We start from the raw sequence: 72,089 nt of genomic DNA on the forward strand, positions 1-72,089 counted from the left end.
CCACAGAGAGTGCTGCGACTGATGCTCCTGCCACTGTTCCTGCTGCTTCTGCTGCTGCTGCTGCTGCACCCCCACAAGATGAGGTTCCAGCTGCAGGCCAGCCCAGACCAACACAAGATGCAGCAACAGCTGATCTGCTGGATGTCCAACCTCTGCTCACTGAGGCACGAAGGTCAGCCTCCACGGCTGCAGCATCACAGAGGACCACAGACACAATTCAGGTGAGAGCAGAAATACATCCTCCACCTAGAGATGCCACACCATCCTACAATTCTGTGGGGGTGATGACAGAACCTCCAAAAGACGACTGGCTCCTGGACTTCACTCTTTACCAGCCATCGCCTGAAGGACCCCCAGAGGTTTCGCAGCTCAGCCCTGAGCTTGGGGTCCCCCCTAAAACTCAAAGATCTCCCAAAACACACCAAAGAAAAGAGGAAGACTCCCCTGGTGAGGGAACCAGCCACGCCAGGGCTGCTTCACCTCCTAGTGACATCAGTCAGATCCTGCTGGACCTCTCATCAGCAGAGTCCAGTCCCTCCCCCTCTCCTCCTAGAGAGGACTCACCTGCGCCCAGTAATGCACCTGGCAGAAAGGCCCTGGCTAAACTGAAGCATCTCCCAGCTCTCTCCACAGAAAGACTGAGGTCCAGTGTGCAGACTCGACTTCGAGTGGACATCCCTGAGGACAGCCTCTCTTTCCTCTTTCCACGGGGTCCTGAAAAGAAGGTGTGTGAACCCACCAGGCACCCCACTACGAACAGAAAGCTGCAGGAGTGGACGCTCCACATTCGAGAGAAGAATATCATCCTGGGGGACTCCAACATCTGCGGCTTTTTCGACTTCTCACCACAAGACGTGCAGATTGACAGCTATCCGGGCGCCAGATGGAACCACGCTGAGTTCCTGCTCCAGAACGCCACCCAGGAGACAGCGGTCGAAAAAATGATCCTATCCTTTGGGATCAACAACAGGTCGCAGAGGGACAGAAGAGCGGCCCTCCTGGACGTCAGAAGAGCGCTGGAGGTGGCTCAGGAAAGTTTTCCTAATGCACAGATTTATGTTCCGGCCATTAACTTTTCTAAAGCTCTTCCAGAACAGGATAAGGTCACCCTCCAGACCATAAATGACTACATCAAGAGTCTGGACCACCACATCCCTCCACTCCCAGACAATCAGTTTTCCACTGATGGGGACAACATCCACTGGAGCCCTGACACAGCCAGAGCGATGCTCCAGCACTGGTTGCAGTGGGTAAACTGAATGTTCCCTTAAGCCTGCTTAGACAGGAAGGGAACAAGGGTGTCATTAACCTGTGTAAGAAATTTGTTCTCTCTGATGCACAACTCTCTCTGCTCAGCAGAGGCTTAACCTTCATCCCAACTAGAGGCCAGAATAGATACTCCAAATTTCAGTGTAGAAATGATATCCAAGAATATCACAGACGATTAAAATTAAAACTATATTACAAAGATAAAGACATTTCAAAATCAAAACCCTTTACTCCAAAATCAGAGTGGTCACCTGCATTGGGTCAACTCCCAATTCAGGTGCGCACACTCATCCAAAATGACCTAGAATACTTTGAGCATAATTTCAAAAAAACATACATCAAACCAAATTTAACCAGGGATGAAGAGAAGGCTCTGAGAGAGTTTTGCAGCAACAAGAGTATTGTCATTAAACCTGCTGATAAGGGAAGTGCAGTTGTCATTATGGACAAAAAGGATTATTTACAGGAGGGCTACAGACAGCTAAATGATAAAACCTATTACTCTAAGCTAAAACAACCCATTTATATGGAAACCATCCCCTTAGTTGAAAAAATTATCAAAACCTTGTGTGAAAAGAAATTCATTAATGCTAAACAAAGAAATTATTTAATAGGCCCCCCTCAGCCAAGAGCTAGGCTCTTTTACACGCTCCCAAAAATCCATAAAGAACCACAGAAGTGGAGCGTCCCTTTTCAGATCCCTCCAGGTAGACCTATAGTTTCTGACTGTGACAGCGAAACCTACCGCACAGCAGAATTTATAGATCACTACCTTAATCCTTTGTCCATCAAACATGACAGCTACATTAAAGACACTTATGATTTTATTGACAAGGTGAAAAAACTGGTTATTCCACAGGATTCAATTTTATTTACCATGGACATTGACAGTCTTTACACAAATATAGATATAGAGGAGGGGATACAGTCCATCAGAAGAATTTTTCTCAAATATCCTGATCACAGAAGGCCTGACAAGGAGCTGCTGCAACTGTTAGAAATCAATCTCAAAAGAAATGATTTCACATTCAATGATGATTTCTTCTTACAAATTAAAGGTACTGCAATGGGTAAGAAATTTGCTCCAGCATATGCTAACATTTTCATGGCAGAATGGGAAACTTCAGCCCTGCAGAAATGCTCATTTAAACCACTTTGCTATTTCAGGTATCTGGATGACATTTGGGGAGTATGGACTCATTCTGAGCGAGAGTTTGAGATGTTTCTGGGGACACTCAACAGCCACAATCCATCCATAAAGTTAAAATCCACCAGCCATAAAACATCTGTGGATTTTTTGGACACAACAACATTTAAAGGTGATAATTTCCACATCACTCACCAATTGGACATCAAAGTCTTTTTCAAACCCACAGACACACATGCTCTCCTACACAAAACCAGTTTTCATCCTAGACACACCTTTGCTGGACTAATCAAATCACAACTTTTAAGATTTCACAGAATCAGCAGTCAACCATCTGACTTCAGGCAATCTACAAAAATATTGTTTGCATCCCTGGCCACTAGAGGGTATTCTCGGTCCTTCTTAAGAAAATGTTTTAAATCCTTTCTTGAAACCAGACCCATTAATCTTTCACCCATCATGCCAGTGATTGTCACATATTCTCCCTTCTCCCTGAGGCTGTTGAGGGTCATCAGAACAAACTTTCAGAATCTCGCTCAGGAGACCACGGTTCTGAAAGACCACAGAATCATCGCAGCTTTCAGAAGGAACCAGAATCTCTGTGATCATTTAGTTAAGGCGAAAATTTCCTCCTCCAAGCAAACCCGATCTAGGAGTCACTCTCAGTTTTTCATGCAAAAAAAGTGGCTCCAAAGCTTCCATAACTGCAATGTCTACCCCTCACCATCAAGGGGCTCTCCACATTCTAACAACTGTGTTTATTTGATCACCTGTCTGAAATGTGGGTTACAGTATGTGGGGGAAACAGGAAACTCCATACTGACCAGGTTCACCCAACACAGACACAACATACTCAAACACAAAAACACCCACACACACTTAGTCTCACACTTTGTATCCCATGGTTGGGAATCTGTTAGTGCGTCAGTTATTGAGATTAACCCTAGATGGACAACAGCTCAGAGACGCAGAGCTGAACGGATTTGGATCACAAAACTGGAAACCACATATCCAAAAGGACTCAATCAAAAGGGTCCTTAATAACCTCATTACTCAAATTCATAATTCATTATTTTGAACTCATCATCTCCCACCCCCTCAATTTTTTCTAACCCTAACCCTGGGACCTTTCCCTAACCTTAACCTCAGAGATTCTCTCCTAACCCCAGCCCAGGGGTTCAACTCTAACCCTAATTTTAAGTTCATTCAAAATAACTTGCTAGGAGAACAATATGTTTCCCCCACATACAACCACTTCCTTATCCCACATAAGGTCAATTGGGAGTCAGGGGGAGGAGGACCTCTGGACTAGGTGCCAAGATGGCCCGTGCCTTAAAATCACGCCGCCTTCGGCGGCGCGATTTTCATCGACTTCCCCTAACAAGCCTGTGCCCTTCAGCCTGGTCCGGTGCGATTCTTCTCTCTTTCTCCATCTTTTCTCTAACACAATTTTATAACAACATGGGAAGTTTATTTAATCACCTAAACAGGATAATACAGTATTGAAAATATAATTTTCACTGTGATTATTACATTGTATATAGTCACTGTGTGAGTTTCATAGTTTAGAAGGGTTATAGAGTTCAATTTTACTGGTTAGAGGTGTCATAAAATTTGAATTTGTAGGGTAGGAGTGTTTTATTGTTCATGTGTTCAATTTCTAAATGTTTAATATCTTCATGAATGCATTATTGTTTTAAAACGTAACTGCAATATCCAGTTCCTCCACAAGGAGGCTTCACATCAGCTGAATGTTTGTTTTGTTCAATGCCGGTTTTCTCCACAAGGAGGCTCCTCACCATTGAGGATACATAAGGCTCGGCAGATGAGCATATAGCTCAGAGCACACTCTAACTGCGTCACTGCTGTTTGCACCTGCCGCTAGCTCTTCAAACCTGTAAGTTTTCGACCTTTATTAGCAAGCCAGACCTGACGAAGGTTCGACACAGAACCGAAACGTAGTTTTTAGGCTTGTTTCTATCTGTTTCTTGTCAAGTTGGACAATAAAAACAGACCTTTTTTGTCGAAAAACGTCTTGTTTTTTATTAGCATAGCCCCTTAAGCTGAGGTCCTAGCAAAGGGTTCTTTTGAAGCTAGTTTTTACGGAGAAAATCCGGCCTCAAGATGGCGTCCCGCTTCGAAGACGACGACTGGACTGTTGTTAACTACAACAGGGGCAGACGAAGATTCCGCCCGGTGAATTATCGCCAGCCTCCGGCTCCACGATGGGGAAGCTATCCTCGGAGAGACGGAAGCCGCAGCTACGCCTCTGCGGTCAGACGAGGCCTTAGAAGAGACGATGAGGTGGATGTTTACCACCAACAGCGGAACAGTCGCTCATACGGTTGGCGTTATAACAACCGTAATGCACCGCGCAACGTCTCCGGCGGCGATCCGCGCTACTGGACCGGACCTCAGAACCGTGAGTACCGCGGCCCCAGACAATCTCGCTGGTTTAATGTAAACAACAGAACACCGCGTCATATGAACCAGCCACAAGAGAGACGTTCAGATGATCCGGACTTTGCTGGAAAAGTCCGCATAATCCATAGACTTTTAAAAGCCGTGCATCATCTGCAGAACGTCAACCAGGAGAAGCTTCCTCCTTCTCTGGACAGAATCACGCAGAACCTGGCCACAGTAATTAAACCAGCAAATCCCACCAGAACAACGCTGACTCTGATTGAGGGAAATGCTAAATATTGGGCCCATAACACCACTTTAATCCTGCGTGATCATTATAATGACAATATCGATGAAGAAGTGCAGAGGCTGTCCAAGTTTCCCATAAAGGACTGGGCTGCCCCCTTTGATATTGCGTCATCCTGGGCCAAAAGAAACTTGGGCCCCCGCTTAAAACAGGAGACACTGGATCATGCTCACGCTGTTATTGTGGCTAAATTAGCAGACCTCACCACAGAGAGTGCTGCGACTGATGCTCCTGCCACTGTTCCTGCTGCTTCTGCTGCTGCTGCTGCTGCACCCCCACAAGATGAGGTTCCAGCTGCAGGCCAGCCCAGACCAACACAAGATGCAGCAACAGCTGATCTGCTGGATGTCCAACCTCTGCTCACTGAGGCACGAAGGTCAGCCTCCACGGCTGCAGCATCACAGAGGACCACAGACACAATTCAGGTGAGAGCAGAAATACATCCTCCACCTAGAGATGCCACACCATCCTACAATTCTGTGGGGGTGATGACAGAACCTCCAAAAGACGACTGGCTCCTGGACTTCACTCTTTACCAGCCATCGCCTGAAGGACCCCCAGAGGTTTCGCAGCTCAGCCCTGAGCTTGGGGTCCCCCCTAAAACTCAAAGATCTCCCAAAACACACCAAAGAAAAGAGGAAGACTCCCCTGGTGAGGGAACCAGCCACGCCAGGGCTGCTTCACCTCCTAGTGACATCAGTCAGATCCTGCTGGACCTCTCATCAGCAGAGTCCAGTCCCTCCCCCTCTCCTCCTAGAGAGGACTCACCTGCGCCCAGTAATGCACCTGGCAGAAAGGCCCTGGCTAAACTGAAGCATCTCCCAGCTCTCTCCACAGAAAGACTGAGGTCCAGTGTGCAGACTCGACTTCGAGTGGACATCCCTGAGGACAGCCTCTCTTTCCTCTTTCCACGGGGTCCTGAAAAGAAGGTGTGTGAACCCACCAGGCACCCCACTACGAACAGAAAGCTGCAGGAGTGGACGCTCCACATTCGAGAGAAGAATATCATCCTGGGGGACTCCAACATCTGCGGCTTTTTCGACTTCTCACCACAAGACGTGCAGATTGACAGCTATCCGGGCGCCAGATGGAACCACGCTGAGTTCCTGCTCCAGAACGCCACCCAGGAGACAGCGGTCGAAAAAATGATCCTATCCTTTGGGATCAACAACAGGTCGCAGAGGGACAGAAGAGCGGCCCTCCTGGACGTCAGAAGAGCGCTGGAGGTGGCTCAGGAAAGTTTTCCTAATGCACAGATTTATGTTCCGGCCATTAACTTTTCTAAAGCTCTTCCAGAACAGGATAAGGTCACCCTCCAGACCATAAATGACTACATCAAGAGTCTGGACCACCACATCCCTCCACTCCCAGACAATCAGTTTTCCACTGATGGGGACAACATCCACTGGAGCCCTGACACAGCCAGAGCGATGCTCCAGCACTGGTTGCAGTGGGTAAACTGAATGTTCCCTTAAGCCTGCTTAGACAGGAAGGGAACAAGGGTGTCATTAACCTGTGTAAGAAATTTGTTCTCTCTGATGCACAACTCTCTCTGCTCAGCAGAGGCTTAACCTTCATCCCAACTAGAGGCCAGAATAGATACTCCAAATTTCAGTGTAGAAATGATATCCAAGAATATCACAGACGATTAAAATTAAAACTATATTACAAAGATAAAGACATTTCAAAATCAAAACCCTTTACTCCAAAATCAGAGTGGTCACCTGCATTGGGTCAACTCCCAATTCAGGTGCGCACACTCATCCAAAATGACCTAGAATACTTTGAGCATAATTTCAAAAAAACATACATCAAACCAAATTTAACCAGGGATGAAGAGAAAGCTCTGAGAGAGTTTTGCAGCAACAAGAGTATTGTCATTAAACCTGCTGATAAGGGAAGTGCAGTTGTCATTATGGACAAAAAGGATTATTTACAGGAGGGCTACAGACAGCTAAATGATAAAACCTATTACTCTAAGCTAAAACAACCCATTTATATGGAAACCATCCCCTTAGTTGAAAAAATTATCAAAACCTTGTGTGAAAAGAAATTCATTAATGCTAAACAAAGAAATTATTTAATAGGCCCCCCTCAGCCAAGAGCTAGGCTCTTTTACACGCTCCCAAAAATCCATAAAGAACCACAGAAGTGGAGCGTCCCTTTTCAGATCCCTCCAGGTAGACCTATAGTTTCTGACTGTGACAGCGAAACCTACCGCACAGCAGAATTTATAGATCACTACCTTAATCCTTTGTCCATCAAACATGACAGCTACATTAAAGACACTTATGATTTTATTGACAAGGTGAAAAAACTGGTTATTCCACAGGATTCAATTTTATTTACCATGGACATTGACAGTCTTTACACAAATATAGATATAGAGGAGGGGATACAGTCCATCAGAAGAATTTTTCTCAAATATCCTGATCACAGAAGGCCTGACAAGGAGCTGCTGCAACTGTTAGAAATCAATCTCAAAAGAAATGATTTCACATTCAATGATGATTTCTTCTTACAAATTAAAGGTACTGCAATGGGTAAGAAATTTGCTCCAGCATATGCTAACATTTTCATGGCAGAATGGGAAACTTCAGCCCTGCAGAAATGCTCATTTAAACCACTTTGCTATTTCAGGTATCTGGATGACATTTGGGGAGTATGGACTCATTCTGAGCGAGAGTTTGAGATGTTTCTGGGGACACTCAACAGCCACAATCCATCCATAAAGTTAAAATCCACCAGCCATAAAACATCTGTGGATTTTTTGGACACAACAACATTTAAAGGTGATAATTTCCACATCACTCACCAATTGGACATCAAAGTCTTTTTCAAACCCACAGACACACATGCTCTCCTACACAAAACCAGTTTTCATCCTAGACACACCTTTGCTGGACTAATCAAATCACAACTTTTAAGATTTCACAGAATCAGCAGTCAACCATCTGACTTCAGGCAATCTACAAAAATATTGTTTGCATCCCTGGCCACTAGAGGGTATTCTCGGTCCTTCTTAAGAAAATGTTTTAAATCCTTTCTTGAAACCAGACCCATTAATCTTTCACCCATCATGCCAGTGATTGTCACATATTCTCCCTTCTCCCTGAGGCTGTTGAGGGTCATCAGAACAAACTTTCAGAATCTCGCTCAGGAGACCACGGTTCTGAAAGACCACAGAATCATCGCAGCTTTCAGAAGGAACCAGAATCTCTGTGATCATTTAGTTAAGGCGAAAATTTCCTCCTCCAAGCAAACCCGATCTAGGAGTCACTCTCAGTTTTTCATGCAAAAAAAGTGGCTCCAAAGCTTCCATAACTGCAATGTCTACCCCTCACCATCAAGGGGCTCTCCACATTCTAACAACTGTGTTTATTTGATCACCTGTCTGAAATGTGGGTTACAGTATGTGGGGGAAACAGGAAACTCCATACTGACCAGGTTCACCCAACACAGACACAACATACTCAAACACAAAAACACCCACACACACTTAGTCTCACACTTTGTATCCCATGGTTGGGAATCTGTTAGTGCGTCAGTTATTGAGATTAACCCTAGATGGACAACAGCTCAGAGACGCAGAGCTGAACGGATTTGGATCACAAAACTGGAAACCACATATCCAAAAGGACTCAATCAAAAGGGTCCTTAATAACCTCATTACTCAAATTCATAATTCATTATTTTGAACTCATCATCTCCCACCCCCTCAATTTTTTCTAACCCTAACCCTGGGACCTTTCCCTAACCTTAACCTCAGAGATTCTCTCCTAACCCCAGCCCAGGGGTTCAACTCTAACCCTAATTTTAAGTTCATTCAAAATAACTTGCTAGGAGAACAATATGTTTCCCCCACATACAACCACTTCCTTATCCCACATAAGGTCAATTGGGAGTCAGGGGGAGGAGGACCTCTGGACTAGGTGCCAAGATGGCCCGTGCCTTAAAATCACGCCGCCTTCGGCGGCGCGATTTTCATCGACTTCCCCTAACAAGCCTGTGCCCTTCAGCCTGGTCCGGTGCGATTCTTCTCTCTTTCTCCATCTTTTCTCTAACACAATTTTATAACAACATGGGAAGTTTATTTAATCACCTAAACAGGATAATACAGTATTGAAAATATAATTTTCACTGTGATTATTACATTGTATATAGTCACTGTGTGAGTTTCATAGTTTAGAAGGGTTATAGAGTTCAATTTTACTGGTTAGAGGTGTCATAAAATTTGAATTTGTAGGGTAGGAGTGTTTTATTGTTCATGTGTTCAATTTCTAAATGTTTAATATCTTCATGAATGCATTATTGTTTTAAAACGTAACTGCAATATCCAGTTCCTCCACAAGGAGGCTTCACATCAGCTGAATGTTTGTTTTGTTCAATGCCGGTTTTCTCCACAAGGAGGCTCCTCACCATTGAGGATACATAAGGCTCGGCAGATGAGCATATAGCTCAGAGCACACTCTAACTGCGTCACTGCTGTTTGCACCTGCCGCTAGCTCTTCAAACCTGTAAGTTTTCGACCTTTATTAGCAAGCCAGACCTGACGAAGGTTCGACACAGAACCGAAACGTAGTTTTTAGGCTTGTTTCTATCTGTTTCTTGTCAAGTTGGACAATAAAAACAGACCTTTTTTGTCGAAAAACGTCTTGTTTTTTATTAGCATAGCCCCTTAAGCTGAGGTCCTAGCAAAGGGTTCTTTTGAAGCTAGTTTTTACGGAGAAAATCCGGCCTCAAGATGGCGTCCCGCTTCGAAGACGACGACTGGACTGTTGTTAACTACAACAGGGGCAGACGAAGATTCCGCCCGGTGAATTATCGCCAGCCTCCGGCTCCACGATGGGGAAGCTATCCTCGGAGAGACGGAAGCCGCAGCTACGCCTCTGCGGTCAGACGAGGCCTTAGAAGAGACGATGAGGTGGATGTTTACCACCAACAGCGGAACAGTCGCTCATACGGTTGGCGTTATAACAACCGTAATGCACCGCGCAACGTCTCCGGCGGCGATCCGCGCTACTGGACCGGACCTCAGAACCGTGAGTACCGCGGCCCCAGACAATCTCGCTGGTTTAATGTAAACAACAGAACACCGCGTCATATGAACCAGCCACAAGAGAGACGTTCAGATGATCCGGACTTTGCTGGAAAAGTCCGCATAATCCATAGACTTTTAAAAGCCGTGCATCATCTGCAGAACGTCAACCAGGAGAAGCTTCCTCCTTCTCTGGACAGAATCACGCAGAACCTGGCCACAGTAATTAAACCAGCAAATCCCACCAGAACAACGCTGACTCTGATTGAGGGAAATGCTAAATATTGGGCCCATAACACCACTTTAATCCTGCGTGATCATTATAATGACAATATCGATGAAGAAGTGCAGAGGCTGTCCAAGTTTCCCATAAAGGACTGGGCTGCCCCCTTTGATATTGCGTCATCCTGGGCCAAAAGAAACTTGGGCCCCCGCTTAAAACAGGAGACACTGGATCATGCTCACGCTGTTATTGTGGCTAAATTAGCAGACCTCACCACAGAGAGTGCTGCGACTGATGCTCCTGCCACTGTTCCTGCTGCTTCTGCTGCTGCTGCTGCTGCACCCCCACAAGATGAGGTTCCAGCTGCAGGCCAGCCCAGACCAACACAAGATGCAGCAACAGCTGATCTGCTGGATGTCCAACCTCTGCTCACTGAGGCACGAAGGTCAGCCTCCACGGCTGCAGCATCACAGAGGACCACAGACACAATTCAGGTGAGAGCAGAAATACATCCTCCACCTAGAGATGCCACACCATCCTACAATTCTGTGGGGGTGATGACAGAACCTCCAAAAGACGACTGGCTCCTGGACTTCACTCTTTACCAGCCATCGCCTGAAGGACCCCCAGAGGTTTCGCAGCTCAGCCCTGAGCTTGGGGTCCCCCCTAAAACTCAAAGATCTCCCAAAACACACCAAAGAAAAGAGGAAGACTCCCCTGGTGAGGGAACCAGCCACGCCAGGGCTGCTTCACCTCCTAGTGACATCAGTCAGATCCTGCTGGACCTCTCATCAGCAGAGTCCAGTCCCTCCCCCTCTCCTCCTAGAGAGGACTCACCTGCGCCCAGTAATGCACCTGGCAGAAAGGCCCTGGCTAAACTGAAGCATCTCCCAGCTCTCTCCACAGAAAGACTGAGGTCCAGTGTGCAGACTCGACTTCGAGTGGACATCCCTGAGGACAGCCTCTCTTTCCTCTTTCCACGGGGTCCTGAAAAGAAGGTGTGTGAACCCACCAGGCACCCCACTACGAACAGAAAGCTGCAGGAGTGGACGCTCCACATTCGAGAGAAGAATATCATCCTGGGGGACTCCAACATCTGCGGCTTTTTCGACTTCTCACCACAAGACGTGCAGATTGACAGCTATCCGGGCGCCAGATGGAACCACGCTGAGTTCCTGCTCCAGAACGCCACCCAGGAGACAGCGGTCGAAAAAATGATCCTATCCTTTGGGATCAACAACAGGTCGCAGAGGGACAGAAGAGCGGCCCTCCTGGACGTCAGAAGAGCGCTGGAGGTGGCTCAGGAAAGTTTTCCTAATGCACAGATTTATGTTCCGGCCATTAACTTTTCTAAAGCTCTTCCAGAACAGGATAAGGTCACCCTCCAGACCATAAATGACTACATCAAGAGTCTGGACCACCACATCCCTCCACTCCCAGACAATCAGTTTTCCACTGATGGGGACAACATCCACTGGAGCCCTGACACAGCCAGAGCGATGCTCCAGCACTGGTTGCAGTGGGTAAACTGAATGTTCCCTTAAGCCTGCTTAGACAGGAAGGGAACAAGGGTGTCATTAACCTGTGTAAGAAATTTGTTCTCTCTGATGCACAACTCTCTCTGCTCAGCAGAGGCTTAACCTTCATCCCAACTAGAGGCCAGAATAGATACTCCAAATTTCAGTGTAGAAATGATATCCAAGAATATCACAGACGATTAAAATTAAAACTATATTACAAAGATAAAGACATTTCAAAATCAAAACCCTTTACTCCAAAATCAGAGTGGTCACCTGCATTGGGTCAACTCCCAATTCAGGTGCGCACACTCATCCAAAATGACCTAGAATACTTTGAGCATAATTTCAAAAAAACATACATCAAACCAAATTTAACCAGGGATGAAGAGAAAGCTCTGAGAGAGTTTTGCAGCAACAAGAGTATTGTCATTAAACCTGCTGATAAGGGAAGTGCAGTTGTCATTATGGACAAAAAGGATTATTTACAGGAGGGCTACAGACAGCTAAATGATAAAACCTATTACTCTAAGCTAAAACAACCCATTTATATGGAAACCATCCCCTTAGTTGAAAAAATTATCAAAACCTTGTGTGAAAAGAAATTCATTAATGCTAAACAAAGAAATTATTTAATAGGCCCCCCTCAGCCAAGAGCTAGGCTCTTTTACACGCTCCCAAAAATCCATAAAGAACCACAGAAGTGGAGCGTCCCTTTTCAGATCCCTCCAGGTAGACCTATAGTTTCTGACTGTGACAGCGAAACCTACCGCACAGCAGAATTTATAGATCACTACCTTAATCCTTTGTCCATCAAACATGACAGCTACATTAAAGACACTTATGATTTTATTGACAAGGTGAAAAAACTGGTTATTCCACAGGATTCAATTTTATTTACCATGGACATTGACAGTCTTTACACAAATATAGATATAGAGGAGGGGATACAGTCCATCAGAAGAATTTTTCTCAAATATCCTGATCACAGAAGGCCTGACAAGGAGCTGCTGCAACTGTTAGAAATCAATCTCAAAAGAAATGATTTCACATTCAATGATGATTTCTTCTTACAAATTAAAGGTACTGCAATGGGTAAGAAATTTGCTCCAGCATATGCTAACATTTTCATGGCAGAATGGGAAACTTCAGCCCTGCAGAAATGCTCATTTAAACCACTTTGCTATTTCAGGTATCTGGATGACATTTGGGGAGTATGGACTCATTCTGAGCGAGAGTTTGAGATGTTTCTGGGGACACTCAACAGCCACAATCCATCCATAAAGTTAAAATCCACCAGCCATAAAACATCTGTGGATTTTTTGGACACAACAACATTTAAAGGTGATAATTTCCACATCACTCACCAATTGGACATCAAAGTCTTTTTCAAACCCACAGACACACATGCTCTCCTACACAAAACCAGTTTTCATCCTAGACACACCTTTGCTGGACTAATCAAATCACAACTTTTAAGATTTCACAGAATCAGCAGTCAACCATCTGACTTCAGGCAATCTACAAAAATATTGTTTGCATCCCTGGCCACTAGAGGGTATTCTCGGTCCTTCTTAAGAAAATGTTTTAAATCCTTTCTTGAAACCAGACCCATTAATCTTTCACCCATCATGCCAGTGATTGTCACATATTCTCCCTTCTCCCTGAGGCTGTTGAGGGTCATCAGAACAAACTTTCAGAATCTCGCTCAGGAGACCACGGTTCTGAAAGACCACAGAATCATCGCAGCTTTCAGAAGGAACCAGAATCTCTGTGATCATTTAGTTAAGGCGAAAATTTCCTCCTCCAAGCAAACCCGATCTAGGAGTCACTCTCAGTTTTTCATGCAAAAAAAGTGGCTCCAAAGCTTCCATAACTGCAATGTCTACCCCTCACCATCAAGGGGCTCTCCACATTCTAACAACTGTGTTTATTTGATCACCTGTCTGAAATGTGGGTTACAGTATGTGGGGGAAACAGGAAACTCCATACTGACCAGGTTCACCCAACACAGACACAACATACTCAAACACAAAAACACCCACACACACTTAGTCTCACACTTTGTATCCCATGGTTGGGAATCTGTTAGTGCGTCAGTTATTGAGATTAACCCTAGATGGACAACAGCTCAGAGACGCAGAGCTGAACGGATTTGGATCACAAAACTGGAAACCACATATCCAAAAGGACTCAATCAAAAGGGTCCTTAATAACCTCATTACTCAAATTCATAATTCATTATTTTGAACTCATCATCTCCCACCCCCTCAATTTTTTCTAACCCTAACCCTGGGACCTTTCCCTAACCTTAACCTCAGAGATTCTCTCCTAACCCCAGCCCAGGGGTTCAACTCTAACCCTAATTTTAAGTTCATTCAAAATAACTTGCTAGGAGAACAATATGTTTCCCCCACATACAACCACTTCCTTATCCCACATAAGGTCAATTGGGAGTCAGGGGGAGGAGGACCTCTGGACTAGGTGCCAAGATGGCCCGTGCCTTAAAATCACGCCGCCTTCGGCGGCGCGATTTTCATCGACTTCCCCTAACAAGCCTGTGCCCTTCAGCCTGGTCCGGTGCGATTCTTCTCTCTTTCTCCATCTTTTCTCTAACACAATTTTATAACAACATGGGAAGTTTATTTAATCACCTAAACAGGATAATACAGTATTGAAAATATAATTTTCACTGTGATTATTACATTGTATATAGTCACTGTGTGAGTTTCATAGTTTAGAAGGGTTATAGAGTTCAATTTTACTGGTTAGAGGTGTCATAAAATTTGAATTTGTAGGGTAGGAGTGTTTTATTGTTCATGTGTTCAATTTCTAAATGTTTAATATCTTCATGAATGCATTATTGTTTTAAAACGTAACTGCAATATCCAGTTCCTCCACAAGGAGGCTTCACATCAGCTGAATGTTTGTTTTGTTCAATGCCGGTTTTCTCCACAAGGAGGCTCCTCACCATTGAGGATACATAAGGCTCGGCAGATGAGCATATAGCTCAGAGCACACTCTAACTGCGTCACTGCTGTTTGCACCTGCCGCTAGCTCTTCAAACCTGTAAGTTTTCGACCTTTATTAGCAAGCCAGACCTGACGAAGGTTCGACACAGAACCGAAACGTAGTTTTTAGGCTTGTTTCTATCTGTTTCTTGTCAAGTTGGACAATAAAAACAGACCTTTTTTGTCGAAAAACGTCTTGTTTTTTATTAGCATAGCCCCTTAAGCTGAGGTCCTAGCAAAGGGTTCTTTTGAAGCTAGTTTTTACGGAGAAAATCCGGCCTCAAGATGGCGTCCCGCTTCGAAGACGACGACTGGACTGTTGTTAACTACAACAGGGGCAGACGAAGATTCCGCCCGGTGAATTATCGCCAGCCTCCGGCTCCACGATGGGGAAGCTATCCTCGGAGAGACGGAAGCCGCAGCTACGCCTCTGCGGTCAGACGAGGCCTTAGAAGAGACGATGAGGTGGATGTTTACCACCAACAGCGGAACAGTCGCTCATACGGTTGGCGTTATAACAACCGTAATGCACCGCGCAACGTCTCCGGCGGCGATCCGCGCTACTGGACCGGACCTCAGAACCGTGAGTACCGCGGCCCCAGACAATCTCGCTGGTTTAATGTAAACAACAGAACACCGCGTCATATGAACCAGCCACAAGAGAGACGTTCAGATGATCCGGACTTTGCTGGAAAAGTCCGCATAATCCATAGACTTTTAAAAGCCGTGCATCATCTGCAGAACGTCAACCAGGAGAAGCTTCCTCCTTCTCTGGACAGAATCACGCAGAACCTGGCCACAGTAATTAAACCAGCAAATCCCACCAGAACAACGCTGACTCTGATTGAGGGAAATGCTAAATATTGGGCCCATAACACCACTTTAATCCTGCGTGATCATTATAATGACAATATCGATGAAGAAGTGCAGAGGCTGTCCAAGTTTCCCATAAAGGACTGGGCTGCCCCCTTTGATATTGCGTCATCCTGGGCCAAAAGAAACTTGGGCCCCCGCTTAAAACAGGAGACACTGGATCATGCTCACGCTGTTATTGTGGCTAAATTAGCAGACCTCACCACAGAGAGTGCTGCGACTGATGCTCCTGCCACTGTTCCTGCTGCTTCTGCTGCTGCTGCTGCTGCACCCCCACAAGATGAGGTTCCAGCTGCAGGCCAGCCCAGACCAACACAAGATGCAGCAACAGCTGATCTGCTGGATGTCCAACCTCTGCTCACTGAGGCACGAAGGTCAGCCTCCACGGCTGCAGCATCACAGAGGACCACAGACACAATTCAGGTGAGAGCAGAAATACATCCTCCACCTAGAGATGCCACACCATCCTACAATTCTGTGGGGGTGATGACAGAACCTCCAAAAGACGACTGGCTCCTGGACTTCACTCTTTACCAGCCATCGCCTGAAGGACCCCCAGAGGTTTCGCAGCTCAGCCCTGAGCTTGGGGTCCCCCCTAAAACTCAAAGATCTCCCAAAACACACCAAAGAAAAGAGGAAGACTCCCCTGGTGAGGGAACCAGCCACGCCAGGGCTGCTTCACCTCCTAGTGACATCAGTCAGATCCTGCTGGACCTCTCATCAGCAGAGTCCAGTCCCTCCCCCTCTCCTCCTAGAGAGGACTCACCTGCGCCCAGTAATGCACCTGGCAGAAAGGCCCTGGCTAAACTGAAGCATCTCCCAGCTCTCTCCACAGAAAGACTGAGGTCCAGTGTGCAGACTCGACTTCGAGTGGACATCCCTGAGGACAGCCTCTCTTTCCTCTTTCCACGGGGTCCTGAAAAGAAGGTGTGTGAACCCACCAGGCACCCCACTACGAACAGAAAGCTGCAGGAGTGGACGCTCCACATTCGAGAGAAGAATATCATCCTGGGGGACTCCAACATCTGCGGCTTTTTCGACTTCTCACCACAAGACGTGCAGATTGACAGCTATCCGGGCGCCAGATGGAACCACGCTGAGTTCCTGCTCCAGAACGCCACCCAGGAGACAGCGGTCGAAAAAATGATCCTATCCTTTGGGATCAACAACAGGTCGCAGAGGGACAGAAGAGCGGCCCTCCTGGACGTCAGAAGAGCGCTGGAGGTGGCTCAGGAAAGTTTTCCTAATGCACAGATTTATGTTCCGGCCATTAACTTTTCTAAAGCTCTTCCAGAACAGGATAAGGTCACCCTCCAGACCATAAATGACTACATCAAGAGTCTGGACCACCACATCCCTCCACTCCCAGACAATCAGTTTTCCACTGATGGGGACAACATCCACTGGAGCCCTGACACAGCCAGAGCGATGCTCCAGCACTGGTTGCAGTGGGTAAACTGAATGTTCCCTTAAGCCTGCTTAGACAGGAAGGGAACAAGGGTGTCATTAACCTGTGTAAGAAATTTGTTCTCTCTGATGCACAACTCTCTCTGCTCAGCAGAGGCTTAACCTTCATCCCAACTAGAGGCCAGAATAGATACTCCAAATTTCAGTGTAGAAATGATATCCAAGAATATCACAGACGATTAAAATTAAAACTATATTACAAAGATAAAGACATTTCAAAATCAAAACCCTTTACTCCAAAATCAGAGTGGTCACCTGCATTGGGTCAACTCCCAATTCAGGTGCGCACACTCATCCAAAATGACCTAGAATACTTTGAGCATAATTTCAAAAAAACATACATCAAACCAAATTTAACCAGGGATGAAGAGAAGGCTCTGAGAGAGTTTTGCAGCAACAAGAGTATTGTCATTAAACCTGCTGATAAGGGAAGTGCAGTTGTCATTATGGACAAAAAGGATTATTTACAGGAGGGCTACAGACAGCTAAATGATAAAACCTATTACTCTAAGCTAAAACAACCCATTTATATGGAAACCATCCCCTTAGTTGAAAAAATTATCAAAACCTTGTGTGAAAAGAAATTCATTATGCTAAACAAAGAAATTATTTAATAGGCCCCCCTCAGCCAAGAGCTAGGCTCTTTTACACGCTCCCAAAAATCCATAAAGAACCACAGAAGTGGAGCGTCCCTTTTCAGATCCCTCCAGGTAGACCTATAGTTTCTGACTGTGACAGCGAAACCTACCGCACAGCAGAATTTATAGATCACTACCTTAATCCTTTGTCCATCAAACATGACAGCTACATTAAAGACACTTATGATTTTATTGACAAGGTGAAAAAACTGGTTATTCCACAGGATTCAATTTTATTTACCATGGACATTGACAGTCTTTACACAAATATAGATATAGAGGAGGGGATACAGTCCATCAGAAGAATTTTTCTCAAATATCCTGATCACAGAAGGCCTGACAAGGAGCTGCTGCAACTGTTAGAAATCAATCTCAAAAGAAATGATTTCACATTCAATGATGATTTCTTCTTACAAATTAAAGGTACTGCAATGGGTAAGAAATTTGCTCCAGCATATGCTAACATTTTCATGGCAGAATGGGAAACTTCAGCCCTGCAGAAATGCTCATTTAAACCACTTTGCTATTTCAGGTATCTGGATGACATTTGGGGAGTATGGACTCATTCTGAGCGAGAGTTTGAGATGTTTCTGGGGACACTCAACAGCCACAATCCATCCATAAAGTTAAAATCCACCAGCCATAAAACATCTGTGGATTTTTTGGACACAACAACATTTAAAGGTGATAATTTCCACATCACTCACCAATTGGACATCAAAGTCTTTTTCAAACCCACAGACACACATGCTCTCCTACACAAAACCAGTTTTCATCCTAGACACACCTTTGCTGGACTAATCAAATCACAACTTTTAAGATTTCACAGAATCAGCAGTCAACCATCTGACTTCAGGCAATCTACAAAAATATTGTTTGCATCCCTGGCCACTAGAGGGTATTCTCGGTCCTTCTTAAGAAAATGTTTTAAATCCTTTCTTGAAACCAGACCCATTAATCTTTCACCCATCATGCCAGTGATTGTCACATATTCTCCCTTCTCCCTGAGGCTGTTGAGGGTCATCAGAACAAACTTTCAGAATCTCGCTCAGGAGACCACGGTTCTGAAAGACCACAGAATCATCGCAGCTTTCAGAAGGAACCAGAATCTCTGTGATCATTTAGTTAAGGCGAAAATTTCCTCCTCCAAGCAAACCCGATCTAGGAGTCACTCTCAGTTTTTCATGCAAAAAAAGTGGCTCCAAAGCTTCCATAACTGCAATGTCTACCCCTCACCATCAAGGGGCTCTCCACATTCTAACAACTGTGTTTATTTGATCACCTGTCTGAAATGTGGGTTACAGTATGTGGGGGAAACAGGAAACTCCATACTGACCAGGTTCACCCAACACAGACACAACATACTCAAACACAAAAACACCCACACACACTTAGTCTCACACTTTGTATCCCATGGTTGGGAATCTGTTAGTGCGTCAGTTATTGAGATTAACCCTAGATGGACAACAGCTCAGAGACGCAGAGCTGAACGGATTTGGATCACAAAACTGGAAACCACATATCCAAAAGGACTCAATCAAAAGGGTCCTTAATAACCTCATTACTCAAATTCATAATTCATTATTTTGAACTCATCATCTCCCACCCCCTCAATTTTTTCTAACCCTAACCCTGGGACCTTTCCCTAACCTTAACCTCAGAGATTCTCTCCTAACCCCAGCCCAGGGGTTCAACTCTAACCCTAATTTTAAGTTCATTCAAAATAACTTGCTAGGAGAACAATATGTTTCCCCCACATACAACCACTTCCTTATCCCACATAAGGTCAATTGGGAGTCAGGGGGAGGAGGACCTCTGGACTAGGTGCCAAGATGGCCCGTGCCTTAAAATCACGCCGCCTTCGGCGGCGCGATTTTCATCGACTTCCCCTAACCCTAACCCTAACCCTAACCCTAACCCTAACCCCTAACCCTAACCCTAACCCTAACCCTAACCCTAACCCCTAACCCTAACCCTAACCCTAACCCTAACCCTAACCCTAACCCCTAACCCTAACCCTAACCCTAACCCTAACCCTAACCCCTAACCCTAACCCTAACCCTAACCCTAACCCCTAACCCCTAACCCTAACCCTAACCCTAACCCTAACCCTAACCCTAACCCTAACCCTATTTCTGCACTTTTCACACAAGCTACTTCAGTTTATTTAACCCTGTTTGCCTGGATGTCTTACTCCATTCTTTTATTTCCCCATTTAGATCCTCCGTGGTCTCCAGGTGTGTGGTGCGGCCCCCCTCGAAGCATAACCATGCTAATAGAGGACATAAGCATGATGAACGGGCATGCAAAGGTCGAACATGACCTGCAAAACACCCCTTCTGAGTCCTCTTCCATTAGGGGGCCGTCTCCATGGGCCCTGGAGACTTCGTTTCTTCTCCTCTCCTCCTTCTCCCTTTAATGATCCCCAAACAGGGATTAACTTTACCTGCCCCCTCCCTGGACCAAAGGCACTCCCCTTGCTCCCTTTTCCCATCCCCCCCTCCCCTAGCGTCCCTAACTCGGGAGCCAGCTTCCCGCTTCTTTTCCCTAATCCTTAGTGTCCCTAATCAGGGAGCTGAGTACCCCCTCTTGCTAACCCTACATAAAAGGAGGGTAGCATCCCCTACCAGGGAGCTAGCCCTCCCCTTCCCCTCCCTCCCTCTTCCCATCCACCCTCCTCTAGCATCCCTAAATCGGGAGCTAGCCCTCCCCTTCCCTCCCCTTCCCTACCTCCCTCCCTCCCTCCCTCCTCCTTCCTCTAGCATCCCTAATTTGGGAGCTAGCCCTCCCCTTCCCTACCTCCCTCCCTCCTCATTCCTCTAGCATCCCTAATTCGGGATCTAGCCCCTCCCCCTTCTTCCCTAACATTTAAACCTTAGCATCCCTAATCAGGGATCTGAGTGCCTCCCCTCCCTTACCCTACATAAAATGAGGGTAGCATCCCTAACCAGGGAGCTAGCCCTCTCCTTCCCTCCCTCCCTCTTCCCATCCACCCTCCTCTAGCATCCCTAAATCGGGAGCTAGCCCTCCCCTTCCTCCCCCCCTCTTCCCATCCCCCTTCCATTAGCATCCCTAAATCGGGAGCTAGCCCCCTCCCCCTTTCTTTCTCTAAGCCTAACCCTTAGCATCCCCAATCAGGGAGCTGAGTACCTCCCTTTTTGTACCCTACACAAAAGGAGGGTAGCGTCCCTAACCAGGGAGCTAGCCCTCCCCTTCCCTCTCTCCCTCCCTTACTTTTTCAATCCTCCCATTCTTTAGTATCCCTATTTCGGGAAATAGCTCTGCCCCTCCTTTTTTACGTCCTCCCCTTTAGTATCCCTAGCTCGGGAGCTAGTATCTTAATCTATCCAACCCCCCCCCCCCAATTTTTTTTTTTTTTTTTTTTTTTTTTTTTTTTTTTTTTTTTTTTTTTAAACTTTAACTCTTTCTTTTTAAAATTTATTTGTATTAAAATTTAAGATCTCCAGGGCTCTTTTTTAGAAACAGCAAAAACATTTTTTTACTAACCTATTTTAAATGTTTTTACTTATGTCTCTTAATCTGCATGCTATTTATGTTTTTATAAGGCTTAGCACTTAATTTTAGCACTTATTTTAACTACTAACAAAATTTGCATGGCTGTTTACCATGGTTTTAGCACTTCCTTAAATTTGCTGTCTCTAATTTACCCACGAGATTTAAGCCCCACTAGATTCCTAATTAATTTTATTTATTAAGTTTTTTAAATAATTTATCTATTCACTTTGTGTGTATTCTTTAGTTTTTTATTTATTTATTTATTTATTTTTTTTTTTGTTCAATTCTTCCTCCCTTCCCTTTCTTAACCCCCTTAGCACCCATGAATCATTGTAAGGCTTGGTAGCCAAATGGTAATGGTAACCACCTTTCATGCAGGCATCCAGGGTTCAAATCCGGACTGGGCAGACTGATGGTTGGAGTTTGAATTCCTCTTCACTTGTTTTACTGTTCATTCAATATTAAAACATTTTTTTTGTTGTTATTTGTTTGTTTTCCCCTTTTTCTTCAGTACAGCAGGCCAGTGCAATCAAAATACAAACGTATTTCTGCAAACCCCAACCCTAACCCAACCCTAACCCTGCCAGCGCCGCTGTACTGTATTTTATTTCCAATTCCCATTTTTAGTTTTTAATGCTGACAGCCATCTGAGTTCACTCCTAGCCAGCTGCAAACTATTAGCCAATTATCTCAAGCACTATATAAGACAACAGATAACTTGGAGTCAGCAACCCCTGAGGAAGCAACAAACGTTGCGAAACGTCGGGTTCAAACTCTGCTCCGAAATGTAAGCCCTTTTTAAGCTCTTTTTTAATAAAGATTTTAATATTTTAGTCTCTTTTGGGACCTTTTCTTTAACTTTTTTTGCAGTTTCATTTTTGAAACGGTTTTTAGCTTTTTTATAAGTAGGTGGGTTATTTACATGGTGGGGGGCTCTACCTGTGAAGCTCTGTCATTTTTTTTAAATAAGAACATTTTTTGGGCAATAACCTCCTTCACAAACTCTTCTTCAACTGTTGAGGAAAAGGCTCTCTAACCAGAGAGGGATCCCATCCCACAAGGACATTCCACCACTAACAAGCCACTGCTCCGGTGGCGGACTGCATAAAGGCGTTGTCATCTAGATCAACTCCTCACCAGGACCTGGGTTCAAACCCAAGAGCAGCAGAAGCAGAGGGACCCAGAAGACTACTGGGCATTTTCTACAGCAACACCCACCATGCCTACACCTCAGGGCAATGACCTTATGGGACCTACACCAACTCCCACTTGGCACCTTGATGACAACCTACAGCTGCAAAATGGTAAGAGCATCCTCACCATGACCCACCCCCATAGACTTGCATTTCGGAGCAGGGCTGACTCTGAAATGGCTTTTTATTCTGCACTTTTCACACAAGCTACTTCAGTTTATTTAACCCTGTTTGCCTGGATGTCTTACTCCATTCTTTTATTTCCCCATTTAGATCCCCCGTGGTCTCCAGGTGTGTGGTGCGGCCCCCCTCGAAGCATAACCATGCTAATAGAGGACATAAGCATGATGAACGGGCATGCAAAGGTCGAACATGACCTGCAAAACACCCCTTCTGAGTCCTCTTCCATTAGGGGGCCGTCTCCATGGGCCCTGGAGACTTCGTTTCTTCTCCTCTCCTCCTTCTCCCTTTAATGATCCCCAAACAGGGATTAACTTTACCTGCCCCCTCCCTGGACCAAAGGCACTCCCCTTGCTCCCTTTTCCCATCCCCCCCTCCCCTAGCGTCCCTAACTCGGGAGCCAGCTTCCCGCTTCTTTTCCCTAATCCTTAGTGTCCCTAATCAGGGAGCTGAGTACCCCCTCTTGCTAACCCTACATAAAAGGAGGGTAGCATCCCCTACCAGGGAGCTAGCCCTCCCCTTCCCCTCCCTCCCTCTTCCCATCCACCCTCCTCTAGCATCCCTAAATCGGGAGCTAGCCCTCCCCTTCCCTCCCCTTCCCTACCTCCCTCCCTCCCTCCCTCCTCCTTCCTCTAGCATCCCTAATTTGGGAGCTAGCCCTCCCCTTCCCTACCTCCCTCCCTCCTCATTCCTCTAGCATCCCTAATTCGGGATCTAGCCCCTCCCCCTTCTTCCCTAACATTTAAACCTTAGCATCCCTAATCAGGGATCTGAGTGCCTCCCCTCCCTTACCCTACATAAAATGAGGGTAGCATCCCTAACCAGGGAGCTAGCCCTCTCCTTCCCTCCCTCCCTCTTCCCATCCACCCTCCTCTAGCATCCCTAAATCGGGAGCTAGCCCTCCCCTTCCTCCCCCCCTCTTCCCATCCCCCTTCCATTAGCATCCCTAAATCGGGAGCTAGCCCCCTCCCCCTTTCTTTCTCTAAGCCTAACCCTTAGCATCCCCAATCAGGGAGCTGAGTACCTCCCTTTTTGTACCCTACACAAAAGGAGGGTAGCGTCCCTAACCAGGGAGCTAGCCCTCCCCTTCCCTCTCTCCCTCCCTTACTTTTTCAATCCTCCCATTCTTTAGTATCCCTATTTCGGGAAATAGCTCTGCCCCTCCTTTTTTACGTCCTCCCCTTTAGTATCCCTAGCTCGGGAGCTAGTATCTTAATCTATCCAACCCCCCCCCCCCAATTTTTTTTTTTTTTTTTTTTTTTTTTTTTTTTTTTTTTTTTTTTTTAAACTTTAACTCTTTCTTTTTAAAATTTATTTGTATTAAAATTTAAGATCTCCAGGGCTCTTTTTTAGAAACAGCAAAAACATTTTTTTACTAACCTATTTTAAATGTTTTTACTTATGTCTCTTAATCTGCATGCTATTTATGTTTTTATAAGGCTTAGCACTTAATTTTAGCACTTATTTTAACTACTAACAAAATTTGCATGGCTGTTTACCATGGTTTTAGCACTTCCTTAAATTTGCTGTCTCTAATTTACCCACGAGATTTAAGCCCCACTAGATTCCTAATTAATTTTATTTATTAAGTTTTTTAAATAATTTATCTATTCACTTTGTGTGTATTCTTTAGTTTTTTATTTATTTATTTATTTATTTTTTTTTTTGTTCAATTCTTCCTCCCTTCCCTTTCTTAACCCCCTTAGCACCCATGAATCATTGTAAGGCTTGGTAGCCAAATGGTAATGGTAACCACCTTTCATGCAGGCATCCAGGGTTCAAATCCGGACTGGGCAGACTGATGGTTGGAGTTTGAATTCCTCTTCACTTGTTTTACTGTTCATTCAATATTAAAACATTTTTTTTGTTGTTATTTGTTTGTTTTCCCCTTTTTCTTCAGTACAGCAGGCCAGTGCAATCAAAATACAAACGTATTTCTGCAAACCCCAACCCTAACCCAACCCTAACCCTGCCAGCGCCGCTGTACTGTATTTTATTTCCAATTCCCATTTTTAGTTTTTAATGCTGACAGCCATCTGAGTTCACTCCTAGCCAGCTGCAAACTATTAGCCAATTATCTCAAGCACTATATAAGACAACAGATAACTTGGAGTCAGCAACCCCTGAGGAAGCAACAAACGTTGCGAAACGTCGGGTTCAAACTCTGCTCCGAAATGTAAGCCCTTTTTAAGCTCTTTTTTAATAAAGATTTTAATATTTTAGTCTCTTTTGGGACCTTTTCTTTAACTTTTTTTGCAGTTTCATTTTTGAAACGGTTTTTAGCTTTTTTATAAGTAGGTGGGTTATTTACATGGTGGGGGGCTCTACCTGTGAAGCTCTGTCATTTTTTTTAAATAAGAACATTTTTTGGGCAATAACCTCCTTCACAAACTCTTCTTCAACTGTTGAGGAAAAGGCTCTCTAACCAGAGAGGGATCCCATCCCACAAGGACATTCCACCACTAACAAGCCACTGCTCCGGTGGCGGACTGCATAAAGGCGTTGTCATCTAGATCAACTCCTCACCAGGACCTGGGTTCAAACCCAAGAGCAGCAGAAGCAGAGGGACCCAGAAGACTACTGGGCATTTTCTACAGCAACACCCACCATGCCTACACCTCAGGGCAATGACCTTATGGGACCTACACCAACTCCCACTTGGCACCTTGATGACAACCTACAGCTGCAAAATGGTAAGAGCATCCTCACCATGACCCACCCCCATAGACTTGCATTTCGGAGCAGGGCTGACTCTGAAATGGCTTTTTATTCTGCACTTTTCACACAAGCTACTTCAGTTTATTTAACCCTGTTTGCCTGGATGTCTTACTCCATTCTTTTATTTCCCCATTTAGATCCCCCGTGGTCTCCAGGTGTGTGGTGCGGCCCCCCTCGAAGCATAACCATGCTAATAGAGGACATAAGCATGATGAACGGGCATGCAAAGGTCGAACATGACCTGCAAAACACCCCTTCTGAGTCCTCTTCCATTAGGGGGCCGTCTCCATGGGCCCTGGAGACTTCGTTTCTTCTCCTCTCCTCCTTCTCCCTTTAATGATCCCCAAACAGGGATTAACTTTACCTGCCCCCTCCCTGGACCAAAGGCACTCCCCTTGCTCCCTTTTCCCATCCCCCCCTCCCCTAGCGTCCCTAACTCGGGAGCCAGCTTCCCGCTTCTTTTCCCTAATCCTTAGTGTCCCTAATCAGGGAGCTGAGTACCCCCTCTTGCTAACCCTACATAAAAGGAGGGTAGCATCCCCTACCAGGGAGCTAGCCCTCCCCTTCCCCTCCCTCCCTCTTCCCATCCACCCTCCTCTAGCATCCCTAAATCGGGAGCTAGCCCTCCCCTTCCCTCCCCTTCCCTACCTCCCTCCCTCCCTCCCTCCTCCTTCCTCTAGCATCCCTAATTTGGGAGCTAGCCCTCCCCTTCCCTACCTCCCTCCCTCCTCATTCCTCTAGCATCCCTAATTCGGGATCTAGCCCCTCCCCCTTCTTCCCTAACATTTAAACCTTAGCATCCCTAATCAGGGATCTGAGTGCCTCCCCTCCCTTACCCTACATAAAATGAGGGTAGCATCCCTAACCAGGGAGCTAGCCCTCTCCTTCCCTCCCTCCCTCTTCCCATCCACCCTCCTCTAGCATCCCTAAATCGGGAGCTAGCCCTCCCCTTCCTCCCCCCCTCTTCCCATCCCCCTTCCATTAGCATCCCTAAATCGGGAGCTAGCCCCCTCCCCCTTTCTTTCTCTAAGCCTAACCCTTAGCATCCCCAATCAGGGAGCTGAGTACCTCCCTTTTTGTACCCTACACAAAAGGAGGGTAGCGTCCCTAACCAGGGAGCTAGCCCTCCCCTTCCCTCTCTCCCTCCCTTACTTTTTCAATCCTCCCATTCTTTAGTATCCCTATTTCGGGAAATAGCTCTGCCCCTCCTTTTTTACGTCCTCCCCTTTAGTATCCCTAGCTCGGGAGCTAGTATCTTAATCTATCCAACCCCCCCCCCCCAATTTTTTTTTTTTTTTTTTTTTTTTTTTTTTTTTTTTTTTTTAAACTTTAACTCTTTCTTTTTAAAATTTATTTGTATTAAAATTTAAGATCTCCAGGGCTCTTTTTTAGAAACAGCAAAAACATTTTTTTACTAACCTATTTTAAATGTTTTTACTTATGTCTCTTAATCTGCATGCTATTTATGTTTTTATAAGGCTTAGCACTTAATTTTAGCACTTATTTTAACTACTAACAAAATTTGCATGGCTGTTTACCATGGTTTTAGCACTTCCTTAAATTTGCTGTCTCTAATTTACCCACGAGATTTAAGCCCCACTAGATTCCTAATTAATTTTATTTATTAAGTTTTTTAAATAATTTATCTATTCACTTTGTGTGTATTCTTTAGTTTTTTATTTATTTATTTATTTATTTATTTTTTTTGTTCAATTCTTCCTCCCTTCCCTTTCTTAACCCCCTTAGCACCCATGAATCATTGTAAGGCTTGGTAGCCAAATGGTAATGGTAACCACCTTTCATGCAGGCATCCAGGGTTCAAATCCGGACTGGGCAGACTGATGGTTGGAGTTTGAATTCCTCTTCACTTGTTTTACTGTTCATTCAATATTAAAACATTTTTTTTGTTGTTATTTGTTTGTTTTCCCCTTTTTCTTCAGTACAGCAGGCCAGTGCAATCAAAATACAAACGTATTTCTGCAAACCCCAACCCTAACCCAACCCTAACCCTGCCAGCGCCGCTGTACTGTATTTTATTTCCAATTCCCATTTTTAGTTTTTAATGCTGACAGCCATCTGAGTTCACTCCTAGCCAGCTGCAAACTATTAGCCAATTATCTCAAGCACTATATAAGACAACAGATAACTTGGAGTCAGCAACCCCTGAGGAAGCAACAAACGTTGCGAAACGTCGGGTTCAAACTCTGCTCCGAAATGTAAGCCCTTTTTAAGCTCTTTTTTAATAAAGATTTTAATATTTTAGTCTCTTTTGGGACCTTTTCTTTAACTTTTTTTGCAGTTTCATTTTTGAAACGGTTTTTAGCTTTTTTATAAGTAGGTGGGTTATTTACATGGTGGGGGGCTCTACCTGTGAAGCTCTGTCATTTTTTTTAAATAAGAACATTTTTTGGGCAATAACCTCCTTCACAAACTCTTCTTCAACTGTTGAGGAAAAGGCTCTCTAACCAGAGAGGGATCCCATCCCACAAGGACATTCCACCACTAACAAGCCACTGCTCCGGTGGCGGACTGCATAAAGGCGTTGTCATCTAGATCAACTCCTCACCAGGACCTGGGTTCAAACCCAAGAGCAGCAGAAGCAGAGGGACCCAGAAGACTACTGGGCATTTTCTACAGCAACACCCACCATGCCTACACCTCAGGGCAATGACCTTATGGGACCTACACCAACTCCCACTTGGCACCTTGATGACAACCTACAGCTGCAAAATGGTAAGAGCATCCTCACCATGACCCACCCCCATAGACTTGCATTTCGGAGCAGGGCTGACTCTGAAATGGCTTTTTATTCTGCACTTTTCACACAAGCTACTTCAGTTTATTTAACCCTGTTTGCCTGGATGTCTTACTCCATTCTTTTATTTCCCCATTTAGATCCCCCGTGGTCTCCAGGTGTGTGGTGCGGCCCCCCTCGAAGCATAACCATGCTAATAGAGGACATAAGCATGATGAACGGGCATGCAAAGGTCGAACATGACCTGCAAAACACCCCTTCTGAGTCCTCTTCCATTAGGGGGCCGTCTCCATGGGCCCTGGAGACTTCGTTTCTTCTCCTCTCCTCCTTCTCCCTTTAATGATCCCCAAACAGGGATTAACTTTACCTGCCCCCTCCCTGGACCAAAGGCACTCCCCTTGCTCCCTTTTCCCATCCCCCCCTCCCCTAGCGTCCCTAACTCGGGAGCCAGCTTCCCGCTTCTTTTCCCTAATCCTTAGTGTCCCTAATCAGGGAGCTGAGTACCCCCTCTTGCTAACCCTACATAAAAGGAGGGTAGCATCCCCTACCAGGGAGCTAGCCCTCCCCTTCCCCTCCCTCCCTCTTCCCATCCACCCTCCTCTAGCATCCCTAAATCGGGAGCTAGCCCTCCCCTTCCCTCCCCTTCCCTACCTCCCTCCCTCCCTCCCTCCTCCTTCCTCTAGCATCCCTAATTTGGGAGCTAGCCCTCCCCTTCCCTACCTCCCTCCCTCCTCATTCCTCTAGCATCCCTAATTCGGGATCTAGCCCCTCCCCCTTCTTCCCTAACATTTAAACCTTAGCATCCCTAATCAGGGATCTGAGTGCCTCCCCTCCCTTACCCTACATAAAATGAGGGTAGCATCCCTAACCAGGGAGCTAGCCCTCTCCTTCCCTCCCTCCCTCTTCCCATCCACCCTCCTCTAGCATCCCTAAATCGGGAGCTAGCCCTCCCCTTCCTCCCCCCCTCTTCCCATCCCCCTTCCATTAGCATCCCTAAATCGGGAGCTAGCCCCCTCCCCCTTTCTTTCTCTAAGCCTAACCCTTAGCATCCCCAATCAGGGAGCTGAGTACCTCCCTTTTTGTACCCTACACAAAAGGAGGGTAGCGTCCCTAACCAGGGAGCTAGCCCTCCCCTTCCCTCTCTCCCTCCCTTACTTTTTCAATCCTCCCATTCTTTAGTATCCCTATTTCGGGAAATAGCTCTGCCCCTCCTTTTTTACGTCCTCCCCTTTAGTATCCCTAGCTCGGGAGCTAGTATCTTAATCTATCCAACCCCCCCCCCCCAATTTTTTTTTTTTTTTTTTTTTTAAACTTTAACTCTTTCTTTTTAAAATTTATTTGTATTAAAATTTAAGATCTCCAGGGCTCTTTTTTAGAAACAGCAAAAACATTTTTTTACTAACCTATTTTAAATGTTTTTACTTATGTCTCTTAATCTGCATGCTATTTATGTTTTTATAAGGCTTAGCACTTAATTTTAGCACTTATTTTAACTACTAACAAAATTTGCATGGCTGTTTACCATGGTTTTAGCACTTCCTTAAATTTGCTGTCTCTAATTTACCCACGAGATTTAAGCCCCACTAGATTCCTAATTAATTTTATTTATTAAGTTTTTTAAATAATTTATCTATTCACTTTGTGTGTATTCTTTAGTTTTTTATTTATTTATTTATTTATTTTTTTTTTTGTTCAATTCTTCCTCCCTTCCCTTTCTTAACCCCCTTAGCACCCATGAATCATTGTAAGGCTTGGTAGCCAAATGGTAATGGTAACCACCTTTCATGCAGGCATCCAGGGTTCAAATCCGGACTGGGCAGACTGATGGTTGGAGTTTGAATTCCTCTTCACTTGTTTTACTGTTCATTCAATATTAAAACATTTTTTTTGTTGTTATTTGTTTGTTTTCCCCTTTTTCTTCAGTACAGCAGGCCAGTGCAATCAAAATACAAACGTATTTCTGCAAACCCCAACCCTAACCCAACCCTAACCCTGCCAGCGCCGCTGTACTGTATTTTATTTCCAATTCCCATTTTTAGTTTTTAATGCTGACAGCCATCTGAGTTCACTCCTAGCCAGCTGCAAACTATTAGCCAATTATCTCAAGCACTATATAAGACAACAGATAACTTGGAGTCAGCAACCCCTGAGGAAGCAACAAACGTTGCGAAACGTCGGGTTCAAACTCTGCTCCGAAATGTAAGCCCTTTTTAAGCTCTTTTTTAATAAAGATTTTAATATTTTAGTCTCTTTTGGGACCTTTTCTTTAACTTTTTTTGCAGTTTCATTTTTGAAACGGTTTTTAGCTTTTTTATAAGTAGGTGGGTTATTTACATGGTGGGGGGCTCTACCTGTGAAGCTCTGTCATTTTTTTTAAATAAGAACATTTTTTGGGCAATAACCTCCTTCACAAACTCTTCTTCAACTGTTGAGGAAAAGGCTCTCTAACCAGAGAGGGATCCCATCCCACAAGGACATTCCACCACTAACAAGCCACTGCTCCGGTGGCGGACTGCATAAAGGCGTTGTCATCTAGATCAACTCCTCACCAGGACCTGGGTTCAAACCCAAGAGCAGCAGAAGCAGAGGGACCCAGAAGACTACTGGGCATTTTCTACAGCAACACCCACCATGCCTACACCTCAGGGCAATGACCTTATGGGACCTACACCAACTCCCACTTGGCACCTTGATGACAACCTACAGCTGCAAAATGGTAAGAGCATCCTCACCATGACCCACCCCCATAGACTTGCATTTCGGAGCAGGGCTGACTCTGAAATGGCTTTTTATTCTGCACTTTTCACACAAGCTACTTCAGTTTATTTAACCCTGTTTGCCTGGATGTCTTACTCCATTCTTTTATTTCCCCATTTAGATCCCCCGTGGTCTCCAGGTGTGTGGTGCGGCCCCCCTCGAAGCATAACCATGCTAATAGAGGACATAAGCATGATGAACGGGCATGCAAAGGTCGAACATGACCTGCAAAACACCCCTTCTGAGTCCTCTTCCATTAGGGGGCCGTCTCCATGGGCCCTGGAGACTTCGTTTCTTCTCCTCTCCTCCTTCTCCCTTTAATGATCCCCAAACAGGGATTAACTTTACCTGCCCCCTCCCTGGACCAAAGGCACTCCCCTTGCTCCCTTTTCCCATCCCCCCCTCCCCTAGCGTCCCTAACTCGGGAGCCAGCTTCCCGCTTCTTTTCCCTAATCCTTAGTGTCCCTAATCAGGGAGCTGAGTACCCCCTCTTGCTAACCCTACATAAAAGGAGGGTAGCATCCCCTACCAGGGAGCTAGCCCTCCCCTTCCCCTCCCTCCCTCTTCCCATCCACCCTCCTCTAGCATCCCTAAATCGGGAGCTAGCCCTCCCCTTCCCTCCCCTTCCCTACCTCCCTCCCTCCCTCCCTCCTCCTTCCTCTAGCATCCCTAATTTGGGAGCTAGCCCTCCCCTTCCCTACCTCCCTCCCTCCTCATTCCTCTAGCATCCCTAATTCGGGATCTAGCCCCTCCCCCTTCTTCCCTAACATTTAAACCTTAGCATCCCTAATCAGGGATCTGAGTGCCTCCCCTCCCTTACCCTACATAAAATGAGGGTAGCATCCCTAACCAGGGAGCTAGCCCTCTCCTTCCCTCCCTCCCTCTTCCCATCCACCCTCCTCTAGCATCCCTAAATCGGGAGCTAGCCCTCCCCTTCCTCCCCCCCTCTTCCCATCCCCCTTCCATTAGCATCCCTAAATCGGGAGCTAGCCCCCTCCCCCTTTCTTTCTCTAAGCCTAACCCTTAGCATCCCCAATCAGGGAGCTGAGTACCTCCCTTTTTGTACCCTACACAAAAGGAGGGTAGCGTCCCTAACCAGGGAGCTAGCCCTCCCCTTCCCTCTCTCCCTCCCTTACTTTTTCAATCCTCCCATTCTTTAGTATCCCTATTTCGGGAAATAGCTCTGCCCCTCCTTTTTTACGTCCTCCCCTTTAGTATCCCTAGCTCGGGAGCTAGTATCTTAATCTATCCAAACCCCCCCCCCCCAATTTTTTTTTTTTTTTTTTTTTTTTTTTTTTTTTTTTTTAAACTTTAACTCTTTCTTTTTAAAATTTATTTGTATTAAAATTTAAGATCTCCAGGGCTCTTTTTTAGAAACAGCAAAAACATTTTTTTACTAACCTATTTTAAATGTTTTTACTTATGTCTCTTAATCTGCATGCTATTTATGTTTTTATAAGGCTTAGCACTTAATTTTAGCACTTATTTTAACTACTAACAAAATTTGCATGGCTGTTTACCATGGTTTTAGCACTTCCTTAAATTTGCTGTCTCTAATTTACCCACGAGATTTAAGCCCCACTAGATTCCTAATTAATTTTATTTATTAAGTTTTTTAAATAATTTATCTATTCACTTTGTGTGTATTCTTTAGTTTTTTATTTATTTATTTATTTATTTTTTTTTTTGTTCAATTCTTCCTCCCTTCCCTTTCTTAACCCCCTTAGCACCCATGAATCATTGTAAGGCTTGGTAGCCAAATGGTAATGGTAACCACCTTTCATGCAGGCATCCAGGGTTCAAATCCGGACTGGGCAGACTGATGGTTGGAGTTTGAATTCCTCTTCACTTGTTTTACTGTTCATTCAATATTAAAACATTTTTTTTGTTGTTATTTGTTTGTTTTCCCCTTTTTCTTCAGTACAGCAGGCCAGTGCAATCAAAATACAAACGTATTTCTGCAAACCCCAACCCTAACCCAACCCTAACCCTGCCAGCGCCGCTGTACTGTATTTTATTTCCAATTCCCATTTTTAGTTTTTAATGCTGACAGCCATCTGAGTTCACTCCTAGCCAGCTGCAAACTATTAGCCAATTATCTCAAGCACTATATAAGACAACAGATAACTTGGAGTCAGCAACCCCTGAGGAAGCAACAAACGTTGCGAAACGTCGGGTTCAAACTCTGCTCCGAAATGTAAGCCCTTTTTAAGCTCTTTTTTAATAAAGATTTTAATATTTTAGTCTCTTTTGGGACCTTTTCTTTAACTTTTTTTGCAGTTTCATTTTTGAAACGGTTTTTAGCTTTTTTATAAGTAGGTGGGTTATTTACATGGTGGGGGGCTCTACCTGTGAAGCTCTGTCATTTTTTTTAAATAAGAACATTTTTTGGGCAATAACCTCCTTCACAAACTCTTCTTCAACTGTTGAGGAAAAGGCTCTCTAACCAGAGAGGGATCCCATCCCACAAGGACATTCCACCACTAACAAGCCACTGCTCCGGTGGCGGACTGCATAAAGGCGTTGTCATCTAGATCAACTCCTCACCAGGACCTGGGTTCAAACCCAAGAGCAGCAGAAGCAGAGGGACCCAGAAGACTACTGGGCATTTTCTACAGCAACACCCACCATGCCTACACCTCAGGGCAATGACCTTATGGGACCTACACCAACTCCCACTTGGCACCTTGATGACAACCTACAGCTGCAAAATGGTAAGAGCATCCTCACCATGACCCACCCCCATAGACTTGCATTTCGGAGCAGGGCTGACTCTGAAATGGCTTTTTATTCTGCACTTTTCACACAAGCTACTTCAGTTTATTTAACCCTGTTTGCCTGGATGTCTTACTCCATTCTTTTATTTCCCCATTTAGATCCCCCGTGGTCTCCAGGTGTGTGGTGCGGCCCCCCTCGAAGCATAACCATGCTAATAGAGGACATAAGCATGATGAACGGGCATGCAAAGGTCGAACATGACCTGCAAAACACCCCTTCTGAGTCCTCTTCCATTAGGGGGCCGTCTCCATGGGCCCTGGAGACTTCGTTTCTTCTCCTCTCCTCCTTCTCCCTTTAATGATCCCCAAACAGGGATTAACTTTACCTGCCCCCTCCCTGGACCAAAGGCACTCCCCTTGCTCCCTTTTCCCATCCCCCCCTCCCCTAGCGTCCCTAACTCGGGAGCCAGCTTCCCGCTTCTTTTCCCTAATCCTTAGTGTCCCTAATCAGGGAGCTGAGTACCCCCTCTTGCTAACCCTACATAAAAGGAGGGTAGCATCCCCTACCAGGGAGCTAGCCCTCCCCTTCCCCTCCCTCCCTCTTCCCATCCACCCTCCTCTAGCATCCCTAAATCGGGAGCTAGCCCTCCCCTTCCCTCCCCTTCCCTACCTCCCTCCCTCCCTCCCTCCTCCTTCCTCTAGCATCCCTAATTTGGGAGCTAGCCCTCCCCTTCCCTACCTCCCTCCCTCCTCATTCCTCTAGCATCCCTAATTCGGGATCTAGCCCCTCCCCCTTCTTCCCTAACATTTAAACCTTAGCATCCCTAATCAGGGATCTGAGTGCCTCCCCTCCCTTACCCTACATAAAATGAGGGTAGCATCCCTAACCAGGGAGCTAGCCCTCTCCTTCCCTCCCTCCCTCTTCCCATCCACCCTCCTCTAGCATCCCTAAATCGGGAGCTAGCCCTCCCCTTCCTCCCCCCCTCTTCCCATCCCCCTTCCATTAGCATCCCTAAATCGGGAGCTAGCCCCCTCCCCCTTTCTTTCTCTAAGCCTAACCCTTAGCATCCCCAATCAGGGAGCTGAGTACCTCCCTTTTTGTACCCTACACAAAAGGAGGGTAGCGTCCCTAACCAGGGAGCTAGCCCTCCCCTTCCCTCTCTCCCTCCCTTACTTTTTCAATCCTCCCATTCTTTAGTATCCCTATTTCGGGAAATAGCTCTGCCCCTCCTTTTTTACGTCCTCCCCTTTAGTATCCCTAGCTCGGGAGCTAGTATCTTAATCTATCCAACCCCCCCCCCCCAATTTTTTTTTTTTTTTTTTTTTTTTTTTTTTTTTTTTTTTTTTTAAACTTTAACTCTTTCTTTTTAAAATTTATTTGTATTAAAATTTAAGATCTCCAGGGCTCTTTTTTAGAAACAGCAAAAACATTTTTTTACTAACCTATTTTAAATGTTTTTACTTATGTCTCTTAATCTGCATGCTATTTATGTTTTTATAAGGCTTAGCACTTAATTTTAGCACTTATTTTAACTACTAACAAAATTTGCATGGCTGTTTACCATGGTTTTAGCACTTCCTTAAATTTGCTGTCTCTAATTTACCCACGAGATTTAAGCCCCACTAGATTCCTAATTAATTTTATTTATTAAGTTTTTTAAATAATTTATCTATTCACTTTGTGTGTATTCTTTAGTTTTTTATTTATTTATTTATTTTTTTTTTTTTTTGTTCAATTCTTCCTCCCTTCCCTTTCTTAACCCCCTTAGCACCCATGAATCATTGTAAGGCTTGGTAGCCAAATGGTAATGGTAACCACCTTTCATGCAGGCATCCAGGGTTCAAATCCGGACTGGGCAGACTGATGGTTGGAGTTTGAATTCCTCTTCACTTGTTTTACTGTTCATTCAATATTAAAACATTTTTTTTGTTGTTATTTGTTTGTTTTCCCCTTTTTCTTCAGTACAGCAGGCCAGTGCAATCAAAATACAAACGTATTTCTGCAAACCCCAACCCTAACCCAACCCCAACCCCAACCCTAACCCCAACCCCAACCCTAACCCTAACCCTAACCCTAACCCTAACCCTAACCCTAGCCTACAGCTTGGAACCCTAACCCTAACACCTAACCCTAACCCTAACCCTAACCCTAACCCTAACCCTAAAAAATCATTTTGTCAGTCAAAAGTGCCAAAAATGTCAAAAAAGCGTTTTCGGCTCTATGACTGTTTTGAATTTTAAACTTACAGCGTTGCATAAAATAACACTTTCTTGAACTGCCAATGAGAACTTTGACTTTTGGGTGCGTCTTTTGCTAAAAAATCATTTTGTCAGTCAAATGTGCCAAAAATGTCAAAAAAGTGTTTTCGGCTCTAACTATTACTGGTTTGAAGTTTCAACTGACAACATGAGAAAAAATAAAACTTTCTTGAACATCAAATGAGAACTTCAACTTTTGGGTGCATTTGTTTCTAAAAAAAATCATTTTGTCAGTCAAAAGTGCCAGAAGTGTCAAAAAAGTGTTTTCGGCTCTAACTATTACTGGTTTGAAGTTTCAACTGACAACATGAGAAAAAATAACACTTTCTTGAACTGCAAATGAGAACTTCAACTTTTGGGTGCATTTGTTTCTAAAAAAAATCATTTTGTCAGTCAAAAGTGTCAAAAAAGTGTTTTCGGCTCTAACTATTACTGGTTTGAAATTTCAACTGACAACATGAGAAAAAATAAAACTTTCTTGAACATCAAATGAGAACTTCAACTTTTGGGTGCATTTGTTGCTAAAAAAAATCATTTTGTCAGTCAAAAGTACCAAAAGTGTCAAAAAAGCGTTTTTGGCTCTATGACTGTTTTGAATTTTAAACTTACAATGTGGCATAAAATAACAATTTCTTGAACATCAAATGACAACTTCAACTTTTGGGTGCGTTTTTTGCTAAAAAATCATTTTGTCAGTCAAAAGTGCCAAAAATGTCAAAAAAGCGTTTTCGGCTCTATGACTGTTTTGAATTTTAAACTTACAACGTTGCATAAAATAACACTTTCTTGAACTGCCAATGAGAACTTCAACTTTTGGGTGCATTTGTTGCTAAAAAAAATCATTTTGTCAGTCAAAAGTACCAAAAGTGTCAAAAAAGCGTTTTCGGCTCTATGACTGTTTTGAATTTTAAACTTACAATGTGGCATAAAATAACAATTTCTTGAACATCAAATGAGAACTTCAACTTTTGGGTGCGTTTTTTGCTAAAAAATCATTTTGTCAGTCAAAAGTGCCAAAAATGTCAAAAAAGCGTTTTCGGCTCTATGACTGTTTTGAATTTTAAACTTACAACGTTGCATAAAATAACACTTTCTTGAACTGCAAATGAGAACTTTGACTTTTGGGTGCGTTTTTTAATAAAAAATCATTTTGTCAGTCAAAAGTGCCAAAAATGTCAAAAAAGCAGTTTCGGCTCTATGACTTTTTTTTATTTTAAACTTACAACGTTGCATAAAATAACACTTTCTTGAACTGCAAATGAGAACTTTGACTTTTGGGTGCATTTGTTTCTAAAAAAAATCATTTTGTCAGTCAAAAGTGCCAAAAGTGTCAAAAAAGTGTTTTCGGCTCTAACTATTACTGGTTTGAAGTTTCAACTGACAACATGAGAAAAAATAAAACTTTCTTGAACATCAAATGAGAACTTCAACTTTTGGGTGCATTTGTTGCTAAAAAAAAATCATTTTGTCAGTCAAAAGTACCAAAAGTGTCAAAAAAGCGTTTTCGGCTCTAACTATTACTGGTTTGAAGTTTCAACTGACAACATGAGAAAAAATAACACTTTCTTGAACTGCAAATGAGAACTTCAACTTTTGGGTGCATTTGTTTCTAAAAAAAATCATTTTGTCAGTCAAAAGTGTCAAAAAAGTGTTTTCGGCTCTAACTATTACTGGTTTGAAGTTTCAACTGACAACATGAGAAAAAATAAAACTTTCTTGAACATCAAATGAGAACTTCAACTTTTGGGTGCATTTGTTGCTAAAAAAAATCATTTTGTCAGTCAAAAGTACCAAAAGTGTCAAAAAAGTGTTTTCGGCTCTAACTATTACTGGTTTGAAGTTTCAACTGACAACATGAGAAAAAATAAAACTTTCTTGAACATCAAATGAGAACTTCAACTTTTGGGTGCATTTGTTGCTAAAAAAAAATCATTTTGTCAGTCAAAAGTACCAAAAGTGTCAAAAAAGCGTTTTCGGCTCTAACTATTACTGGTTTGAAGTTTCAACTGACAACATGAGAAAAAATAACACTTTCTTGAACTGCAAATGAGAACTTCAACTTTTGGGTGCATTTGTTTCTAAAAAAAATCATTTTGTCAGTCAAAAGTGTCAAAAAAGTGTTTTCGGCTCTAACTATTACTGGTTTGAAGTTTCAACTGACAACATGAGAAAAAATAAAACTTTCTTGAACATCAAATGAGAACTTCAACTTTTGGGTGCATTTGTTTCTAAAAAAAATCATTTTGTCAGTCAAAAGTGCCAAAAGTGTCAAAAAAGTGTTTTCGGCTCTAACTATTACTGGTTTGAAGTTTCAACTGACAACATGAGAAAAAATAACACTTTCTTGAACTGCAAATGAGAACTTCAACTTTTGGGTGCATTTGTTTCTAAAAAAAATCATTTTGTCAGTCAAAAGTGTCAAAAAAGTGTTTTCGGCTCTAACTATTACTGGTTTGAAGTTTCAACTGACAACATGAGAAAAAATAAAACTTTCTTGAACATCAAATGAGAACTTCAACTTTTGGGTGCATTTGTTGCTAAAAAAAATCATTTTGTCAGTCAAAAGTACCAAAAGTGTCAAAAAAGTGTTTTCGGCTCTAACTATTACTGGTTTGAAGTTTCAACTGACAACATGAGAAAAAATAAAACTTTCTTGAACATCAAATGAGAACTTCAACTTTTGGGTGCATTTGTTTCTAAAAAAAATCATTTTGTCACTCAAAAGTGCCAAAAGTGTCAAAAAAGTGTTTTCGGCTCTAACTATTACTGGTTTGAAATTTCAACTGACAACATGAGAAAAAATAAAACTTTCTTGAACATCAAATGAAAACTTCAACTTTTGGGTGCATTTGTTTCTAAAAAAAATCATTTTGTCAGTCAAAAGTGTCAAAAAAGTGTTTTCGGCTCTAACTATTACTGGTTTGAAGTTTCAACTGACAACATGAGAAAAAATAAAACTTTCTTGAACATCAAATGAGAACTTCAACTTTTGGGTGCATTTGTTGCTAAAAAAAATCATTTTGTCAGTCAAAAGTACCAAAAGTGTCAAAAAAGTGTTTTCGGCTCTAACTATTACTGGTTTGAAGTTTCAACTGACAACATGAGAAAAAATAAAACTTTCTTGAACATCAAATGAGAACTTCAACTTTTGGGTGCATTTGTTTCTAAAAAAAATCATTTTGTCACTCAAAAGTGCCAAAAGTGTCAAAAAAGTGTTTTCGGCTCTAACTATTACTGGTTTGAAATTTCAACTGACAACATGAGAAAAAATAAAACTTTCTTGAACATCAAATGAAAACTTCAACTTTTGGGTGCATTTGTTGCTAAAAAAAATCATTTTGTCAGTCAAAAGTACCAAAAGTGTCAAAAAAGCGTTTTCGGCTCTATGACTGTTTTGAATTTTAAACTTACAATGTGGCATAAAATAACAATTTCTTGAACATCAAATGAGAACTTCAACTTTTGGGTGCGTTTTTTGCTAAAAAATCATTTTGTCAGTCAAAAGTGCCAAAAATGTCAAAAAAGCGTTTTCGGCTGTATGACTGTTTTGAATTTTAAACTTACAGCGTTGCATAAAATAACACTTTCTTGAACTGCCAATGAGAACTTTGACTTTTGGGTGCGTCTTTTGCTAAAAAATCATTTTGTCAGTCAAAAGTGCCAAAAATGTCAAAAAAGTGTTTTCGGCTCTAACTATTACTGGTTTGAAGTTTCAACTGACAACATGAGAAAAAATAAAACTTTCTTGAACATCAAATGAGAACTTCAACTTTTGGGTGCATTTGTTTCTAAAAAAAATCATTTTGTCAGTCAAAAGTGCCAAAAGTGTCAAAAAAGTGTTTTCGGCTCTAACTATTACTGGTTTGAAGTTTCAACTGACAACATGAGAAAAAATAACACTTTCTTGAACTGCAAATGAGAACTTCAACTTTTGGGTGCATTTGTTTCTAAAAAAAATCATTTTGTCACTCAAAAGTGTCAAAAAAGTGTTTTCGGCTCTAACTATTACTGGTTTGAAATTTCAACTGACAACATGAGAAAAAATAAAACTTTCTTGAACATCAAATGAGAACTTCAACTTTTGGGTGCATTTGTTGCTAAAAAAAATCATTTTTTAAGTCAAAAGTACCAAAAGTGTCAAAAAAGAGTTTTCGGCTCTATGACTGTTTTGAATTTTAAACTTACAATGTGGCATAAAATAACAATTTCTTGAACATCAAATGAGAACTTCAACTTTTGGGTGCGTTTTTTGCTAAAAAATCATTTTGTCAGTCAAAAGTGCCAAAAATGTCAAAAAAGCGTTTTCGGCTCTATGACTGTTTTGAATTTTAAACTTACAACGTTGCATAAAATAACACTTTCTTGAACTGCCAATGAGAACTTCAACTTTTGGGTGCATTTGTTGCTAAAAAAAATCATTTTGTCAGTCAAAAGTACCAAAAGTGTCAAAAAAGCGTTTTCGGCTCTATGACTGTTTTGAATTTTAAACTTACAATGTGGCATAAAATAACAATTTCTTGAACATCAAATGAGAACTTCAACTTTTGGGTGCGTTTTTTGCTAAAAAATCATTTTGTCAGTCAAAAGTGCCAAAAATGTCAAAAAAGCGTTTTCGGCTCTATGACTGTTTTGAATTTTAAACTTACAACGTTGCATAAAATAACACTTTCTTGAACTGCAAATGAGAACTTTGACTTTTGGGTGCATTTGTTTCTAAAAAAAATCATTTTGTCAGTCAAAAGTGCCAAAAGTGTCAAAAAAGCATTTTCGGCTCTAACTATTACTGGTTTGAAGTTTCAACTGACAACATGAGAAAAAATAAAACTTTCTTGAACATCAAATGAGAACTTCAACTTTTGGGTGCATTTGTTGCTAAAAAAAATCATTTTGTCAGTCAAAAGTGCCAAAAGTGTCAAAAAAGTGTTTTCGGCTCTAACTATTACTGGTTTGAAGTTTCAACTGACAACATGAGAAAAAATAACACTTTCTTGAACTGCAAATGAGAACTTCAACTTTTGGGTGCATTTGTTTCTAAAAAAAATCATTTTGTCAGTCAAAAGTGTCAAAAAAGTGTTTTTGGCTCTAACTATTACTGGTTTGAAATTTCAACTGACAACATGAGAAAAAATAAAACTTTCTTGAACATCAAATGAGAACTTCAACTTTTGGGTGCATTTGTTGCTAAAAAAAATCATTTTGTCAGTCAAAAGTACCAAAAGTGTCAAAAAAGCGTTTTCGGCTCTATGACTGTTTTGAATTTTAAACTTACAATGTGGCATAAAATAACAATTTCTTGAACATCAAATGAGAACTTCAACTTTTGGGTGCGTTTTTTGCTAAAAAATCATTTTGTCAGTCAAAAGTGCCAAAAATGTCAAAAAAGCGTTTTCGGCTCTATGACTGTTTTGAATTTTAAACTTACAACGTTGCATAAAATAACACTTTCTTGAACTGCCAATGAGAACTTCAACTTTTGGGTGCATTTGTTGCTAAAAAAAATCATTTTGTCAGTCAAAAGTACCAAAAGTGTCAAAAAAGCGTTTTCGGCTCTATGACTGTTTTGAATTTTAAACTTACAATGTGGCATAAAATAACAATTTCTTGAACATCAAATGAGAACTTCAACTTTTGGGTGCGTTTTTTGCTAAAAAATCATTTTGTCAGTCAAAAGTGCCAAAAATGTCAAAAAAGCGTTTTCGGCTCTATGACTGTTTTGAATTTTAAACTTACAACGTTGCATAAAATAACACTTTCTTGAACTGCAAATGAGAACTTTGACTTTTGGGTGCTTTTTTTAATAAAAAATCATTTTGTCAGTCAAAAGTGCCAAAAATGTCAAAAAAGCATTTTCGGCTCTATGACTGTTTTGAATTTTAAACTTACAACGTTGCATAAAATAACACTTTCTTGAACTGTAAATGAGAACTTTGACTTTTGGGTGCATTTGTTTCTAAAAAAAATCATTTTGTCAGTCAAAAGTGCCAAAAGTGTCAAAAAAGTGTTTTCGGCTCTAACTATTACTGGTTTGAAGTTTTAACTGACAACATGAGAAAAAAAAAAAATTTCTTGAACATCAAATGAGAACTTCAACTTTTGGGTGCATTTGTTGCTAAAAAAAATCATTTTGTCAGTCAAAAGTACCAAAAGTGTCAAAAAAGTGTTTTCGGCTCTAACTATTACTGGTTTGAAGTTTCAACTGACAACATGAGAAAAAATAACACTTTCTTGAACATCAAATGAGAACTTCAACTTTTGGGTGCATTTGTTTCTAAAAAAAATCATTTTGTCAGTCAAAAGTGCCAAAAGTGTCAAAAAAGTGTTTTCGGCTCTAACTATTACTGGTTTGAAGTTTCAACTGACAACATGAGAAAAAATAACACTTTCTTGAACTGCAAATGAGAACTTCAACTTTTGGGTGCATTTGTTTCTAAAAAAAATCATTTTGTCAGTCAAAAGTGTCAAAAAAGTGTTTTCGGCTCTAACTATTACTGGTTTGAAGTTTCAACTGACAACATGAGAAAAAATAAAACTTTCTTGAACATCAAATGAGAACTTCAACTTTTGGGTGCATTTGTTGCTAAAAAAAATCATTTTGTCAGTCAAAAGTACCAAAAGTGTCAAAAAAGTGTTTTCGGCTCTAACTATTACTGGTTTGAAGTTTCAACTGACAACATGAGAAAAAATAAAACTTTCTTGAACATCAAATGAAAACTTCAACTTTTGGGTGCATTTGTTTCTAAAAAAAATCATTTTGTCACTCAAAAGTGCCAAAAGTGTCAAAAAAGTGTTTTCGGCTCTAACTATTACTGGTTTGAAATTTCAACTGACAACATGAGAAAAAATAAAACTTTCTTGAACATCAAATGAAAACTTCAACTTTTGGGTGCATTTGTTGCTAAAAAAAATCATTTTGTCAGTCAAAAGTACCAAAAGTGTCAAAAAAGCGTTTTCGGCTCTATGACTGTTTTGAATTTTAAACTTACAATGTGGCATAAAATAACAATTTCTTGAACATCAAATGAGAACTTCAACTTTTGGGTGCGTTTTTTGCTAAAAAATCATTTTGTCAGTCAAAAGTGCCAAAAATGTCAAAAAAGCGTTTTCGGCTGTATGACTGTTTTGAATTTTAAACTTACAGCGTTGCATAAAATAACACTTTCTTGAACTGCCAATGAGAACTTTGACTTTTGGGTGCGTCTTTTGCTAAAAAATCATTTTGTCAGTCAAAAGTGCCAAAAATGTCAAAAAAGTGTTTTCGGCTCTAACTATTACTGGTTTGAAGTTTCAACTGACAACATGAGAAAAAATAAAACTTTCTTGAACATCAAATGAGAACTTCAACTTTTGGGTGCATTTGTTTCTAAAAAAAATCATTTTGTCAGTCAAAAGTGCCAAAAGTGTCAAAAAAGTGTTTTCGGCTCTAACTATTACTGGTTTGAAGTTTCAACTGACAACATGAGAAAAAATAACACTTTCTTGAACTGCAAATGAGAACTTCAACTTTTGGGTGCATTTGTTTCTAAAAAAAATCATTTTGTCAGTCAAAAGTGTCAAAAAAGTGTTTTCGGCTCTAACTATTACTGGTTTGAAATTTCAACTGACAACATGAGAAAAAATAAAACTTTCTTGAACATCAAATGAGAACTTCAACTTTTGGGTGCATTTGTTGCTAAAAAAAATCATTTTTTAAGTCAAAAGTACCAAAAGTGTCAAAAAAGAGTTTTCGGCTCTATGACTGTTTTGAATTTTAAACTTACAATGTGGCATAAAATAACAATTTCTTGAACATCAAATGACAACTTCAACTTTTGGGTGCGTTTTTTGCTAAAAAATCATTTTGTCAGTCAAAAGTGCCAAAAATGTCAAAAAAGCGTTTTCGGCTCTATGACTGTTTTGAATTTTAAACTTACAACGTTGCATAAAATAACACTTTCTTGAACTGCCAATGAGAACTTCAACTTTTGGGTGCATTTGTTGCTAAAAAAAATCATTTTGTCAGTCAAAAGTACCAAAAGTGTCAAAAAAGCGTTTTCGGCTCTATGACTGTTTTGAATTTTAAACTTACAATGTGGCATAAAATAACAATTTCTTGAACATCAAATGAGAACTTCAACTTTTGGGTGCGTTTTTTGCTAAAAAATCATTTTGTCAGTCAAAAGTGCCAAAAATGTCAAAAAAGCGTTTTCGGCTCTATGACTGTTTTGAATTTTAAACTTACAACGTTGCATAAAATAACACTTTCTTGAACTGCAAATGAGAACTTTGACTTTTGGGTGCGTTTTTTAATAAAAAATCATTTTGTCAGTCAAAAGTGCCAAAAATGTCAAAAAAGCATTTTCGGCTCTATGACTGTTTTGAATTTTAAACTTACAACGTTGCATAAAATAACACTTTCTTGAACTGCAAATGAGAACTTTGACTTTTGGGTGCATTTGTTTCTAAAAAAAATCATTTTGTCAGTCAAAAGTGCCAAAAGTGTCAAAAAAGTGTTTTCGGCTCTAACTATTACTGGTTTGAAGTTTCAACTGACAACATGAGAAAAAATAAAACTTTCTTGAACATCAAATGAGAACTTCAACTTTTGGGTGCATTTGTTGCTAAAAAAAAATCATTTTGTCAGTCAAAAGTACCAAAAGTGTCAAAAAAGCGTTTTCGGCTCTAACTATTACTGGTTTGAAGTTTCAACTGACAACATGAGAAAAAATAACACTTTCTTGAACTGCAAATGAGAACTTCAACTTTTGGGTGCATTTGTTTCTAAAAAAAATCATTTTGTCAGTCAAAAGTGTCAAAAAAGTGTTTTCGGCTCTAACTATTACTGGTTTGAAGTTTCAACTGACAACATGAGAAAAAATAAAACTTTCTTGAACATCAAATGAGAACTTCAACTTTTGGGTGCATTTGTTTCTAAAAAAAATCATTTTGTCAGTCAAAAGTGCCAAAAGTGTCAAAAAAGTGTTTTCGGCTCTAACTATTACTGGTTTGAAGTTTCAACTGACAACATGAGAAAAAATAACACTTTCTTGAACTGCAAATGAGAACTTCAACTTTTGGGTGCATTTGTTTCTAAAAAAAATCATTTTGTCAGTCAAAAGTGTCAAAAAAGTGTTTTCGGCTCTAACTATTACTGGTTTGAAGTTTCAACTGACAACATGAGAAAAAATAAAACTTTCTTGAACATCAAATGAGAACTTCAACTTTTGGGTGCATTTGTTGCTAAAAAAAATCATTTTGTCAGTCAAAAGTACCAAAAGTGTCAAAAAAGTGTTTTCGGCTCTAACTATTACTGGTTTGAAGTTTCAACTGACAACATGAGAAAAAATAAAACTTTCTTGAACATCAAATGAGAACTTCAACTTTTGGGTGCATTTGTTTCTAAAAAAAATCATTTTGTCACTCAAAAGTGCCAAAAGTGTCAAAAAAGTGTTTTCGGCTCTAACTATTACTGGTTTGAAATTTCAACTGACAACATGAGAAAAAATAAAACTTTCTTGAACATCAAATGAAAACTTCAACTTTTGGGTGCATTTGTTGCTAAAAAAAATCATTTTGTCAGTCAAAAGTACCAAAAGTGTCAAAAAAGCGTTTTCGGCTCTATGACTGTTTTGAATTTTAAACTTACAATGTGGCATAAAATAACAATTTCTTGAACATCAAATGAGAACTTCAACTTTTGGGTGCGTTTTTTGCTAAAAAATCATTTTGTCAGTCAAAAGTGCCAAAAATGTCAAAAAAGCGTTTTCGGCTGTATGACTGTTTTGAATTTTAAACTTACAGCGTTGCATAAAATAACACTTTCTTGAACTGCCAATGAGAACTTTGACTTTTGGGTGCGTCTTTTGCTAAAAAATCATTTTGTCAGTCAAAAGTGCCAAAAATGTCAAAAAAGTGTTTTCGGCTCTAACTATTACTGGTTTGAAGTTTCAACTGACAACATGAGAAAAAATAAAACTTTCTTGAACATCAAATGAGAACTTCAACTTTTGGGTGCATTTGTTTCTAAAAAAAATCATTTTGTCAGTCAAAAGTGCCAAAAGTGTCAAAAAAGCGTTTTCGGCTCTATTACTGGTTTGAAGTTTCAACTGACAACATGAGAAAAAATAACACTTTCTTGAACTGCAAATGAGAACTTCAACTTTTGGGTGCATTTGTTTCTAAAAAAAATCATTTTGTCAGTCAAAAGTGTCAAAAAAGTGTTTTCGGCTCTAACTATTACTGGTTTGAAATTTCAACTGACAACATGAGAAAAAATAAAACTTTCTTGAACATCAAATGAGAACTTCAACTTTTGGGTGCATTTGTTGCTAAAAAAAATCATTTTTTAAGTCAAAAGTACCAAAAGTGTCAAAAAAGAGTTTTCGGCTCTATGACTGTTTTGAATTTTAAACTTACAATGTGGCATAAAATAACAATTTCTTGAACATCAAATGACAACTTCAACTTTTGGGTGCGTTTTTTGCTAAAAAATCATTTTGTCAGTCAAAAGTGCCAAAAATGTCAAAAAAGCGTTTTCGGCTCTATGACTGTTTTGAATTTTAAACTTACAACGTTGCATAAAATAACACTTTCTTGAACTGCCAATGAGAACTTCAACTTTTGGGTGCATTTGTTGCTAAAAAAAATCATTTTGTCAGTCAAAAGTACCAAAAGTGTCAAAAAAGCGTTTTCGGCTCTATGACTGTTTTGAATTTTAAACTTACAATGTGGCATAAAATAACAATTTCTTGAACATCAAATGAGAACTTCAACTTTTGGGTGCGTTTTTTGCTAAAAAATCATTTTGTCAGTCAAAAGTGCCAAAAATGTCAAAAAAGCGTTTTCGGCTCTATGACTGTTTTGAATTTTAAACTTACAACGTTGCATAAAATAACACTTTCTTGAACTGCAAATGAGAACTTTGACTTTTGGGTGCGTTTTTTAATAAAAAATCATTTTGTCAGTCAAAAGTGCCAAAAATGTCAAAAAAGCATTTTCGGCTCTATGACTGTTTTGAATTTTAAACTTACAACGTTGCATAAAATAACACTTTCTTGAACTGCAAATGAGAACTTTGACTTTTGGGTGCATTTGTTTCTAAAAAAAATCATTTTGTCAGTCAAAAGTGCCAAAAGTGTCAAAAAAGTGTTTTCGGCTCTAACTATTACTGGTTTGAAGTTTCAACTGACAACATGAGAAAAAATAAAACTTTCTTGAACATCAAATGAGAACTTCAACTTTTGGGTGCATTTGTTGCTAAAAAAAAATCATTTTGTCAGTCAAAAGTACCAAAAGTGTCAAAAAAGCGTTTTCGGCTCTAACTATTACTGGTTTGAAGTTTCAACTGACAACATGAGAAAAAATAACACTTTCTTGAACTGCAAATGAGAACTTCAACTTTTGGGTGCATTTGTTTCTAAAAAAAATCATTTTGTCAGTCAAAAGTGTCAAAAAAGTGTTTTCGGCTCTAACTATTACTGGTTTGAAGTTTCAACTGACAACATGAGAAAAAATAAAACTTTCTTGAACATCAAATGAGAACTTCAACTTTTGGGTGCATTTGTTTCTAAAAAAAATCATTTTGTCAGTCAAAAGTGCCAAAAGTGTCAAAAAAGTGTTTTCGGCTCTAACTATTACTGGTTTGAAGTTTCAACTGACAACATGAGAAAAAATAACACTTTCTTGAACTGCAAATGAGAACTTCAACTTTTGGGTGCATTTGTTTCTAAAAAAAATCATTTTGTCAGTCAAAAGTGTCAAAAAAGTGTTTTCGGCTCTAACTATTACTGGTTTGAAGTTTCAACTGACAACATGAGAAAAAATAAAACTTTCTTGAACATCAAATGAGAACTTCAACTTTTGGGTGCATTTGTTGCTAAAAAAAATCATTTTGTCAGTCAAAAGTACCAAAAGTGTCAAAAAAGTGTTTTCGGCTCTAACTATTACTGGTTTGAAGTTTCAACTGACAACATGAGAAAAAATAAAACTTTCTTGAACATCAAATGAGAACTTCAACTTTTGGGTGCATTTGTTTCTAAAAAAAATCATTTTGTCACTCAAAAGTGCCAAAAGTGTCAAAAAAGTGTTTTCGGCTCTAACTATTACTGGTTTGAAATTTCAACTGACAACATGAGAAAAAATAAAACTTTCTTGAACATCAAATGAAAACTTCAACTTTTGGGTGCATTTGTTGCTAAAAAAAATCATTTTGTCAGTCAAAAGTACCAAAAGTGTCAAAAAAGCGTTTTCGGCTCTATGACTGTTTTGAATTTTAAACTTACAATGTGGCATAAAATAACAATTTCTTGAACATCAAATGAGAACTTCAACTTTTGGGTGCGTTTTTTGCTAAAAAATCATTTTGTCAGTCAAAAGTGCCAAAAATGTCAAAAAAGCGTTTTCGGCTGTATGACTGTTTTGAATTTTAAACTTACAGCGTTGCATAAAATAACACTTTCTTGAACTGCCAATGAGAACTTTGACTTTTGGGTGCGTCTTTTGCTAAAAAATCATTTTGTCAGTCAAAAGTGCCAAAAATGTCAAAAAAGTGTTTTCGGCTCTAACTATTACTGGTTTGAAGTTTCAACTGACAACATGAGAAAAAATAAAACTTTCTTGAACATCAAATGAGAACTTCAACTTTTGGGTGCATTTGTTTCTAAAAAAAATCATTTTGTCAGTCAAAAGTGCCAAAAGTGTCAAAAAAGCGTTTTCGGCTCTATTACTGGTTTGAAGTTTCAACTGACAACATGAGAAAAAATAACACTTTCTTGAACTGCAAATGAGAACTTCAACTTTTGGGTGCATTTGTTTCTAAAAAAAATCATTTTGTCAGTCAAAAGTGTCAAAAAAGTGTTTTCGGCTCTAACTATTACTGGTTTGAAATTTCAACTGACAACATGAGAAAAAATAAAACTTTCTTGAACATCAAATGAGAACTTCAACTTTTGGGTGCATTTGTTGCTAAAAAAAATCATTTTTTAAGTCAAAAGTACCAAAAGTGTCAAAAAAGAGTTTTCGGCTCTATGACTGTTTTGAATTTTAAACTTACAATGTGGCATAAAATAACAATTTCTTGAACATCAAATGACAACTTCAACTTTTGGGTGCGTTTTTTGCTAAAAAATCATTTTGTCAGTCAAAAGTGCCAAAAATGTCAAAAAAGCGTTTTCGGCTCTATGACTGTTTTGAATTTTAAACTTACAACGTTGCATAAAATAACACTTTCTTGAACTGCCAATGAGAACTTCAACTTTTGGGTGCATTTGTTGCTAAAAAAAATCATTTTGTCAGTCAAAAGTACCAAAAGTGTCAAAAAAGCGTTTTCGGCTCTATGACTGTTTTGAATTTTAAACTTACAATGTGGCATAAAATAACAATTTCTTGAACATCAAATGAGAACTTCAACTTTTGGGTGCGTTTTTTGCTAAAAAATCATTTTGTCAGTCAAAAGTGCCAAAAATGTCAAAAAAGCGTTTTCGGCTCTATGACTGTTTTGAATTTTAAACTTACAACGTTGCATAAAATAACACTTTCTTGAACTGCAAATGAGAACTTTGACTTTTGGGTGCATTTGTTTCTAAAAAAAATCATTTTGTCAGTCAAAAGTGCCAAAAGTGTCAAAAAAGCATTTTCGGCTCTAACTATTACTGGTTTGAAGTTTCAACTGACAACATGAGAAAAAATAAAACTTTCTTGAACATCAAATGAGAACTTCAACTTTTGGGTGCATTTGTTGCTAAAAAAAATCATTTTGTCAGTCAAAAGTGCCAAAAGTGTCAAAAAAGTGTTTTCGGCTCTAACTATTACTGGTTTGAAGTTTCAACTGACAACATGAGAAAAAATAACACTTTCTTGAACTGCAAATGAGAACTTCAACTTTTGGGTGCATTTGTTTCTAAAAAAAATCATTTTGTCAGTCAACAGTGTCAAAAAAGTGTTTTTGGCTCTAACTATTACTGGTTTGAAATTTCAACTGACAACATGAGAAAAAATAAAACTTTCTTGAACATCAAATGAGAACTTCAACTTTTGGGTGCATTTGTTGCTAAAAAAAATCATTTTGTCAGTCAAAAGTACCAAAAGTGTCAAAAAAGCGTTTTCGGCTCTATGACTGTTTTGAATTTTAAACTTACAATGTGGCATAAAATAACAATTTCTTGAACATCAAATGAGAACTTCAACTTTTGGGTGCGTTTTTTGCTAAAAAATCATTTTGTCAGTCAAAAGTGCCAAAAATGTCAAAAAAGCGTTTTCGGCTCTATGACTGTTTTGAATTTTAAACTTACAACGTTGCATAAAATAACACTTTCTTGAACTGCCAATGAGAACTTCAACTTTTGGGTGCATTTGTTGCTAAAAAAAATCATTTTGTCAGTCAAAAGTACCAAAAGTGTCAAAAAAGCGTTTTCGGCTCTATGACTGTTTTGAATTTTAAACTTACAATGTGGCATAAAATAACAATTTCTTGAACATCAAATGAGAACTTCAACTTTTGGGTGCGTTTTTTGCTAAAAAATCATTTTGTCAGTCAAAAGTGCCAAAAATGTCAAAAAAGCGTTTTCGGCTCTATGACTGTTTTGAATTTTAAACTTACAACGTTGCATAAAATAACACTTTCTTGAACTGCAAATGAGAACTTTGACTTTTGGGTGCATTTGTTTCTAAAAAAAATCATTTTGTCAGTCAAAAGTGCCAAAAGTGTCAAAAAAGCATTTTCGGCTCTAACTATTACTGGTTTGAAGTTTCAACTGACAACATGAGAAAAAATAAAACTTTCTTGAACATCAAATGAGAACTTCAACTTTTGGGTGCATTTGTTGCTAAAAAAAATCATTTTGTCAGTCAAAAGTGCCAAAAGTGTCAAAAAAGTGTTTTCGGCTCTAACTATTACTGGTTTGAAGTTTCAACTGACAACATGAGAAAAAATAACACTTTCTTGAACTGCAAATGAGAACTTCAACTTTTGGCTGCATTTGTTTCTAAAAAAAATCATTTTGTCAGTCAACAGTGTCAAAAAAGTGTTTTTGGCTCTAACTATTACTGGTTTGAAATTTCAACTGACAACATGAGAAAAAATAAAACTTTCTTGAACATCAAATGAGAACTTCAACTTTTGGGTGCATTTGTTGCTAAAAAAAATCATTTTGTCAGTCAAAAGTACCAAAAGTGTCAAAAAAGCGTTTTCGGCTCTATGACTGTTTTGAATTTTAAACTTACAATGTGGCATAAAATAACAATTTCTTGAACATCAAATGAGAACTTCAACTTTTGGGTGCGTTTTTTGCTAAAAAATCATTTTGTCAGTCAAAAGTGCCAAAAATGTCAAAAAAGCGTTTTCGGCTCTATGACTGTTTTGAATTTTAAACTTACAACGTTGCATAAAATAACACTTTCTTGAACTGCCAATGAGAACTTCAACTTTTGGGTGCATTTGTTGCTAAAAAAAATCATTTTGTCAGTCAAAAGTACCAAAAGTGTCAAAAAAGCGTTTTCGGCTCTATGACTGTTTTGAATTTTAAACTTACAATGTGGCATAAAATAACAATTTCTTGAACATCAAATGAGAACTTCAACTTTTGGGTGCGTTTTTTGCTAAAAAATCATTTTGTCAGTCAAAAGTGCCAAAAATGTCAAAAAAGCGTTTTCGGCTCTATGACTGTTTTGAATTTTAAACTTACAACGTTGCATAAAATAACACTTTCTTGAACTGCAAATGAGAACTTTGACTTTTGGGTGCTTTTTTTAATAAAAAATCATTTTGTCAGTCAAAAGTGCCAAAAATGTCAAAAAAGCATTTTCGGCTCTATGACTGTTTTGAATTTTAAACTTACAACGTTGCATAAAATAACACTTTCTTGAACTGTAAATGAGAACTTTGACTTTTGGGTGCATTTGTTTCTAAAAAAAATCATTTTGTCAGTCAAAAGTGCCAAAAGTGTCAAAAAAGTGTTTTCGGCTCTAACTATTACTGGTTTGAAGTTTTAACTGACAACATGAGAAAAAAAAAAATTTCTTGAACATCAAATGAGAACTTCAACTTTTGGGTGCATTTGTTGCTAAAAAAAATCATTTTGTCAGTCAAAAGTACCAAAAGTGTCAAAAAAGCGTTTTCGGCTCTAACTATTACTGGTTTGAAGTTTCAACTGACAACATGAGAAAAAATAAAACTTTCTTGAACGTCAAATGAGAACTTCAACTTTTGGGTGCATTTGTTTCTAAAAAAAATCATTTTGTCACTCAAAAGTGCCAAAAGTGTCAAAAAAGTGTTTTCGGCTCTAACTATTACTGGTTTGAAATTTCAACTGACAACATGAGAAAAAATAAAACTTTCTTGAACATCAAATGAGAACTTCAACTTTTGGGTGCATTTGTTGCTAAAAAAAAATCATTTTGTCAGTCAAAAGTGCCAAAAGTGTCAAAAAAGCGTTTTCGGCTCTATGACTGTTTTGAATTTTAAACTTACAATGTGGCATAAAATAACAATTTCTTGAACATCAAATGAGAACTTCAACTTTTGGGTGCATTTGTTGCTAAAAAAAATCATTTTGTCAGTCAAAAGTACCAAAAGTGTCAAAAAAGCATTTTCGGCTGTATGACTGTTTTGAATTTTAAACTTACAATGTGGCATAAAATAACAATTTCTTGAACATCAAATGAGAACTTCAACTTTTGGGTGCGTTTTTTGCTAAAAAATCATTTTGTCAGTCAATAGTGCCAAAAGTGTCAAAAAAGCGTTTTCGGCTCTATGACTGTTTTGAATTTTAAACTTACAATGTGGCATAAAATAACAATTTCTTGAACATCAAATGAGAACTTCAACTTTTGGGTGCGTTTTTTGCTAAAAATCATTTTGTCAGTCAAAAGTGCCAAAAATGTCAAAAAAGCGTTTTCGGCTCTATGATTGTTTTGAATTTTAAACTTACAATGTTGCATAAAATAACACTTTCTTGAACTGCAAATGAGAACTTCAACTTTTGGGTGCATTTGTTTCTAAAAAAAATCATTTTGTCAGTCAAAAGTGTCAAAAAGTGTTTTCGGCTCTAACTATTACTGGTTTGAAGTTTCAACTGACAACATGAGAAAAAATAAAACTTTCTTGAACGTCAAATGAGAACTTCAACTTTTGGGTGCATTTGTTTCTAAAAAAAATCATTTTGTCAGTCAAAAGTGCCAAAAGTGTCAAAAAAGTGTTTTCGGCTCTAACTATTACTGGTTTGAAATTTCAACTGACAACATGAGAAAAAATAAAACTTTCTTGAACATCAAATGAGAACTTCAACTTTTGGGTGCATTTGTTGCTAAAAAAAAATCATTTTGTCAGTCAAAAGTACCAAAAGTGTCAAAAAAGCGTTTTCGGCTCTATGACTGTTTTGAATTTTAAACTTACAATGTGGCATAAAATAACAATTTCTTGAACATCAAATGAGAACTTCAACTTTTGGGTGCGTTTTTTGCTAAAAAATCATTTTGTCAGTCAAAAGTGCCAAAAATGTCAAAAAAGCGTTTTCGGCTCTATGACTGTTTTGAATTTTAAACTTACAACATTGCATTAAATAACACTTTCTTGAAATGCCAATGAGAACTTTGACTTTTGGGTGCGTCTTTTGCTAAAAAATCATTTTGTCAGTCAAAAGTGCCAAAAATGTCAAAAAAGTGTTTTCGGCTCTAACTATTACTGGTTTGAAGTTTCAACTGACAACATGAGAAAAAATAAAACTTTCTTGAACATCAAATGAGAACTTCAACTTTTGGGTGCATTTGTTTCTAAAAAAAATCATTTTGTCAGTCAAAAGTGCCAAAAGTGTCAAAAAAGTGTTTTCGGCTCTAACTATTACTGGTTTGAAGTTTCAACTGACAACATGAGAAAAAATAACACTTTCTTGAACATCAAATGAGAACTTCAACTTTTGGGTGCATTTGTTTCTAAAAAAAATCATTTTGTCAGTCAAAAGTGTCAAAAGTGTCAAAAAAGCATTTTCGGCTCTATGACTGTTTTGAATTTTAAACTTACAATGTGGCATAAAATAACAATTTCTTGAACATCAAATGAGAACTTCAACTTTTGGGTGCGTTTTTTGCTAAAAAATCATTTTGTCAGTCAAAAGTGCCAAAAGTGTCAAAAAAGCGTTTTCGGCTCTATGACTGTTTTGAATTTTAAACTTACAATGTGGCATAAAATAACACTTTCTTGAACATCAAATGAGAACTTCAACTTTTGGGTGCGTTTTTTGCTAAAAAATCATTTTGTTGGTCAAAAGTGCCAAAAATGTCAAAAAAGCGTTTTCGGCTCTATGACTGTTTTGAATTTTAAACTTACAACGTTGCATAAAATAACACTTTCTTGAACTGCCAATGAGAACTTCAACTTTTGGGTGCATTTGTTGCTAAAAAAAATCATTTTGTCAGTCAAAAGTACCAAAAGTGTCAAAAAAGCGTTTTCGGCTCTATGACTGTTTTGAATTTTAAACTTACAATGTGGCATAAAATAACAATTTCTTGAACATCATATGAGAACTTCAACTTTTGGGTGCGTTTTTTGCTAAAAAATCATTTTGTCAGTCAAAAGTGCCAAAAATGTCAAAAAAGCGTTTTCGGCTCTATGACTGTTTTGAATTTTAAACTTACAACGTTGCATAAAATAACACTTTCTTGAACTGCAAATGAGAACTTTGACTTTTGGGTGCTTTTTTTAATAAAAAATCATTTTGTCAGTCAAAAGTGCCAAAAATGTCAAAAAAGCATTTTCGGCTCTATGACTGTTTTGAATTTTAAACTTACAACGTTGCATAAAATAACACTTTCTTGAACTGTAAATGAGAACTTTGACTTTTGGGTGCATTTGTTTCTAAAAAAAATCATTTTGTCAGTCAAAAGTACCAAAAGTGTCAAAAAAGCGTTTTCGGCTCTAACTATTACTGGTTTGAAGTTTCAACTGACAACATGAGAAAAAATAACACTTTCTTGAACTGCAAATGAGAACTTCAACTTTTGGGTGCATTTGTTGCTAAAAAAAATCATTTTGTCAGTCAAAAGTGTCAAAAAAGTGTTTTCGGCTCTAACTATTACTGGTTTGAAGTTTCAACTGACAACATGAGAAAAAATAAAACTTTCTTGAACATCAAATGAGAACTTCAACTTTTGGGTGCATTTGTTTCTAAAAAAAATCATTTTGTCACTCAAAAGTGCCAAAAGTGTCAAAAAAGTGTTTTCGGCTCTAACTATTACTGGTTTGTAATTTCAACTGACAACATGAGAAAAAATAAAACTTTCTTGAACATCAAATGAGAACTTCAACTTTTGGGTGCATTTGTTGCTAAAAAAAATCATTTTGTCAGTCAAAAGTACCAAAAGTGTCAAAAAAGCGTTTTCGGCTCTATGACTGTTTTGAATTTTAAACTTACAATGTGGCATAAAATAACAATTTCTTGAACATCAAATGAGAACTTCAACTTTTGGGTGCGTTTTTTGCTAAAAAATCATTTTGTCAGTCAAAAGTGCCAAAAATGTCAAAAAAGCGTTTTCGGCTCTATGACTGTTTTGAATTTTAAACTTACAATGTGGCATAAAATAACAATTTCTTGAACATCAAATGAGAACTTCAACTTTTGGGTGCGTTTTTTGCTAAAAATCATTTTGTCACTCAAAAGTGCCAAAAATGTCAAAAAAGCGTTTTCGGCTCTATGATTGTTTTGAATTTTAAACTTACAACGTTGCATAAAATAACACTTTCTTGAACTGCAAATGAGAACTTCAACTTTTGGGTGCATTTGTTTCTAAAAAAAATCATTTTGTCAGTCAAAAGTGTCAAAAAAGTGTTTTCGGCTCTAACTATTACTGGTTTGAAGTTTCAACTGACAACATGAGAAAAAAGAAAACTTTCTTGAACGTCAAATGAGAACTTCAACTTTTGGGTGCATTTGTTGCTAAAACAAATCATTTTGTCAGTCAAAAGTACCAAAAGTGTCAAAAAAGCGTTTTCGGCTCTATGACTGTTTTGAATTTTAAACTTACAATGTGGCATAAAATAACAATTTCTTGAACATCAAATGAGAACTTCAACTTTTGGGTGCATTTGTTGCTAAAAAAAATCATTTTGTCAGTCAAAAGTACCAAAAGTGTCAAAAAAGCGTTTTCGGCTCTATGACTGTTTTGAATTTTAAACTTACAATGTGGCATAAAATAACAATTTCTTGAACATCAAATGAGAACTTCAACTTTTGGGTGCGTTTTTTGCTAAAAAATCATTTTGTCAGTCAAAAGTGCCAAAAATGTCAAAAAAGCGTTTTCGGCTGTATGACTGTTTTGAATTTTAAACTTACAACATTGCATAAAATAACACTTTCTTGAACTGCCAATGAGAACTTTGACTTTTGGGTGCGTCTTTTGCTAAAAAATCATTTTGTCAGTCAAAAGTGCCAAAAATGTCAAAAAAGTGTTTTCGGCTCTAACTATTACTGGTTTGAAGTTTCAACTGACAACATGAGAAAAAATAAAACTTTCTTGAACATCAAATGAGAACTTCAAGTTTTGGGTGCATTTGTTTCTAAAAAAAATCATTTTGTCAGTCAAAAGTGCCAAAAGTGTCAAAAAAGTGTTTTCGGCTCTAACTATTACTGGTTTGAAGTTTCAACTGACAACATGAGAAAAAATAACACTTTCTTGAACTGCAAATGAGAACTTCAACTTTTGGGTGCATTTGTTTCTAAAAAAAATCATTTTGTCAGTCAAAAGTGTCAAAAAATTGTTTTTGGCTCTAACTATTACTGGTTTGAAATTTCAACTGACAACATGAGAAAAAATAAAACTTTCTTGAACATCAAATGAGAACTTCAACTTTTGGGTGCATTTGTTGCTAAAAAAAATCATTTTGTCAGTCAAAAGTACCAAAAGTGTCAAAAAAGCGTTTTCGGCTCTATGACTGTTTTGAATTTTAAACTTACAATGTGGCATAAAATAACAATTTCTTGAACATCAAATGAGAACTTCAACTTTTGGGTGCGTTTTTTGCTAAAAAATCATTTTGTCAGTCAAAAGTGCCAAAAATGTCAAAAAAGCGTTTTCGGCTCTATGACTGTTTTGAATTTTAAACTTACAACGTTGCATAAAATAACACTTTCTTGAACTGCCAATGAGAACTTCAACTTTTGGGTGCATTTGTTGCTAAAAAAAATCATTTTGTCAGTCAAAAGTACCAAAAGTGTCAAAAAAGCGTTTTCGGCTCTATGACTGTTTTGAATTTTAAACTTACAATGTGGCATAAAATAACAATTTCTTGAACATCAAATGAGAACTTCAACTTTTGGGTGCGTTTTTTGCTAAAAAATCATTTTGTCAGTCAAAAGTGCCAAAAATGTCAAAAAAGCGTTTTCGGCTCTATGACTGTTTTGAATTTTAAACTTACAACGTTGCATAAAATAACACTTTCTTGAACTGCAAATGAGAACTTTGACTTTTGGGTGCTTTTTTTAATAAAAAATCATTTTGTCAGTCAAAAGTGCCAAAAATGTCAAAAAAGCATTTTCGGCTCTATGACTGTTTTGAATTTTAAACTTACAACGTTGCATAAAATAACACTTTCTTGAACTGTAAATGAGAACTTTGACTTTTGGGTGCATTTGTTTCTAAAAAAAATCATTTTGTCAGTCAAAAGTACCAAAAGTGTCAAAAAAGCGTTTTCGGCTCTATAACTATTACTGGTTTGAAGTTTCAACTGACAACATGAGAAAAAATAACACTTTCTTGAACTGCAAATGAGAACTTCAACTTTTGGGTGCATTTGTTGCTAAAAAAAATCATTTTGTCAGTCAAAAGTGTCAAAAAAGTGTTTTCGGCTCTAACTATTACTGGTTTGAAGTTTCAACTGACAACATGAGAAAAAATAAAACTTTCTTGAACATCAAATGAGAACTTCAACTTTTGGGTGCATTTGTTTCTAAAAAAAATCATTTTGTCACTCAAAAGTGCCAAAAGTGTCAAAAAAGTGTTTTCGGCTCTAACTATTACTGGTTTGAAATTTCAACTGACAACATGAGAAAAAATAAAACTTTCTTGAACATCAAATGAGAACTTCAACTTTTGGGTGCATTTGTTGCTAAAAAAAATCATTTTGTCAGTCAAAAGTACCAAAAGTGTCAAAAAAGCGTTTTCGGCTCTATGACTGTTTTGAATTTTAAACTTACAATGTGGCATAAAATAACAATTTCTTGAACATCAAATGAGAACTTCAACTTTTGGGTGCGTTTTTTGCTAAAAAATCATTTTGTCAGTCAAAAGTGCCAAAAATGTCAAAAAAGCGTTTTCGGCTCTATGACTGTTTTGAATTTTAAACTTACAACGTTGCATAAAATAACACTTTCTTGAACTGCCAATGAGAACTTTGACTTTTGGGTGCGTCTTTTGCTAAAAAATCATTTTGTCAGTCAAAAGTGCCAAAAATGTCAAAAAAGTGTTTTCGGCTCTAACTATTACTGGTTTGAAGTTTCAACTGACAACATGAGAAAAAATAAAACTTTCTTGAACATCAAATGAGAACTTCAACTTTTGGGTGCATTTGTTTCTAAAAAAAATCATTTTGTCAGTCAAAAGTGCCAAAAGTGTCAAAAAAGTGTTTTCGGCTCTAACTATTACTGGTTTGAAGTTTCAACTGACAACATGAGAAAAAATAACACTTTCTTGAACTGCAAATGAGAACTTCAACTTTTGGGTGCATTTGTTTCTAAAAAAAATCATTTTGTCAGTCAAAAGTGTCAAAAAAGTGTTTTCGGCTCTAACTATTACTGGTTTGAAGTTTCAACTGACAACATGAGAAAAAATAAAACTTTCTTGAACATCAAATGAGAACTTCAACTTTTGGGTGCATTTGTTGCTAAAAAAAATCATTTTGTCAGTCAAAAGTACCAAAAGTGTCAAAAAAGCGTTTTCGGCTCTATAACTGTTTTGAATTTTAAACTTACAATGTGGCATAAAATAACAATTTCTTGAACATCAAATGAGAACTTCAACTTTTGGGTGCGTTTTTTGCTAAAAAATCATTTTGTCAGTCAAAAGTGCCAAAAGTGTCAAAAAAGCGTTTTCGGCTCTATGACTGTTTTGAATTTTAAACTTACAATGTGGCATAAAATAACAATTTCTTGAACATCAAATGAGAACTTCAACTTTTGGGTGCGTTTTTTGCTAAAAATCATTTTGTCAGTCAAAAGTGCCAAAAATGTCAAAAAAGCGTTTTCGGCTCTATGATTGTTTTGAATTTTAAACTTACAATGTGGCATAAAATAACAATTTCTTGAACATCAAATGAGAACTTCAACTTTTGGGTGCGTTTTTTGCTAAAAAATCATTTTGTCAGTCAAAAGTGCCAAAAATGTCAAAAAAGCGTTTTCGGCTCTATGACTGTTTTGAATTTTAAACTTACAACGTTGCATAAAATAACACTTTCTTGAACTGCCAATGAGAACTTTGACTTTTGGGTGCGTCTTTTGCTAAAAAATCATTTTGTCAGTCAAAAGTGCCAAAAATGTCAAAAAAGTGTTTTCGGCTCTAACTATTACTGGTTTGAAGTTTCAACTGACAACATGAGAAAAAATAAAACTTTCTTGAACATCAAATGAGAACTTCAACTTTTGGGTGCATTTGTTTCTAAAAAAAATCATTTTGTCAGTCAAAAGTGCCAAAAGTGTCAAAAAAGTGTTTTCGGCTCTAACTATTACTGGTTTGAAGTTTCAACTGACAACATGAGAAAAAATAACACTTTCTTGAACTGCAAATGAGAACTTCAACTTTTGGGTGCATTTGTTTCTAAAAAAAATCATTTTGTCAGTCAAAAGTGTCAAAAAAGTGTTTTCGGCTCTAACTATTACTGGTTTGAAGTTTCAACTGACAACATGAGAAAAAATAAAACTTTCTTGAACATCAAATGAGAACTTCAACTTTTGGGTGCATTTGTTGCTAAAAAAAAATCATTTTGTCAGTCAAAAGTACCAAAAGTGTCAAAAAAGCGTTTTCGGCTCTATAACTGTTTTGAATTTTAAACTTACAATGTGGCATAAAATAACAATTTCTTGAACATCAAATGAGAACTTCAACTTTTGGGTGCGTTTTTTGCTAAAAAATCATTTTGTCAGTCAAAAGTGCCAAAAGTGTCAAAAAAGCGTTTTCGGCTCTATGACTGTTTTGAATTTTAAACTTACAATGTGGCATAAAATAACAATTTCTTGAACATCAAATGAGAACTTCAACTTTTGGGTGCGTTTTTTGCTAAAAAATCATTTTGTCAGTCAAAAGTGCCAAAAATGTCAAAAAAGCGTTTTCGGCTCTATGACTGTTTTGAATTTTAAACTTACAACGTTGCATAAAATAACACTTTCTTGAACTGCCAATGAGAACTTCAACTTTTGGGTGCATTTGTTGCTAAAAAAAATCATTTTGTCAGTCAAAAGTACCAAAACTGTCAAAAAAGCGTTTTCGGCTCTATGACTGTTTTGAATTTTAAACTTACAATGTGGCATAAAATAACAATTTCTTGAACATCAAATGAGAACTTCAACTTTTGGGTGCGTTTTTTGCTAAAAAATCATTTTGTCAGTCAAAAGTGCCAAAAATGTCAAAAAAGCGTTTTCGGCTCTATGACTGTTTTGAATTTTAAACTTTCAACGTTGCATAAAATAACACTTTCTTGAACTGCAAATGAGAACTTTGACTTTTGGGTGCGTTTTTTAATAAAAAATCATTTTGTCAGTCAAAAGTGCCAAAAATGTCAAAAAAGCATTTTCGGCTCTATGACTGTTTTGAATTTTAAACTTACAACGTTGCATAAAATAACACTTTCTTGAACTGCAAATGAGAACTTCAACTTTTGGGTGCATTTGTTTCTAAAAAAAATCATTTTGTCAGTCAAAAGTGTCAAAAAGTGTTTTCGGCTCTAACTATTACTGGTTTGAAGTTTCAACTGACAACATGAGAAAAAATAAAACTTTCTTGAACGTCAAATGAGAACTTCAACTTTTGGGTGCATTTGTTTCTAAAAAAAATCATTTTGTCAGTCAAAAGTGCCAAAAGTGTCAAAAAAGTGTTTTCGGCTCTAACTATTACTGGTTTGAAATTTCAACTGACAACATGAGAAAAAATAAAACTTTCTTGAACATCAAATGAGAACTTCAACTTTTGGGTGCATTTGTTGCTAAAAAAAAATCATTTTGTCAGTCAAAAGTACCAAAAGTGTCAAAAAAGCGTTTTCGGCTCTATGACTGTTTTGAATTTTAAACTTACAATGTGGCATAAAATAACAATTTCTTGAACATCAAATGAGAACTTCAACTTTTGGGTGCGTTTTTTGCTAAAAAATCATTTTGTCAGTCAAAAGTGCCAAAAATGTCAAAAAAGCGTTTTCGGCTCTATGACTGTTTTGAATTTTAAACTTACAACATTGCATTAAATAACACTTTCTTGAAATGCCAATGAGAACTTTGACTTTTGGGTGCGTCTTTTGCTAAAAAATCATTTTGTCAGTCAAAAGTGCCAAAAATGTCAAAAAAGTGTTTTCGGCTCTAACTATTACTGGTTTGAAGTTTCAACTGACAACATGAGAAAAAATAACACTTTCTTGAACATCAAATGAGAACTTCAACTTTTGGGTGCATTTGTTTCTAAAAAAAATCATTTTGTCAGTCAAAAGTGCCAAAAGTGTCAAAAAAGTGTTTTCGGCTCTAACTATTACTGGTTTGAAGTTTCAACTGACAACATGAGAAAAAATAACACTTTCTTGAACATCAAATGAGAACTTCAACTTTTGGGTGCATTTGTTTCTAAAAAAAATCATTTTGTCAGTCAAAAGTGTCAAAAGTGTCAAAAAAGCATTTTCGGCTCTATGACTGTTTTGAATTTTAAACTTACAATGTGGCATAAAATAACAATTTCTTGAACATCAAATGAGAACTTCAACTTTTGGGTGCGTTTTTTGCTAAAAAATCATTTTGTCAGTCAAAAGTGCCAAAAGTGTCAAAAAAGCGTTTTCGGCTCTATGACTGTTTTGAATTTTAAACTTACAATGTGGCATAAAATAACACTTTCTTGAACATCAAATGAGAACTTCAACTTTTGGGTGCGTTTTTTGCTAAAAAATCATTTTGTCAGTCAAAAGTGCCAAAAATGTCAAAAAAGCGTTTTCGGCTCTATGACTGTTTTGAATTTTAAACTTACAACGTTGCATAAAATAACACTTTCTTGAACTGCCAATGAGAACTTCAACTTTTGGGTGCATTTGTTGCTAAAAAAAATCATTTTGTCAGTCAAAAGTACCAAAAGTGTCAAAAAAGCGTTTTCGGCTCTATGACTGTTTTGAATTTTAAACTTACAATGTGGCATAAAATAACAATTTCTTGAACATCAAATGAGAACTTCAACTTTTGGGTGCGTTTTTTGCTAAAAAATCATTTTGTCAGTCAAAAGTGCCAAAAATGTCAAAAAAGCGTTTTCGGCTCTATGACTGTTTTGAATTTTAAACTTACAACGTTGCATAAAATAACACTTTCTTGAACTGCAAATGAGAACTTTGACTTTTGGGTGCTTTTTTTAATAAAAAATCATTTTGTCAGTCAAAAGTGCCAAAAATGTCAAAAAAGCATTTTCGGCTCTATGACTGTTTTGAATTTTAAACTTACAACGTTGCATAAAATAACACTTTCTTGAACTGTAAATGAGAACTTTGACTTTTGGGTGCATTTGTTTCTAAAAAAAATCATTTTGTCAGTCAAAAGTACCAAAAGTGTCAAAAAAGCGTTTTCGGCTCTAACTATTACTGGTTTGAAGTTACAACTGACAACATGAGAAAAAATAACACTTTCTTGAACTGCAAATGAGAACTTCAACTTTTGGGTGCATTTGTTGCTAAAAAAAATCATTTTGTCAGTCAAAAGTGTCAAAAAAGTGTTTTCGGCTCTAACTATTACTGGTTTGAAGTTTCAACTGACAACATGAGAAAAAATAAAACTTTCTTGAACATCAAATGAGAACTTCAACTTTTGGGTGCATTTGTTTCTAAAAAAAATCATTTTGTCACTCAAAAGTGCCAAAAGTGTCAAAAAAGTGTTTTCGGCTCTAACTATTACTGGTTTGTAATTTCAACTGACAACATGAGAAAAAATAAAACTTTCTTGAACATCAAATGAGAACTTCAACTTTTGGGTGCATTTGTTGCTAAAAAAAATCATTTTGTCAGTCAAAAGTACCAAAAGTGTCAAAAAAGCGTTTTCGGCTCTATGACTGTTTTGAATTTTAAACTTACAATGTGGCATAAAATAACAATTTCTTGAACATCAAATGAGAACTTCAACTTTTGGGTGCGTTTTTTGCTAAAAAATCATTTTGTCAGTCAAAAGTGCCAAAAATGTCAAAAAAGCGTTTTCGGCTCTATGACTGTTTTGAATTTTAAACTTACAATGTGGCATAAAATAACAATTTCTTGAACATCAAATGAGAACTTCAACTTTTGGGTGCGTTTTTTGCTAAAAATCATTTTGTCACTCAAAAGTGCCAAAAATGTCAAAAAAGCGTTTTCGGCTCTATGATTGTTTTGAATTTTAAACTTACAACGTTGCATAAAATAACACTTTCTTGAACTGCAAATGAGAACTTCAACTTTTGGGTGCATTTGTTTCTAAAAAAAATCATTTTGTCAGTCAAAAGTGTCAAAAAAGTGTTTTCGGCTCTAACTATTACTGGTTTGAAGTTTCAACTGACAACATGAGAAAAAAGAAAACTTTCTTGAACGTCAAATGAGAACTTCAACTTTTGGGTGCATTTGTTGCTAAAACAAATCATTTTGTCAGTCAAAAGTACCAAAAGTGTCAAAAAAGCGTTTTCGGCTCTATGACTGTTTTGAATTTTAAACTTACAATGTGGCATAAAATAACAATTTCTTGAACATCAAATGAGAACTTCAACTTTTGGGTGCATTTGTTGCTAAAAAAAATCATTTTGTCAGTCAAAAGTACCAAAAGTGTCAAAAAAGCGTTTTCGGCTCTATGACTGTTTTGAATTTTAAACTTACAATGTGGCATAAAATAACAATTTCTTGAACATCAAATGAGAACTTCAACTTTTGGGTGCGTTTTTTGCTAAAAAATCATTTTGTCAGTCAAAAGTGCCAAAAATGTCAAAAAAGCGTTTTCGGCTGTATGACTGTTTTGAATTTTAAACTTACAACATTGCATAAAATAACACTTTCTTGAACTGCCAATGAGAACTTTGACTTTTGGGTGCGTCTTTTGCTAAAAAATCATTTTGTCAGTCAAAAGTGCCAAAAATGTCAAAAAAGTGTTTTCGGCTCTAACTATTACTGGTTTGAAGTTTCAACTGACAACATGAGAAAAAATAAAACTTTCTTGAACATCAAATGAGAACTTCAACTTTTGGGTGCATTTGTTTCTAAAAAAAATCATTTTGTCAGTCAAAAGTGCCAAAAGTGTCAAAAAAGTGTTTTCGGCTCTAACTATTACTGGTTTGAAGTTTCAACTGACAACATGAGAAAAAATAACACTTTCTTGAACTGCAAATGAGAACTTCAACTTTTGGGTGCATTTGTTTCTAAAAAAAATCATTTTGTCAGTCAAAAGTGTCAAAAAATTGTTTTTGGCTCTAACTATTACTGGTTTGAAATTTCAACTGACAACATGAGAAAAAATAAAACTTTCTTGAACATCAAATGAGAACTTCAACTTTTGGGTGCATTTGTTGCTAAAAAAAATCATTTTGTCAGTCAAAAGTACCAAAAGTGTCAAAAAAGCGTTTTCGGCTCTATGACTGTTTTGAATTTTAAACTTACAATGTGGCATAAAATAACAATTTCTTGAACATCAAATGAGAACTTCAACTTTTGGGTGCGTTTTTTGCTAAAAAATCATTTTGTCAGTCAAAAGTGCCAAAAATGTCAAAAAAGCGTTTTCGGCTCTATGACTGTTTTGAATTTTAAACTTACAACGTTGCATAAAATAACACTTTCTTGAACTGCCAATGAGAACTTCAACTTTTGGGTGCATTTGTTGCTAAAAAAAATCATTTTGTCAGTCAAAAGTACCAAAAGTGTCAAAAAAGCGTTTTCGGCTCTATGACTGTTTTGAATTTTAAACTTACAATGTGGCATAAAATAACAATTTCTTGAACATCAAATGAGAACTTCAACTTTTGGGTGCGTTTTTTGCTAAAAAATCATTTTGTCAGTCAAAAGTGCCAAAAATGTCAAAAAAGCGTTTTCGGCTCTATGACTGTTTTGAATTTTAAACTTACAACGTTGCATAAAATAACACTTTCTTGAACTGCAAATGAGAACTTTGACTTTTGGGTGCTTTTTTTAATAAAAAATCATTTTGTCAGTCAAAAGTGCCAAAAATGTCAAAAAAGCATTTTCGGCTCTATGACTGTTTTGAATTTTAAACTTACAACGTTGCATAAAATAACACTTTCTTGAACTGTAAATGAGAACTTTGACTTTTGGGTGCATTTGTTTCTAAAAAAAATCATTTTGTCAGTCAAAAGTACCAAAAGTGTCAAAAAAGCGTTTTCGGCTCTAACTATTACTGGTTTGAAGTTTCAACTGACAACATGAGAAAAAATAACACTTTCTTGAACTGCAAATGAGAACTTCAACTTTTGGGTGCATTTGTTGCTAAAAAAAATCATTTTGTCAGTCAAAAGTGTCAAAAAAGTGTTTTCGGCTCTAACTATTACTGGTTTGAAGTTTCAACTGACAACATGAGAAAAAATAAAACTTTCTTGAACATCAAATGAGAACTTCAACTTTTGGGTGCATTTGTTTCTAAAAAAAATCATTTTGTCACTCAAAAGTGCCAAAAGTGTCAAAAAAGTGTTTTCGGCTCTAACTATTACTGGTTTGAAATTTCAACTGACAACATGAGAAAAAATAAAACTTTCTTGAACATCAAATGAGAACTTCAACTTTTGGGTGCATTTGTTGCTAAAAAAAATCATTTTGTCAGTCAAAAGTACCAAAAGTGTCAAAAAAGCGTTTTCGGCTCTATGACTGTTTTGAATTTTAAACTTACAATGTGGCATAAAATAACAATTTCTTGAACATCAAATGAGAACTTCAACTTTTGGGTGCGTTTTTTGCTAAAAAATCATTTTGTCAGTCAAAAGTGCCAAAAATGTCAAAAAAGCGTTTTCGGCTCTATGACTGTTTTGAATTTTAAACTTACAACGTTGCATAAAATAACACTTTCTTGAACTGCCAATGAGAACTTTGACTTTTGGGTGCGTCTTTTGCTAAAAAATCATTTTGTCAGTCAAAAGTGCCAAAAATGTCAAAAAAGTGTTTTCGGCTCTAACTATTACTGGTTTGAAGTTTCAACTGACAACATGAGAAAAAATAAAACTTTCTTGAACATCAAATGAGAACTTCAACTTTTGGGTGCATTTGTTTCTAAAAAAAATCATTTTGTCAGTCAAAAGTGCCAAAAGTGTCAAAAAAGTGTTTTCGGCTCTAACTATTACTGGTTTGAAGTTTCAACTGACAACATGAGAAAAAATAACACTTTCTTGAACTGCAAATGAGAACTTCAACTTTTGGGTGCATTTGTTTCTAAAAAAAATCATTTTGTCAGTCAAAAGTGTCAAAAAAGTGTTTTCGGCTCTAACTATTACTGGTTTGAAGTTTCAACTGACAACATGAGAAAAAATAAAACTTTCTTGAACATCAAATGAGAACTTCAACTTTTGGGTGCATTTGTTGCTAAAAAAAATCATTTTGTCAGTCAAAAGTACCAAAAGTGTCAAAAAAGCGTTTTCGGCTCTATAACTGTTTTGAATTTTAAACTTACAATGTGGCATAAAATAACAATTTCTTGAACATCAAATGAGAACTTCAACTTTTGGGTGCGTTTTTTGCTAAAAAATCATTTTGTCAGTCAAAAGTGCCAAAAGTGTCAAAAAAGCGTTTTCGGCTCTATGACTGTTTTGAATTTTAAACTTACAATGTGGCATAAAATAACAATTTCTTGAACATCAAATGAGAACTTCAACTTTTGGGTGCGTTTTTTGCTAAAAAATCATTTTGTCAGTCAAAAGTGCCAAAAATGTCAAAAAAGCGTTTTCGGCTCTATGACTGTTTTGAATTTTAAACTTACAACGTTGCATAAAATAACACTTTCTTGAACTGCCAATGAGAACTTTGACTTTTGGGTGCGTCTTTTGCTAAAAAATCATTTTGTCAGTCAAAAGTGCCAAAAATGTCAAAAAAGTGTTTTCGGCTCTAACTATTACTGGTTTGAAGTTTCAACTGACAACATGAGAAAAAATAAAACTTTCTTGAACATCAAATGAGAACTTCAACTTTTGGGTGCATTTGTTTCTAAAAAAAATCATTTTGTCAGTCAAAAGTGCCAAAAGTGTCAAAAAAGTGTTTTCGGCTCTAACTATTACTGGTTTGAAGTTTCAACTGACAACATGAGAAAAAATAACACTTTCTTGAACTGCAAATGAGAACTTCAACTTTTGGGTGCATTTGTTTCTAAAAAAAATCATTTTGTCAGTCAAAAGTGTCAAAAAAGTGTTTTCGGCTCTAACTATTACTGGTTTGAAGTTTCAACTGACAACATGAGAAAAAATAAAACTTTCTTGAACATCAAATGAGAACTTCAACTTTTGGGTGCATTTGTTGCTAAAAAAAATCATTTTGTCAGTCAAAAGTACCAAAAGTGTCAAAAAAGCGTTTTCGGCTCTATAACTGTTTTGAATTTTAAACTTACAATGTGGCATAAAATAACAATTTCTTGAACATCAAATGAGAACTTCAACTTTTGGGTGCGTTTTTTGCTAAAAAATCATTTTGTCAGTCAAAAGTGCCAAAAGTGTCAAAAAAGCGTTTTCGGCTCTATGACTGTTTTGAATTTTAAACTTACAATGTGGCATAAAATAACAATTTCTTGAACATCAAATGAGAACTTCAACTTTTGGGTGCGTTTTTTGCTAAAAAATCATTTTGTCAGTCAAAAGTGCCAAAAATGTCAAAAAAGCGTTTTCGGCTCTATGACTGTTTTGAATTTAAAACTTACAACGTTGCATAAAATAACACTTTCTTGAACTGCAAATGAGAACTTTGACTTTTGGGTGCGTTTTTTAATAAAAAATCATTTTGTCAGTCAAAAGTGCCAAAAGTGTCAAAAAAGTGTTTTCGGCTCTAACTATTACTGGTTTGAAGTTTCAACTGACAACATGAGAAAAAATAACACTTTCTTGAACTGCAAATGAGAACTTCAACTTTTGGGTGCATTTGTTTCTAAAAAAAATCATTTTGTCAGTCAAAAGTGTCAAAAAAGTGTTTTCGGCTCTAACTATTACTGGTTTGAAGTTTCAACTGACAACATGAGAAAAAATAAAACTTTCTTGAACATCAAATGAGAACTTCAACTTTTGGGTGCATTTGTTGCTAAAAAAAATCATTTTGTCAGTCAAAAGTACCAAAAGCGTCAAAAAAGCGTTTTCGGCTCTATAACTGTTTTGAATTTTAAACTTACAATGTGGCATAAAATAACAATTTCTTGAACATCAAATGAGAACTTCAACTTTTGGGTGCGTTTTTAGCTAAAAAATCATTTTGTCAGTCAAAAGTGCCAAAAGTGTCAAAAAAGCGTTTTCGGCTCTATGACTGTTTTGAATTTTAAACTTACAATGTGGCATAAAATAACAATTTCTTGAACATCAAATGAGAACTTCAACTTTTGGGTGCATTTTTTGCTAAAAATCATTTTGTCAGTCAAAAGTGCCAAAAATGTCAAAAAAGCGTTTTCGGCTCTATGATTGTTTTGAATTTTAAACTTACAATGTGGCATAAAATAACAATTTCTTGAACATCAAATGAGAACTTCAACTTTTGGGTGCGTTTTTTGCTAAAAAATCATTTTGTCAGTCAAAAGTGCCAAAAATGTCAAAAAAGCGTTTTCGGCTCTATGACTGTTTTGAATTTTAAACTTACAACGTTGCATAAAATAACACTTTCTTGAACTGCCAATGAGAACTTCAACTTTTGGGTGCATTTGTTGCTAAAAAAAATCATTTTGTCAGTCAAAAGTACCAAAAGTGTCAAAAAAGCGTTTTCGGCTCTATGACTGTTTTGAATTTTAAACTTACAATGTGGCATAAAATAACAATTTCTTGAACATCAAATGAGAACTTCAACTTTTGGGTGCGTTTTTTGCTAAAAAATCATTTTGTCAGTCAAAAGTGCCAAAAATGTCAAAAAAGCGTTTTCGGCTCTATGACTGTTTTGAATTTTAAACTTACAACGTTGCATAAAATAACACTTTCTTGAACTGCAAATGAGAACTTTGACTTTTGGGTGCGTTTTTTAATAAAAAATCATTTTGTCAGTCAAAAGTGCCAAAAATGTCAAAAAAGCATTTTCGGCTCTATGACTGTTTTGAATTTTAAACTTACAACGTTGCATAAAATAACACTTTCTTGAACTGCAAATGAGAACTTTGACTTTTGGGTGCATTTGTTTCTAAAAAAAATCATTTTGTCAGTCAAAAGTGCCAAAAGTGTCAAAAAAGTGTTTTCGGCTCTAACTATTAATGGTTTGAAGTTTCAACTGACAACATGAGAAAAAATAAAACTTTCTTGAACATCAAATGAGAACTTCAACTTTTGGGTGCATTTGTTGCTAAAAAAAATCATTTTGTCAGTCAAAAGTACCAAAAGTGTCAAAAAAGCGTTTTCGGCTCTATGACTGTTTTGAATTTTAAACTTACAATGTGGCATAAAATAACAATTTCTTGAACATCAAATGAGAACTTCAACTTTTGGGTGCGTTTTTTGCTAAAAAATCATTTTGTCAGTCAAAAGTGCCAAAAATGTCAAAAAAGCGTTTTCGGCTCTATGACTGTTTTGAATTTTAAACTTACAACGTTGCATAAAATAACACTTTCTTGAACTGCAAATGAGAACTTTGACTTTTGGGTGCGTTTTTTAATAAAAAATCATTTTGTCAGTCAAAAGTGCCAAAAATGTCAAAAAAGCATTTTCGGCTCTATGACTGTTTTGAATTTTAAACTTACAACGTTGCATAAAATAACACTTTCTTGAACTGCAAATGAGAACTTTGACTTTTGGGTGCATTTGTTTCTAAAAAAAAATCATTTTGTCAGTCAAAAGTGCCAAAAGTGTCAAAAAAGTGTTTTCGGCTCTAACTATTACTGGTTTGAAGTTTCAACTGACAACATGAGAAAAAATAAAACTTTCTTGAACATCAAATGAGAACTTCCACTTTTGGGTGCATTTGTTGCTAAAAAAAAATCATTTTGTCAGTCAAAAGTACCAAAAGTGTCAAAAAAGCGTTTTCAGCTCTAACTATTACTGGTTTGAAGTTTCAACTGACAACATGAGAAAAAATAACACTTTCTTGAACTGCAAATGAGAACTTCAACTTTTGGGTGCATTTGTTTCTAAAAAAAATCATTTTGTCAGTCAAAAGTGTCAAAAAAGTGTTTTCGGCTCTAACTATTACTGGTTTGAAGTTTCAACTGACAACATGAGAAAAAATAAAACTTTCTTGAACATCAAATGAGAACTTCAACTTTTGGGTGCATTTGTTTCTAAAAAAAATCATTTTGTCACTCAAAAGTGCCAAAAGTGTCAAAAAAGTGTTTTCGGCTCTAACTATTACTGGTTTGAAATTTCAACTGACAACATGAGAAAAAATAAAACTTTCTTGAACATCAAATGAGAACTTCCACTTTTGGGTGCATTTGTTGCTAAAAAAAAATCATTTTGTCAGTCAAAAGTACCAAAAGTGTCAAAAAGCGTTTTCAGCTCTAACTATTACTGGTTTGAAGTTTCAACTGACAACATGAGAAAAAATAACACTTTCTTGAACTGCAAATGAGAACTTCAACTTTTGGGTGCATTTGTTTCTAAAAAAAATCATTTTGTCAGTCAAAAGTGTCAAAAAAGTGTTTTCGGCTCTAACTATTACTGGTTTGAAGTTTCACCTAACAACATGATAAAAAATAAAACTTTCTTGAACATCAAATGAGAACTTCAACTTTTGGGTGCATTTGTTTCTAAAAAAAATCATTTTGTCACTCAAAAGTGCCAAAAGTGTCAAAAAAGTGTTTTCGGCTCTAACTATTACTGGTTTTGAAATTTCAACTGACAACATGAGAAAAAATAAAACTTTCTTGAACATCAAATGAGAACTTCAACTTTTGGGTGCATTTGTTGCTAAAAAAAATCATTTTGTCAGTCAAAAGTACCAAAAGTGTCAAAAAAGCGTTTTCGGCTCTATGACTGTTTTGAATTTTAAACTTACAATGTGGCATAAAATAACAATTTCTTGAACATCAAATGAGAACTTCAACTTTTGGGTGCGTTTTTTGCTAAAAAATCATTTTGTCAGTCAAAAGTGCCAAAAATGTCAAAAAAGCGTTTTCGGCTGTATGACTGTTTTGAATTTTAAACTTACAACATTGCATAAAATAACACTTTCTTGAACTGCCAATGAGAACTTTGACTTTTGGGTGCGTCTTTTGCTAAAAAATCATTTTGTCAGTCAAAAGTGCCAAAAATGTCAAAAAAGTGTTTTCGGCTCTAACTATTACTGGTTTGAAGTTTCAACTGACAACATGAGAAAAAATAAAACTTTCTTGAACATCAAATGAGAACTTCAACTTTTGGGTGCATTTGTTTCTAAAAAAAATCATTTTGTCAGTCAAAAGTGCCAAAAGTGTCAAAAAAGTGTTTTCGGCTCTAACTATTACTGGTTTGAAGTTTCAACTGACAACATGAGAAAAAATAACACTTTCTTGAACTGCAAATGAGAATTTCAACTTTTGGGTGCATTTGTTTCTAAAAAAAATCATTTTGTCAGTCAAAAGTGTCAAAAAAGTGTTTTCGGCTCTAACTATTACTGGTTTGAAATTTCAACTGACAACATGAGAAAAAATAAAACTTTCTTGAACATCAAATGAGAACTTCAACTTTTGGGTGCATTTGTTGCTAAAAAAAATCATTTTGTCAGTCAAAAGTACCAAAAGTGTCAAAAAAGCGTTTTCGGCTCTATGACTGTTTTGAATTTTAAACTTACAATGTGGCATAAAATAACAATTTCTTGAACATCA

At 38.0% G+C, this 72,089-nt stretch overlaps 5 long non-coding RNA genes across 5 annotated transcripts; all 5 read left to right on the plus strand.

The window, feature by feature from the left end:
• The first annotated feature begins 21,685 nt into the window (after nucleotides 1-21,685).
• Nucleotides 21,686-23,008, plus strand: LOC144994667 (uncharacterized). Its single transcript, XR_013658260.1, has 2 exons — nucleotides 21,686-22,713; nucleotides 22,876-23,008. It is a non-coding gene; the product is annotated as an uncharacterized LOC144994667 (long non-coding RNA).
• A 1,439-nt stretch (nucleotides 23,009-24,447) lies between these two features.
• Nucleotides 24,448-25,770, plus strand: LOC144994669 (uncharacterized). The gene is made up of 2 exons (XR_013658262.1): nucleotides 24,448-25,475; nucleotides 25,638-25,770. It is a non-coding gene; the product is annotated as an uncharacterized LOC144994669 (long non-coding RNA).
• Nucleotides 25,771-26,833: 1,063 nt separating this feature from the next.
• LOC144994668 (uncharacterized) lies at nucleotides 26,834-28,528 on the plus strand. The gene is made up of 2 exons (XR_013658261.1): nucleotides 26,834-28,233; nucleotides 28,396-28,528. It is a non-coding gene; the product is annotated as an uncharacterized LOC144994668 (long non-coding RNA).
• Nucleotides 28,529-29,943: 1,415 nt separating this feature from the next.
• LOC144994670 (uncharacterized) lies at nucleotides 29,944-31,266 on the plus strand. The gene is made up of 2 exons (XR_013658263.1): nucleotides 29,944-30,971; nucleotides 31,134-31,266. It is a non-coding gene; the product is annotated as an uncharacterized LOC144994670 (long non-coding RNA).
• A 1,432-nt stretch (nucleotides 31,267-32,698) lies between these two features.
• On the plus strand, nucleotides 32,699-34,021 carry LOC144994671 (uncharacterized). Its single transcript, XR_013658264.1, has 2 exons — nucleotides 32,699-33,726; nucleotides 33,889-34,021. It is a non-coding gene; the product is annotated as an uncharacterized LOC144994671 (long non-coding RNA).
• The last annotated feature ends 38,068 nt before the right edge of the window (nucleotides 34,022-72,089 follow it).

The sequence above is a fragment of the Oryzias latipes genome, chromosome 10 (assembly GCF_053564925.1).
Source record: "Oryzias latipes strain Hd-rR chromosome 10, Olatipes_Hd-rR_3.1".
NCBI classification, from domain to species: Eukaryota; Metazoa; Chordata; class Actinopteri; order Beloniformes; family Adrianichthyidae; genus Oryzias; species Oryzias latipes.